General features: G+C 45.7%; 3 protein-coding genes, 1 long non-coding RNA gene and 2 pseudogenes across 4 annotated transcripts; 4 read left to right on the plus strand and 2 right to left on the minus strand.

Annotated features, from left to right (window-relative positions):
• Positions 1-19190: 19190 nt before the first annotated feature.
• Positions 19191-21638, plus strand: LOC109766245 (glucan endo-1,3-beta-glucosidase). The gene is made up of 4 exons (XM_020325014.4): positions 19191-19431; positions 19607-20920; positions 21000-21254; positions 21348-21638. Exons 1-4 carry the CDS (start codon positions 19359-19361, stop codon positions 21380-21382), a joined length of 1677 nt encoding a protein of 558 aa, XP_020180603.1. The 5' UTR covers positions 19191-19358; the 3' UTR covers positions 21383-21638.
• Positions 21639-21668: 30 nt separating this feature from the next.
• LOC109766226 (cysteine-rich receptor-like protein kinase 6) lies at positions 21669-25245 on the minus strand. The gene is made up of 3 exons (XM_073506521.1): positions 25004-25245; positions 22121-22975; positions 21669-21949 (listed from the first exon to the last, which is right to left on the minus strand). Exons 1-3 carry the CDS (start codon positions 25243-25245, stop codon positions 21943-21945), a joined length of 1104 nt encoding a protein of 367 aa, XP_073362622.1. The 3' UTR covers positions 21669-21942.
• Positions 25246-31711: 6466 nt separating this feature from the next.
• On the plus strand, positions 31712-32734 carry LOC109766227 (uncharacterized; annotated as a pseudogene).
• Positions 32735-37335: 4601 nt separating this feature from the next.
• On the minus strand, positions 37336-40521 carry LOC109766246 (cysteine-rich receptor-like protein kinase 6). Its single transcript, XM_020325015.4, has 7 exons — positions 39534-40521; positions 39327-39455; positions 39116-39231; positions 38738-38948; positions 38237-38474; positions 37977-38124; positions 37336-37870 (listed from the first exon to the last, which is right to left on the minus strand). The coding sequence occupies exons 1-7, from the start codon at positions 40384-40386 to the stop codon at positions 37520-37522; spliced, it is 2046 nt and encodes a 681-aa protein (XP_020180604.3). The 5' UTR covers positions 40387-40521; the 3' UTR covers positions 37336-37519.
• Positions 40522-44568: 4047 nt separating this feature from the next.
• Positions 44569-47562, plus strand: LOC109766253 (cysteine-rich receptor-like protein kinase 6; annotated as a pseudogene).
• A 3673-nt stretch (positions 47563-51235) lies between these two features.
• Positions 51236-58477, plus strand: LOC120966315 (uncharacterized). Its single transcript, XR_012188229.1, has 3 exons — positions 51236-53626; positions 55451-56939; positions 57041-58477. It is a non-coding gene; the product is annotated as an uncharacterized lncRNA (long non-coding RNA).
• The last annotated feature ends 13231 nt before the right edge of the window (positions 58478-71708 follow it).

Below are 71708 nucleotides of genomic sequence, written 5' to 3' on the forward strand. Positions count from 1 at the left end.
ATATATATATATATATATATGAATAAATGAAACTCGACACAAATAATGGTAATAAAATAAAATTGTGAATATTATTGCTTACGCACTTCATATTGTTCGTCAGAGTAGCCCCGCTCACAGGTCGTGTGGGGGATGGACTCGCAAACGTAGTATCCACAGTAACTATTCCCGGGTTCCTGCCACAACCACTTTACAAAAAATAGAGGTCGATCAAACTGATGAAACTAGCGCTTGAATCACTAGGAGATGCGCGGAACATGCTACTATAGTACTTACTTTCGGGTGTTTAAATTGCAGCTTCTTCGGCAGTCCCGGAGCTTTTGTGGTGAATTTTCTCCAAACCCTGCCAGACAAAGAAAACAATTACTTGATATCAGGAAATGAACAAAGTTGCTGATATGGTGGATAATGATCGATTTAACTTACTTCTCGAGCATTTGAGTCATGTTCGCATAGTCCTAGGGATCTTTTCGTCTCGAGTCTAAGACGGTTACTACTCCCTGCTCAAGCTTAATCTCTAGGAGAATATAGTGGAAGCTGCGCATGCATGCATAAGTCATCAATTACATTACCATAACCTGGACTAATAATGGAAACCGAATATTCACAAGACAGTAACACTCACTTGAAGTTGTAAGGAAAGAGTATTATATCTTTGTTTTGATTTAATACCAACGATCGTAGCAAGTTGGCCTCGGCTTCTTTGGCATGTTTTTCAACCGTATATGCATCTATGAGATTTGTGTTAATGAACCCAATATCACCGATTTGTCTTTTCTTCAATTCGGCGATCTTCAATCTGCATAATATAGTGAGGATAATTATAAATACATGCAATGAAAGAGCTGACCTATATAGAGAGACTTAATGACAGAAGTAGTACTACTTACAGACAGTAGCAAGTGATCGTTGTTTTATCGAGGGCCTTTTGATTAAAAACTGGAAGAAATCCTCAAATGGAACATTCAGCAGTTCAATTCCAACGAGGTCATGCTCCGGTTTAACTCTCAGCGTCAAAGTATTCATCCCATCAGACTCTCCGCAGGTTTTCATGTACCAATCATGTAATCTTCGCATCATCGTTGTTAGAGATCTTTCATCTTTGACGAGAGGCTTCCCGTAATGGTATTTGTGTTCGTCCACCTCCATGATTTCATAATGTACATCGTCGGGCAGGTAATCTCCAAGATTGCTATAACCGGCCACCATCCTCGGATCATTAGCGACGATGTCTTTTGACACCTTGAGCGGGGGGCACGATTGGTTCGCTTGTTCGCCGAGCTGGGCAATTTTTTTCCCAGCTCGTCGTTCTTTTAACCTTTGATCACTGACAGTACTTCCCGACCGCTCCGCTTCGGCATATGTCTTTGCAAGAATGCGCTCATAGTTGCCTCTCGGCGGAGACTTTGGTGGTTTTGTCAGGGCAGCCAGAGTGCGCTTTGCTTTCACCGGATCTACCTTCTCCTCCGGAGGTGGATGTTTCTTTGCTTTCACCCCTTCAAAGAAGTTTGTCACTTCGGCTCGCACGATCTTCCTGGTTTCCTCCTCGGTCCTCTCGTATGGTAACTTCTCTGGAGTCTTCAGAGAAGGACCGAATCTGTATTGCTGGCTGCTCTGGCGCGCCGGCGCAGGCGGAGAAGGAGGCGGAGTGCCGCCACGCGCTGGAGAAGGAGGCTGAGTGCCCTGATCAGTTGCCGGAGGAGGAGGCGGAGTGCCCTTACTCTCCGGAGCCGTCCAGTTCGGAAGGTTGATGAGCTCCTTCCGCCATAGGCATGGAGTCTTCAGAGCAGAACCCAGCCGAGTCTCCCCTTCACCGGTAGGGTGGTCAAGCTGGAGGTCCTCAAATCCCTCCGTTATTTCATCCACCATCACCCTAGCATATCCTTCTGGAATCGGCCGGCAGTGGTAGGTTGCGCCGGGTTCAGGAGGTAAAACAGAGCCAACAGCCGCCTTGACTTTGAAGTTCTGCCATTGCGCCATAAGGTGGCAATGTTGAGACTCCGTGATAGCATCCACAGGGTAGCTAGCAGGAGCCGTCAAGACATGCTCTGGCTGAAGCAGCTCGGTGGAAGCCACGCTGCTTCTCCGCTGAGATGGCGGTGTAGTTTCGGCATGTCGATTACCGTCTCGTTCCTCTAGCGCTTGAACCCTTTCGTGCAGCTTCTGAATTTGGATCTGCTCCACTTTTTTCCTCCTCTCCTGGCTTTTGTAACCGCCCGCGTCCGGAAAACCAGCCTTCCACGGAACGGAGCCTGGCGTGCCTCGTGTCCGTCCAGGGTGCTCAGTATTCCCGAGGGCCATTGTGAGCTTGTCGTTCTCTCTGTCTGGAACTAACGTCCCTTCCTGCGCTGCATCGATATATTGCTGAATCTTCTTGACTGGTATTCTCAAAAGCTCGTTCGTCCAAACGCACCTCCCTGATACAGGGTCCAAGGTTCCGCCAGCCCCAAAGAACCAAGTCCGGCAACGGTCTATCCAGTTCATTGTGTGTGGTTCGATCCCTTTTTCAAGCAGATCATTCTCAGCCTTGGCCCACTTAGGCCGGGCTTTGAGGTAGCCACCTGACCCCGTGCGATGGTGAAGCTTCTTCTTCACAGCATTCTTCTTGTTTGTCGCTGACATCTTCTTACTCTTTTCCGATGTCTTGTGGGCCACAAATGCGGGCCAGTGATCTCTGATCTTCTCATACCGGCCGATGAATTCTGGTGTCTCTTCTTTGTCGACGAACGTTTTCAGCTCATTCTTCCACCTCCTGAATAGGTCTGCCATCTTTTTAAGAGCATGAGACTTGATTAATTGCTCTTTAACTGGCTTCTCTGGATCCTCCTCTGGCGGTAGGGTGAAATTTGCCTTCAGCTCAGTCCAAAGATCTTCTTTCTGCATATCATTGACGTAAGACACCTCAGGGTCTTCCTTCTTAGGCTTATACCATTGCTGGATGCTGATCGGGATCTTGTCCCTAACTAGAACCCCGCACTAAGCAGCAAATGCACCCTTTGTCTGGATGGGTTCAATCGGTTGGCCGTCGCGCGCGATTGCTGTGATCTCAAACCTTTCATCCGAGCGCAACTTTCTCTTCGGGCCTCATCTCTTTACTGAAGTTGTGCTCGATCCGGAGGGCTAGAAAAAAGAAGAAATACGAGTGTTAATTAATATGTGTACATACCAAAACAATGAATGCATCAATTAGCTAGTCAGCACAGGCTTAACTAATATATTTACCTAGCCGGACTCTGTTCGGTCACCGGAGCCGTCACCACGGGCTCCTTCTTGCACCAGCATTGGGTCACCGGAGCCATCATAATCATGTCTTTCCTCCTCCACTCTTCGATCACCGTAGCCTGCTTGTTCACCCTGTTCTTCCACACCATCATTGTCGTTAAGATACGACAAGATATCACCTCCGGCTAAGATTATGTCCCCCAACACCTCTTCTGCTTGCTCGTCTCGTCCGTGCTCCATTGTTTCTGCAAATATTACAACATGGCAATTATTACACAAACGTAGACCTAGCTTATTCCGGGTTTGGGGTGGCCTCGGCAGCGCTTCAAGGGTAGGGGCGCGGCGGGAGGGGGTAGGAGACCGACATCGTTTTTTTCTAGGTTTTGTGTGTCCTCGAGAGTTTTGGTCGAGCGAGAGGGCCGGGGGGTGCTCCCGTGGTATAAGTTATCACGGTCGAGAGGGGGTATAAATATCGACCGTCCATCATGTCGAAGTTATCTGGGAGGGAGTTATATATATCGACAACGACGACATACATACATGGGAAAATAATGTTATCGGGGAGGGGGTATATCGACCCCCCCCCCCACGTGTTCAAGTTATCGGGAGGGGGTTATATCGACAACGACAATGAACGTACATGGGAAAATAATATTATCGGGGAGGGGGTATATCGACCCCCCCCCTCGTGTTGAAGTTATCGGGAGAGGGGTATATCGACGACGACAGACCCGATAAAACATAAGAAAACGAAGAAGAAACAAAAAGAGGAGAAGAAGAAAGGAATAGAGGAGAAGATCGAAGAAAAAAAGAAGAAAAAAAAAGAGGAGAAGAAGAAAGGAATAGAAGAGAAGAAGAAAAAATAGAAAAAATTCCTTTCTTCTTCTCCTCTTCTTTATCTTCTTTTTTCCTCTTCTTATTTATTTCTCCTCTTCTTCCCCACTTCTTCTTCTCCTTTCTTCCTCTTCTTATTTTCCTTTTTCCTCTCATTCATAAAAAAATGTTCAAATAGAAAATTTCGAAAAAAATTAAAGGTTTTGCCTAATGCATTGTTCATATGAATATACAAACATTTGCATATTCTACAATAATTAATATCACCTAAAAAATCTATGAACAGGAAAAAATCCTAACTTTTCTAAATCTATCTTTTGCATATATACATGAACATATATATACACAGAGAACATATATACATACATATATATATTTTTATAAAAATGCAAAAAAAAAGACAAGGAGGAAGGGGGCAGTGCCGGCCCTGACCAAGGCGACGGCGGCGCGTCGGGGCAGGGGCAGAGGCGACGGCGGCGTGGTCGGGGCAGGGGCAGAGGCGTCGGCGGCGTGGTCGGGGCAGGGCGAGGCAGAGGCGACGGCGGCGTGGTCGGGGCAGCTGGGGCGACGACGACGTGGTCGGGGCAGGGGCGCGCGGTGTGGTCGGGGCGGGCCGCCGGCGGCGTGCTCGGGGAAGGGGCAGCTGTGCGTCGACGAGGCAGCAGAGGGCGGCGACGGGGCGAGCTCGGGCAGCCTGGCGGCGGCGTCGGGGCGGGGGAACTGATGCAGAGATGAATCTGAAAAACGCTAAGTGTTTTCTTATATACTCAGAGCATTGGTCCCGGTTCGTGGCACCAACCGGGACCAATGCCCCCCTTTAGTCCCGGTTGGTGCTACCAACCGGGACCAAAGGCCTCTTTTCAGCAGCCCAAAGGGCGGGAAGCGGCGGCCTTTGGTCCCGGTTGGTGGCACCAACCGGGGCTAAAGGGGGGCATTGGTTCCGGTTGGTGTCACGAACCGGTACCAAAGCACCCCTTTAGTCCCGGTTGGTGCCACCAACCGGGACCAAAGGCCTTGCACAGCGGGGTGGTGGTGGGAGTTTAGTCCCACCTCGCTAGTTGAGAGGGGCGCGCAGTGGTTTATAAGCCCCACTGCCGCACCCCACTCGAACTCCTCTCTATAGCAGGCTTCTGGGCCTAACTTTGGCGCGCTGCCTGTTGAGCCTTCTAGCCCTTCTAGGCCTGTATTTGCAAACCCGAGGGTTGGAAGGCCCAGCGGGCAGCGCCCCAACATTTTTTTTTGCTGTATTTAGTTTTTTGTTTTCTTTTTTGCTTTATTTATTTTGTTTTGTTTCTACTTACAACAAAAACTTATTTATTTTATTTTATTTTGTTTCTAATTACTTATTTATTTTACTTTATGATAATTCTTTTTGCTATTAAAGTTTCTATCAAAAAAAGTTCTTTATGAAAATTCTTTTTGCTGTATTTAGTTTTTTGTTTTCTTTTTTGCTTTATTTATTTTGTTTTGTTTCTACTTACAACAAAAAACTTATTTATTTTATTTTACTTTGTTTCTAATTACTTATTTATTTTACTTTATGATAATTCTTTTTGCTATTAAAGTTTCTATCAAAAAAGTTCTTTATGAAAATTCCTTTTGCTTTTAATGATTTTGAACAGAAAATACTTCGATAATTTTAGTTGCATCAATTTTATATGATTTTAGTGTCCATAATACTAGAGGTTTCTTATAATGTTTTGAACAGAAAATACTTTGTTAATTTTAGTTTCATAAATTTTATTAAAGTTTGTTTTATTTTGTCGTAACACAAGAAGTCCGGAGTTGTAATAAGTTATTAAAAATAAAAAAGAGGCGCAATGCTCGTTGATTAGCTTCAAGCCTTTCGGAATAGTGTAGACTGCACTGCACATAGCTCCATGCAGTCTACCTTATTCCTCAAGGCTTGAAGCTAAGCAACGTGAAGGTGAGCATTGCGCCTCTTCTTCATCGTCTCTGTACTCAGGGCTTATAAACCGCTCCTAGTGCCTCTCAGCTAGCGAGGTGGGACTAAAAAACTGCTTAGTAAAAAACTCTAGTACCGGTTCGTGCCACGAACCGGTACTAAAGGTGCTCGTGGGGCCACAGCCTCATTAGTACCGGTTCGTGGCACCAACCGGGACCAAAGGGTGGAATTGGTCCCGGTTCGTGCCACCAACCGGGACCAATGGCCTTGCACAGCGGCGTGGTGGTGGGAGTTTAGTCCCACCTCGCTAGCTGAGAGAGAGCCGCACCTGTTTATAAGGTGCGGTGCGCCTGAGCTGTCGAGCTGCTCTCTAAAGCAGGTTTACGGGCCTAACCTCTCTGTACATGCCTGTGGGCCTACTGGGCCTTCTGCGGGCCTAAATCCTGGCCCATGGATGGGTTTCTAATCGTATTCAGGCCGTGGTGGCCGAGTAGGTGGCATAATTTTTAATTTTTGGCCTGTTATTTTTCATGCATTTACTAATTATTTTGAGCTATAAGACCCTAAAATTGAAAAGCATTTCAAATGAACTCTGAAAAGGTTGAAAGTTGGCATGGTATCATCATTTCATCCACATAGCATGTGCAAGAAAGTTGAGAGGGTTACGGCAAAAACTAGATGCACTTCGTGTACTAAACGGACAATGGTATCATACTCGTCTGTTACAAAGTTGGCATGGTATCATCATAATAGTTGCGGGAGGAAGTCTTCACTTTTTCTTCGCTTGTGTCATTTGCTTATTGCGCCGTAACCATGGATAATCTTCATCGTTTATCAGGATGCTTGGGTCAGCCTTGACTTTGAAGGGAGGAATTTCATGAAACTTTTCATAATCTTCAGACATGTCTGTCTTGCCCTCCACTCCCACAATGTCCCTTTTTCCTGAAAGAACTTTGTGCCGCTTTGGCTCATCGTACGATGTATTCGATTCCTTATATTTTCTTTTTCTCGGTCTGGTAGACATGTCCTTCACATAGATAACATGTGCCACATCATTGGCTAGGACGAACAGTTCGTTAGTGTACCCAAGATTGTTCAGATCCACTGTTGTCATTCCGTACTGTGGGTCTACCTGTACCCCGCCTCCTGACAGATTGACCCATTTGCACTTAAACAAAGGGACCTTAAAATCATGTCCGTAGTCAAGTTCCCATATGTCCATTATGTAACCATAATATGTGTCCTTTCCCCTCTCGGTTGCTGCATCAAAGCGGACACCGCTGTTTTGGTTGGTGCTCTTTTGATCTTGGGCGATCGTGTAAAATGTATTCCCATTTATCGCGTATCCTTTGTAAATCAATACAGTCGAAGATGGTCCCCTGGACAACGAGTACAACTCATCACAAACAGTGGTGTCACCTCTGAGACGTGTTTCCAACCAACTGCTGAAAGTCCTGATGTGTTCACATGTAATCCAGTCGTCACACTGCTCTGGGTGTTTGGAGCGCAGACTGTTCTTGTGTTCATCGACATACGGGGTCACCAAGGTAGAGTTCTGTAGAACTGTGTAGTGTGCTTGAGATCAAGAATATCCGTCCCTGCATATTATTGAGTCCCCTCCAAGCGTGCCTTTTCCAGTCAGTCTCCCCTCATACCGCGATTTAGGGAGACCTATCTTCTTAAGGCCAGGAATGAAGTCAACACAAAACCCAATGACATCCTCTGTTTGATGGCCCATGGAGATGCTTCCTTCTGGCCTAGCGCGGTTACGGACATATTTCTTTAGGACTCCCATGAACCTCTCAAAGGGTAACATATTGTGTAGAAATACGGGCCCCAGAATGACAATCTCGTCGACTAGATGAACTAGGACGCGCGTCATGATATTGAAGAAGGATGGTGGGAACACCAGCTCGAAACTGACAAGACATTGCGCCACATCACTACTTAGCCTTGGTATGATTTCTGGATCGATCACCTTCTGAGAGATTGCATTGAGGAATGCACATAGCTTCACAATGGCTAATCGGACGTTTTCCGGTAGAAGCCCCCTCAATGCAACCGGAAGCAGTTGCGTCATAATCACGTGGCAGTCATGAGACTTTAGGTTCTGGAACTTTTTCTCTGGCATATTTATTATTCCCTTTATATTCGACGAGAAGCCAGTCGGGACCTTCATACTGAGCAGGCATTCAAAGAAGATTTCTTTCTCTTCTTTCTTAAGAGCGTAGCTAGCAGGACCTTCATACTGCTTCGGAGGCATGCCGTCTTTTTCGTGCAAACGTTGCAGGTCCTCCCGTGCCTCAGGTGTATCTTTTGTCTTCCCATACACGCCCAAGAAGCCTAGCAGGTTCACGCAAAGGTTCTTCGTCACGTGCATCACGTCGATTGAAGAGTGGACCTCTAGCTCTTTCCAGTAGGGTAGGTCCCAAAATATAGATTTCTTCTTCCACATGGGTGCGTGTCCCTCAGCGTCATTCGGAACAGCTAGTCCGCCGGGACCCTTTCCAAAGATTACGTGTAAATCATTGACCATAGCAAGTACGTGATCACCGGTACGCATGGCGGGCTTCTTCCGGTGATCTGCCTCGCCTTTGAAATGCTTGCCTTTCTTTCGACATTGATGGTTGGTCGGAAGAAATCGACGATGGCCCGGGTACACATTCTTCCTGCATTTGTCCAGGTATATACTTTCAGTGTCATCTAAACAGTGAGTGCATGCGTGGTATCCCTTGTTTGTCTGTCCTGAAAGGTTACTGAGAGCGGGCCAATCGTTGATGGTTACAAACAACAACGCGTGCAGGTTAAATTCCTCCTGTTTGTGCTCATCCCACGTACGTACACCGTTTCCATTCCACAGCTTTAAAAGTTCTTCAACTAATGGCCTTAGGTACACATCAATGTCGTTGCCGGGTTGCTTAGGGCCTTGGATGAGAACTGGCATCATAATGAACTTCCGCTTCATGCACATCCAAGGAGGAAGGTTATACATACATAGAGTCACGGGCCAGGTGCTGTGATTGCTGCTCTGCTCCCCGAAAGGATTAATGCCATCCGCGCTTAAACCAAACCATACGTTCCTTGGGTCAGCTGCAAACTCAGCCCGGTACTTTCTCTCGATTTTTCTCCACTGCGACCCGTCAGCGGGTGCTCTCAACTTCCCGTCTTTCTTACGGTCCTCACTGTGCCATCGCATCAACTTGGCATGCTCTTCGTTTCTGAACAGAAGTTTCAACCGTGGTATTATAGGAGCATACTACATCACCTTCGCAGGAACCCTCTTCCTGGGGGGCTCGCCGTCAACATCACCAGGGTCATCTCGTCTGATCTTATACCACAATGCACCGCATACCGGGCATGCGTTCAGATCCTTGTACGCACCGCGGTAGAGGATGCAGTCATTAGGGCATGCATGTATCTTCTGCACCTCCAATCCTAGAGGGCATACGACCTTCTTTGCTGCGTATGTACTGTCGGGCAATTCGTTATCCTTTGGAAGCTTCTTCTTCAATATTTTCAATAGCTTCTCAAATCCTTTGTCAGGCACGACATTCTCTGCCTTCCACTGCAGCAATTCTAGTACGGTACCGAGCTTTGTGTTGCCATCTTCGCAATTGGGGTCCAACCCTTTTTTGTGATCCTCTAACATGCGATCGAACTTCAGCTTCTCCTTTTGACTTTCGCATTGCGTCCTTGCATCGACAATGACCCGGCGGAGATCATCATCATCGGGCACTGGTTCCTCTTGATCTTCAGCAGCTTCCCCCCTTGCAGCATCATTGGGCACATCGTCTGGTTCCTCTTGATCTTCAGCAGCTTCCCCCGTTGCAGCATCACCGTATTCAGGGGGCACATAGTTGTCATCGTCCTCTTCTTCTTCACCGTCTTCCATCATAACCCCTATTTCTCCGTGCCTCGTCCAAACATTATAGTGTGGCATGAAACCCTTGTAAAGCAGGTGGGTGTGAAGGATTTTCCGGTCAGAGTAAGACTTCGTATTCCCACATATAGGGCATGGACAACACATAAAACCATTCTGCTTGTTTGCCTCAGCCACTTCGAGAAAATCATGCACGCCCTTAATGTACTCGGAGGTGTGTCTGTCACCGTACATCCATTGTCGGTTCATCTGCGTGCATTATATATAATTAAGTGTGTCAAAAACCATTACAGAACATCATGAATAGATAATTAAGTGACCAAATTAATAGGAGTTCATCATCACATTAAAACCAAAGTACATACATAGTTCTCATCTAACAACATATATATAACTCTCCAGAGCATCTAATTAATTAAACCATACATTGAAACTATGTAAAACATTTCAACGCGAAAACAAATGCGATCATAATCGCAACCAAGGTAACAATTCATCCAACGGCATAATGATACCAAGCCTCGGTATGAATGGCATATTTTCTAATCTTTCTAATCTTCAAGCGCATTGCATCCATCTTGATCTTGTGATCATCGACGACATCCGCAACATGCAACTCCAATATCATCTTCTCCTCCTCAATTTTTTTTATTTTTTCCTTCAAGTAATTGTTTTCTTCTTCAACTAAATTTAACCTCTCGACAATAGGGCCGGTTAGAATTCCCGGTTCAACCACCTCCTAGATAAATAAAATCTATGTCACGTTGGTCGGCATATTTGTCATAAACAATAAATGAACCAAATAGTTATAAAAAGATAATATATACCACATCCGAATCATAGACAGGACGACGGCCGACGGGGCGGATACCAAAACCATCGCACTATGTAATAAGAAGGAATAATAAAAGTAACAAAATTAGACAAGTATCTATCTAAAGTAAGAATTTTTTCCTTTCAGAAAGAAGATAAGAACAAGAGGCTCACCACGGTGGTGCTGGCGACGAGATCGGCGCGGGCGATCGACGGTGGTGAAGACGGGGACGGGACGTGACGGACCACTAAACCTAGACAAATCTCGGGGAAAATGGAGCTCGGAGGTCGAGTTTCGAGAGGAGAAAGATTAACTAGTGTGGCTCAGACATTTCATCGAACACCTGATATGCATAGGACGTGAGCTAGAGCACCCAAATGCCCTCCCCTCGCCGGCCGGAAAAAATAGAGCACTGTGGAGTGCTCTGCTGTGGCGATGGGGTATATATAGGGAACTCATTGGTCCTGGTTCGTGGCACCAACCGGGACTAAAGGCCTTTGGTCCCGGTTGGTGCCACGAACCGGGACCAATGACCCCCTTTAGTCCCGGTTGGCGGCACCAACCGGGACCAAAGGCCTTGTGCTGCCCCGCGTCAAAAGTTTAGTCCCACCTCGCTAGTTGAGAGGGCTCGAGAGTGGTTTATAAGCGCTGCTGCGCCCACCCTCTCGAGCTCCTCTCAACTACAGGCTTTCGGGCCTAACCGTTCTATTTGCCTGTGGGCCCTACTGGGCCTTCTGCGGGCCTGAATCCTGGCCCATGGATGGGTTTCAAGTCGTATTCAGGCCGTGGCAGCCCAGTAGGTGGCATAATTTTTTTCTCTGTTTTTTGTTTTCTCTTTTGCTTTATTTGTTTTGTTTTGTTTCTACTTACAACAAAAAACTTATTTATTTTATTTCTAATTACTTATGTATTTTACTTTAACTATTTTATTTTTATTTATTTTACTGTTGCTATTTTTATTTAATTTATTAAAGTTTATTTATTTTAGTTACTATAGTTCATTTTATTTTATTTTATTAAGGTTTATTTATTTTTATTTATTTTATTAAGGTTTATTTATTTATTTACTATAAAAAATGAACATAGATGCGCCTATAGAGAAAATTCAACCTAAATTCATAAAAAATTTCTATGAAATTCAAAGAAATTTACTGTGAATTTAGGTCAAATTCCCTGTATAGGGGCATCTATTTTCACTTTGAGAGGAGCTCAACAAGGCAGAGAGGGACGGGCTTATAAACTGGTGTGAGCGCCCTTCGGTTGGCGAGGTGGGACTAAACACTGGCCGCAACTAGGACCAGCCCTTTAGTCCCGGTTTGTGGTATGAACCGGGACTAAAGGGCTGTGGGCCAGGAGCGTGGCCCATTGGTCCCGGTTTGTCCCACCAACCGGGACCAAAGGGTCCGGACGAACCGGGACCAATGCCCCCACGAGGCCCGGCAGGCCCCTAGCCGCACGAACCGGGACCAATGCTCACATTAGTCCCGGTTCGTGACTGAACCGGGACTAATGTGAATATTGCCCTATGACCAAAGCCCAGTTTTCTACTAGTGGTGACTAGAGAACTCTGTCAATCACTATCTTATCTGGAAGATTAACTCCCACTTGATTCAAGTGATTGTAGTACTCAGACATTCTGAGCACACGCTCACTAGCTGAGCAATTCTCCTCCATCTTGTAGGCAAAGTACTGTCAGAGGTCTCATACCTCTCGACACAGGCATGAGTATGAAATACCAATTTTAACTCTTAGAACATCTTATATGCTCTGTGGCGTTCAAAATATTTTTGAAGTCCCGGTTCTAAGCCGTAAAGCATGGTGTACTAAACTATCAAGTAGTCATCATACCGAGCTTTTGGCAAACGTTCATAACGTCTGCCTCTACTCCTGCAATAGGTCTGTCACCTAGCGGTGCATCAAGAACATAATTCTTCTATGCAGCAATAAGGATAATCCTCAGATCACGGATCCAATCCGCATCATTGCTACTAACATCTTTCAACTCAGTTTTCTCTAGGAACATATCAAAATAAAACAGGGGAGCTAAACGCGAGCTATTATTCTACAACATAGATATGCTAATACTACCAGGACTAAGTTCATGATAAATTAAAGTTCAATTAATCATATTACTTAAGAACTCCCACTTAGATAGACATCCCTCTAATCCTCTAAGTGATCACGTGATCCAAATCAACTAAACCATGTCCGATCATCACGTGAGATGGAGTAGTTTCAATGGTGAACATCACTATGTTGATCATATCTACTATATGATTCAAGCTCGACCTTTCGGTCTCAGTGTTCCGAGGCCATATCTGTTATATGCTAGGCTCTTCAAGCTTAACCTGAGTATTCCGCGTGTGCAACTGTTTTGCACCCGTTGTATTTGAACGTAGAGCCTATCACACCCGATCATCACGTGGTGTCTCAGCACGAAGAACTTTCGCAACGGTGCATACTCAGGGAGAACACTTATTCCTTGATAATTCAGTGAGAGATCATCTTATAATGCTACCGTCAATCAAAGCAAGATAAGATGCATAAAAGATAAACATCACATGCAATCAATATAAGTGATATGATATGGCCATCATCATCTTGTGCTTGTGATCTCCATCTCCAAAGCACCGTCATGATCACCATCGTCACCGGCGCGACACCTTGATCTCCATCGTAGCATCGTTGTCGTCTCGCAAATCTTATGCTTCTATGACTATCGCTACCGCTTAGTGATAAAGTAAAGCATTACAGGGCGTTTGCATTGCATACAATAAAGCGACAACCATATGGCTCCTGCCTGTTGCCGATAACTCGGTTACAAAACATGATCATCTCATACAATAAAACTTAGCATCATGTCTTGACCATATCACATCACAACATGCCCTGCAAAAACAAGTTAGACGTCCTCTACTTGGTTGTTGCAAATTTTACGTGGCTGCTACGGGCTTAGCAAGAACCGTTCTTACCTACGCATCAAAACCATAACGATAGTTTGTCAAGTTGGTGCTGTTTTAACCTTCGCAAGGACTGGGCGTAGCCACACTCGGTTCAACTAAAGTTGGAGAAACTGACACCCGCCAGCCACCTATGTGCAAAGCATGTCGGTAGAACCAGTCTCGCGTAAACGTACGCGTAATATCAGTCCGGGCCGCTTCATCCAACAATACCGCCGAACCAAAGTATGACATGTAGGTAAGCAGTATGACTTATATCGCCCACAACTCACTTGTGTTATACTCGTGCATATAACATCAACGCATAAAACCTGGCTCTGATACCACTGTTGGGGAACGCAGTAATTTCAAAAAAATTCCTACGCACACGCAGGATCATGGTGATGCATAGCAACGAGAGGGTGAGTGTTGTCCACGTACCCTCGTAGACCGAAAGCGGAAGCGTTAGCACAACGCGGTTGATGTAGTCGTACGTCTTCACGATCCGACTGATCAAGCACTGAACGCACGGCACCTCCGAGTTCAGCACACGTTCAGCCTGATGACGTCCCTCGAACTCCGATCCAGCCGAGTGTTGAGGGAGAGTTTTGTCAGCACGACGGTGTGGTGACGATGATGATGTTCTACCGACGCAGGGCTTCGCCTAAGCACCGCTACAGTATTATCGAGGTGGACTATGGTGGAGGGGGGCACCGCACACGGCTAAAGGATCAAACGATCAATTGTTGTGTCTCTAGGGTGCTCCCCTGCCCCCGTATATAAAGGAGCAAGGGGGGAGGTGCGGCCGGCCAGGAGGGGCGCGCCAGGTGGAGTCCTACTCCCACCGGGAGTAGGACTCCCTCCCTTTTCCTAGTTGGATTAGGAGTGGAGGGGGAAAGAGGAGGGAGAGAGGAAGGAAAGGGGGGGTTGCCGCCCCCTCTCCTTGTCCTATTCGGACTAGGGGGGAGGGGCGCACGGCCCTGCCCTGGCCGCCTCTCCTCTTCTCCACAAAGGCCCACTATGGCCCATTAAGCCCCTGGGGGGTTCTGGTAACCCCTCGGTACTCCGGTAAAATCCCGATTTCACCCGGAACACTTCCGATATCCAAATATAGGCTTCCAATATATCAATCTTCATGTCTCGACCATTTCGAGACTCCTCGTCATGTCCGTGATCACATCCGGGACTCCGAACAACCTTCGGTACATCAAAACATATAAACTCATAATATAATTGTCATCAAAAGGTTAAGCGTGCGGACCCAACGGGTTCGAGAACTATGTAGACATGACCAAGACACGTCTCCGGTCAATAACCAATAGCGGAACCTAGATGCTCATATTGGCTCCCACATATTCTACGAAGATCTTTATCGGTCAAACCGCATAACAACATACGTTGTTCCCTTTGTCATCGGTATGTTACTTGCCCGAGATTCGATCGTCGGTATCCCAATACCTAGTTCAATCTCGTTACCGACAAGTCTCTTTACTCGTTCTATAATACATCATCCCGCATTCATGAGCATTGGTCCCGGTTCGTGCGCTAAAGGCATTAGTCCCGGTTCAAATGAGCCCTTTAGTCCCGGGTTGAGACACGAACCGGGACTAAAGGGTGTGATGCCCTTTAGTCCCGCTTCGTATCTCAAACCGGGACTAAAGATTAGACCTTTAGTCCCGGTTTGAGACACGAAACGGGACTAAAGGGTGCAATGCCCTTTAGTCCCGGTTTGTGTCTCAAACCGGGACTAAAGGTCCCATTTTCAAACTCTACCCCCCCCGGTGGATCGCCTTTTCAGTTTTGTAAAAAGCAAAAGAAAATGATAAAAACTTCAAAAATTAAAATCCTTTGAGATGTAGTTATGTTACTACATCTACTAGTTAGGAAAATTTAAAAACTTAAATTTGGACATGTTTTGCAAAAAGTGTAGGGAAAATGTAAAACGGCTATAACTTTTGCATACGATGTCGGAAAAAAACGTATAATATATCAAAATGTTCAAAACGAAAATCCGCATCCAATTTTGATGGCCTACGGCCTGTTTGCAAATTTTTAGAATCCTCAAATTACAAAAGGAAACAAAGATATGCTCAAATTTCAGTTCTTTTGAATTTTGGTTAAATCTGGTCAAACTATGGTCAAACTACTTGTTCAAAAAGTATTAGTGTTATTAAATAATTATTCAAGAATATTAGTGTTACTAAATAATTATTTCAATTTTTTTGAATTTTGGTCAAATCTGGTCAAATTGTGGTCAAACTACTTACTCAAGAAATATTAGTGTTACTAAATAATTATTCAAGAATATTAGTGTTACTAAATAATTATTTCAATTTTTTTGAATTTTGGTCAAATCTGGTCAAACTATGGTCAACTAGTTATTCAAGAAGTATTAGTGTTAGTAAATAATTATTCAAGAATATTAGTGTTACTAAATAATTATTTCAAATTTTTTGAATTTTGGTCAGATCTAGTCAAACTGTGGTCAAACTATGGTCAGACTACTTACTCAAGAAATATTAGTGTTACTAAATAATTATTGTTTTTTAGATTAATAGTTTCAAACTCAAACAGTGAAACGTGTGACTTCATGCTCAAGCTAAACTTCTGAGGGTTAATACGATTGACATCTTACTATTGTTAGGAAAACAACAAGTGTAGACTTGGAAACGAGGGGGAATAGAACCCGGAAGTTAAGCGTGCTCAGGCTGGAGTAGTGAGAGGATGGGTGACCGTTCGGGAAGTTGGATGATTTGGAATGATGAGGGGTGATTAAGATTAGAGGTTAAATTGAGCAGTGATGAGGGGTGATTAGAGATTAGAGGTTAAAATAATTCAGAAATTTGATAATCGGGAAAAAATTCAAAAAAAATCGTAAAATTTCCGAGACAAAATTTTAGAGATTAGAGGCTTTAGTAACGACCCTTTAGTCCCGGTTCAAGAATCGGGACTAAAGGCCCTTATGAACCGGGACAATGGGCATTTTTCTACTAGTGGTGTCCAACCCACTTCATGGTGTATTTAAGCACACATCCATTACTGAGTGCACGCATGCCTACCTTTGCACTAAGATCCACCATTCTCTCCCAGCTTCCACATATTCCACAATATCCAAATATTGATAATTCCCACCACCTTCTCCCCAGGCACGACAAGATCTACTCCACTGTTAGTAGGAGCCTCTCCAACGATCTTTATAAAATTCAAAGTAAAAAATAAATCCACAACTTCCCATCACAATAATGCCTTTGTCCAATCATACTAACTCACGTAGCACCACCATGACCTTACTAAACCGCACCAATGCATATCACTCAAAATCACTATCTCAAAGTGTGAATGCTCTATACACTCATACAAACCTGTCATAAATAAGACGCAAAAATACAAGACCACTCTAGCGGATAAAAGTTCCACTGTATTCTTAGTTAACAGTCGAGTGGACTACCGTGTGCAAAAAAAAGACAGTTGAGTGGATTAGTTTTGGACGGTTTCGGAGTTGAAGAATGAAACTGTGCTCAGGCAATACTAGTTGAGATAACCGGAAATAATATAGTTTTCTCCTATGTTAAAATACAGAGGCCAATTATTTGTTCATCAGCAGTATGTGTTTTGAGTCTTAAGTTTCCCCGTGTGTAGCTAGCATTTGGATGTATAACCGCTAGTGTCACGGACATTCACAAGCTAGGTGGGGCAACCGGCCAACCACCATCTGTGCAATCTGCCCAGCCAGCCATGACCACGAGGCCTGGATATTCCATGAACGAGATCCATACTAGCTAGCGCCATATACACAAAATAATAAAAGTATCGCTAGTTGTTAGTTGGCCTCTAGCTTTAGTTTTTCCACACGAGCTGACAAAATTTGGTAATAGCACGCCGCACTACCAAACAAGCATTCGACAATAGGAGGGTTAATTGACATATTTGACTTTTTTAGTGGGAACTTTGCGGTTTATAATTTATTCATAACGTTCAGCGATTACAATATTGGATACACACTCTAATGGTTCATGCAACCATGATTTGCACAGATTATTGCCACAACACACTTTACCTAAGACATGTGTCACTTCATTTACCGTTTGCCCCTCCCACTTCACCTAAAGCCTTTCTCTGGACCTTAGCAAGTCCTTGATCTCCTCAATGAGCGGCTCGTAGACCGACCTGTTCAACTCCTCCTCCGTTAGGGATCTTGCCGCAATTTGTCATCTGCCTCCAGCACCACCATAGGCAGGCCAGTTCAAGCAATAACTAAATAGCCCACCTGCATGCCAACAAGTGAACTCCTGAGAAGAGACTAATGGGGAAAACTGACAAGCTCTCAATCTGCTCCATCCCCAGAACTCTTCCAACTGCGCCATCAACGTTAACCTTAATCCACTCCTCCTCCGGCGCACGCCAGAGCTGCCGAGGTTGGCCGGGACAAGCCTGTCTAGCCACTTTGACCACTCCTCCTACAGCCTTCGGGCCTGGTCAGGGACCTATGCAGGATCCTCTATACCGTTGCCATCTCTTGCATTGTTTCGAGCAAGCCACACTTGATATATGGTCATTATCATCATTGATCGCTCGTTTCACTTAGATGGTCCAAATACCAATTTCACATATAATATGCACTATGTTTCATAAGATTGAATTGTTTGGCGTTTATATAAGATTCAATTATTTGAATATTATTTGATATTTTTTTTAAAGCGCTTGCCGCTTCGGCTGGTATCATTAAGAATTAACATGACCTCCGACACCAGCTGAAAAAATCAGGAAAACCTAGGTTTCTACGTGTTCCATCCACAACAGCATATATAAGAACTACATGCAACAGGAAATGAGATGATAGGGTTCTTTCCAAATTGACCCAACTCCTTAGATTTCTTAGCATTTGCGCGGTGAGACCTCATCAAAATCCAGGATTAGATCAGACTGGGTATCCTAATCCTTTACCATTTCTATTAGTCTGATTTTTTTTAAAAAGTATTCTGAATGAGCCCTACGAGGCAATTGGTCGCACATGACAGATAGTTGCAACCCAACCCACGGTTGCTATACAAGATAACTGCATAAATGAGAAGATATGCAACAAGTGGGCAACTAGGCGCACGGAACAAACGGTTGCAAGCGACGTTTTCTCTACAAGACAACAATGAGCTATTGGTGCAAGCACCCACAGCCCACAGGTAGTGATAGCTATTGCATTGACCCGCGTCTAGTCTTTTCCACACGTGTTGACAAATGCATGGATTTCTCTGTACTTTTTTTATCCAGTGACTGTCATCTCTACCTGCAGCTAGCCGTCGGTTTTGTGCCCGTGAGCGATGTAATTTTTCTGTAGCTGAGAGAAATGGCGGGCGTTGCTTGGTTTATTCATTGCTTTTGTGTGGGCGGGTCCCGAGTTGCCGCCACTAGTGAGCATTTATCTGATTGTCTCTTAGATTTAGGGGCAAGGGAGGTGTACCCAAGCATGGGTCTTCAGTGACAAGTTGTAGCTGATCGACTCGACCAGTCCAAGTCCAAGTTAGGCATGTATGCATGCTGCTATTGGCATTGCATATACCGCAATTTTGGTTGCACTATCGTACGGCTTGCTGTGCCTGCTGTCACAGTGTCACTTGCACAAAGAAAAATGTAGCACCTTCATCTTGCCGTTGGTCCCGGCTATAAATTCCAGCCCGCCTGTGATCATTCCCAACTCATCAGCTCGATCATCATCGTCTCCTCAAGACCATAGCTAGCTAGCTCCACTATACAGACCACCGAGGGCGCATGGCGCTGACGAGTCACCTCCTGGTCGTCCTCCTCGGCATCGCAGTGCCGCTGCTCTTCTTCTCCCGTGCAGGTAATCGTCATGGAGACGTTATCCTGATTATCGTATGTTTTTCTGGAAACATATATACGCTGTAGGTGTACGATATAACTTTTTTATTTTTGAGAAAGAACGATAAACCCTTGCCTCTGCATCGAAGTGTACGACTTAATTGTGATGTTTCTTGTTGTACACGCACGTACTGCAGAGGGGGGCGAGGTAGGCGTGTGCTATGGGAGGATGGCGACTAACCTGCCTGACCCGGCGACCGTGGTGCAACTGCTCAAGAAGAACAGCATCACCATGGTGAGGATCTACGACACCGACCCGACGGTGCTGCGCTCGCTGGCCAACACCGGCATCAAGGTCACGGTGGAGCTAACCAACGAGGAGCTGCCCTCCGCTGCCACGGACCAAAATTTCGCTGATCAATGGGTGCAGAACAATGTCAAGGCGTACTACCCTGCCACACTGATCAATGGCGTGACGATCGGGAACGAGGTCTTCAAAGAGGCTAGTCAGTTGAACTCTCAGCTCGTCCCGGCCATGACGAAGGTGCAAGCGGCGCTGGCTCGCCTGGGCCTGGCGGACGCCGTGAAGGTGACCACGCCCATCGCGTTCGACGCGCTCAAGATGTCATTCCCGCCGTCTGAGGGCGCGTTCCGTGACGACATCGCGTTGTCGGTGATGAGCCCCATGGTCAACTTCTTGCAGGAAACCGGGTCGTACCTCATGATGAATATCTACCCGTACCTTGCGTACCTGAGTACTCCGGGCATGTCCATCGACTATCTCTTGTTCCGCCCCAACGTTGGCGTTGTTGACAAGAATAGCAAGCAAACGTACTTCAGCCTCCTCGACGCGCAGCTTGACGCTGTGTACTATGCGATGGAGAAGCTGCCGTCCTCCAGCCTGCGTGCTGGGGGGATGAGGAAGCTCACAGCAGGGGGCGGAATACTGGAGGTGAAGCTTGGTGAGAGTCACCACCCAACCAGAGGCCACCATGGCGTGGGAACAAGAGCCAACGCCCAAGCGTTCACCGATGGTCTCATGAGCAAAGTGCGTGGCGGTAACTCCGGCACCACCTCAAACAAATATAACCGGCTCGCCACCAGTGCTGTCGGCACCCCGCACCGTCCCAACGCCGATCTTGACGTGTACATCTTCGAACTCTTCAATGAGGACAACAAGCCCGAAGACGAGCAGGACTTCGGGTTGTTCTACCCAAACCAGCAGCCCGTGTACCAAGTCGACTTCGTCCATGGTGCCGGCCCCGTGCAACCGAGCTACTGCACCGCGAAGGCCACGGCCGGGGACGCGGCCCTGCAGGCGGCGCTGGACTACGCGTGCGGCCACGGGGCGGACTGCAGCGCCATCCAGCCAGGCAAGCCCTGCTACAAGCCCAACACCAAGCTTGCGCACGCGTCGTACGCCTTCAATGACTACTACCAGAAGAACGGCCGGGCCAGCGGCGCGTGCGACTTCGGCGGTGCCGGCACCATTGTCAACCAGGCACCATCAGGTGAGTCCTTTGGTACGACGACTATCCACTCTACAGTCTACACTAGTGGCCAGCCATGACGATTCCATTGCTTGCGTAGGCCGCTGCGACCTTAGCCCGAGCTGGTGTGTCGCGAACGCAGCGGTGGGCGCCGCACGGCTGCAGAACGCGCTGGACTACGCCTGCGGTCATGGCGCGGACTGCACTGACATCCAACCTGGAGCACGGTGCTTCGATCCCGACACCAAGGTCGCCCATGCGTCCTTCGCGTTCAATGACTATTACCAGCGCCATAACCAGGCCGCCGGAACGTGCGACTTCGCCGGTGCCGGTACCATTGTCCGGCAGGCACCAAGTAAGTTCTCTGCTTTGAATTTCTCGTTCTAGTTTCACGAAACAAAATGTACGCGTCTGTTTGTTAATGGTGATTTCGTTCCACTCTTTACAGAGATAGGCAACTGCGTGCTGCCGTCAAGGGCCTGAACTGAAGAAACTGTAGCCAAAGCGAAGCTTTACTACCACGAGATTAAGCAATAATCCCGACAGATTATTGTCTGCTGCCGGCAAAGTCTAGTTTTCAAATGTAAAACTGCATGCTTTTCATCAGGTGCTTAGAGCAAGTACAATAATGGGCTTATAGCCTGGTTACGTGTCACTTTTGCCTATGTGAAAAGGAGTGATGTGGAAAAATAGTGGGAGAGGACTCTCATATAGAGCCTAGCTCTATGCTTACTCCTAGGCAATTGCAATAAATATGAAGAAAGTGATATAAAGAGGTGAAAAAAAAATATTCTTATAGCTAACCTTATTGCATGAGTGACTATACAATAATGCTAAACATACAAAGAGTTACACGCAATTACATGCTGACTAGGATTCTTTCCTCCATGAAAAGAGCCAAACAATGAGGTTTATGCCTGCTATTGTAGGCAAGAGTATTATGAGAACCATGCCTGGAGCACTGTACTTTCTCCCTGTACAATTTGAGATGACTCATGTTATGCCAGACGAGTGTAGCAGACATGAACTGAAATATCACAAGATTACACCCTGCACAATTTGAAATGATTAGAGGGAAATGGACACTGGTTGATTCTTTAGAGTTTGAATATAACAATTTTCAGGAATTTTTGTTTCATCTATGCCTAAATATATATAGAGGGAAGCAGAGCAATGAGCAGAGGAAATGTCCATATACTTTACTCAAAGTTAAGAGCTCACCCTCTGCTGTCGCCGATGCAGGAGGCATGGGCGCTCCAGAGCTCGGCGACGTTGCTGGCAGCTGCACCATCACGGGGCCATTGATGAAGGGCTTGGTCTCGTACTCGAAGCTGCATCGGGGACCAAGAAGCCTGCCCCCGATACTGTCGGTGAACTGCACCGGCAACTGCGCGATCAACTGAGCGAGGCAGTCCCGGCGTGAGGTCGGGGGTGCACTGCGCCCAGCTGTACACCTTGGGGAACTCCCGGTCGAGGTCGGCTTGGCCGGTGGCGTACCGGCGCGTGGAGTTGTACGCGGCGTAGTCGGCGGTGGCGTTCATGAGCGTGGCCACGGCGCGCTGGTACCGGGCCGGCTCCGACGTGGCGTTGGCGTCGTTGCGGACCGTGTAGGTGAGCTCCACGCCCAGGGGTCCGGAGTCGTCGGCGGAGAGGAACTGGATGTCGGAGTAGCGGAGCATGCAGGCGTCGTAGTAGATGACGGCTTCCTTGGAGCCGGGGCAGACGTTGGGGAGGTTGGCGAAGGCGTTGGCGAGGCAGCTGGAGCAGGCCCTGGAGTTGGCGTCGCCGCGGCAGAGCGCGAGGGCCGTGACCTTCTCAGGGACGGCGCCGGCCTCGCCGGTGGCGAAGAGGTTGGGCGACGCCGAGGCGTTCTTGGGGAGCGCGGCGGCGACGAGGTTGAGCTTGGCCAGGTACTGGCTCTTGTCGTCGTATTCGCCGCTGTCGCCGCACACTGACCACGGCTCTCCTGCGACGAGGCCGCTGGGCGCGAGCAGTGGGACGGCAAGGATGAGAACAGACAAGGCGACATGGTGAGCCGCAATTGAGCAGAGCAGCACGGTGGACGAGCAAAGGTAGCTTTTGGAAACCGGGAAAATTAATAGCAATTGGAAGTCGCCATCCACTCGGTGCAACTAGGGAGGGTCGTGTTTAATGTCTCAACGTTTACATGTAGCCGCTTGACGTTTAATTTCCCTTGCTTTAACATCTTTTGCACAAATCATCTCATTTAACAGTTTTTAACTTAACTCAAACTATTCCATTTAGCAAAAGTTTTGCTGGTTTTTAACCCATTTAGGTCATGGTTTGCCAGTTTTTGCCTCATTTAATGATTTATCACATGATTATCGTCCGTCAGGTACACTAGTGATCAAACCCTTTTCAAAAAACTAGTGATCAAACCCTACATTTGACCCTTCACTATCTCGCTGTTGCGGATTAATATTTCAGTAGGAGGCAATGTTTTACGTTGTAATCGTTGTTTCTACATTTCAAAATTCGAATCATGTATCAGTATTCGTGAACTCACGTCATGTAATTTTCAAAGGATACGACATTTGATATCATCGGAAAAAAATGATGGTAGATCTGATGACTATTCCGCTCGACAAATGTAATGTCTTCTACTATATTAGCAACAAAAGTTGGAAATTCTTCTGCATATTTCATGACATAGCTATCAACCTATTTTTTTAACTTGTTATTAGCATTCAGGAAGAAACCCTGAGACAAGGGAGTAACTAAACTTCAGCCGAAAACTGTAACCAATAGAAAAAGTGACACAATAAGGTGATCGATTTAAAACCACTCTAGCGGATTTGCCATGGTATCAATCGCCGTCCACTGTATGGAGTGCCCTTCATAATAATATAAAGGCTACCGAGGCGATGCACAAACCCATAATAGCTATAATTATACCCTCCAATTTATTTTACCATGTGAAACCTCTTTCTTGGCCACCCCAATAATTCAATTGTTTCCATACTAGATTTGCATTTGGATTACAATTAGGATTTGAACAACCATTTAACACAATTCTTAACTAGAATTTGAACTATGGGCTCTTCTTCCATTTGGAAGTGACCTCGCTCTTGGGGGAGGTTTCTACTGACGCGACTTAAGCCGCCACATGATCGACGAATACTTGTGCATCATGGCCGTGGGATAAGGCCATACTTTTACATCATGGCCGCGCTCCAGTGGGAAAATGGGGGCGAATTTCATGCACACGGGGTGGGAATCGAGTGTGAAATACGGCTGCAACAATTAATTGACGCCCTTCTCAGTGGAAAAGCGTCTACTCCATTGTGTTGCAGATGGAGGCCACTCCATATAAGCAGCCCCAACCTCCAGATGCAGGCACGATTTGAAGCGCCCTCCATAAATTATGCAGTCTGAGAGACATACAACAACTTTACTAGAACGTTTTTGTTTCCTTTTTACTGCAATCGTCATACAGATGATTATTCCGACAATCAATCTCATATGATAACTCTGCTAGAGTTGATTTTAGGTGATAAGGGCATCTCCAATGCGAATAGCCTACAATTGTCCAGACCACACGGTCTAGACATGTTTTGCCATCCAACGCAATTCTATATCGGTCCACTGATTGGTTCAGACCTACTTTTTCCCGCAAACCGGAAACAAAGTGGTGGGGGGGGGGGGGGGGGGGCTTTGCGGGCATCCCTACCGCTACCACGCAAGTGTTCAACAATCCTGACCCACCCAAAACCCTCTCCCTCACCCGCGTGCTTTCCCGCCCGACGCCAGCAACCCGCATTCATGCCGCTCTAGTATGGCCAATCCGCATTAACGTCGGCCCAAAGCGGACGTGACCTCACGCTGGCGCCAACATTGAAGCGGCTTGCTGGCCGAGGACGCGGCCCACAGTGCATCCTCGGTGTCCGTGCTTGCTTGTTCAACACCGAAGAGATGTTTTCTAGACGGGACATGAAGGATATCTACCACGCCCATTCAATGCCCGTCCGTCCGTCCGCCGCCATCAAACAGGCTCCCCGGCTGAGGAACCAACTCTGGCTTCCACACATTGACGCACCCAGACGCTTGGCCTCATCGAAATCCACTATTTAAAGGTGGCCATACCAACTCTGTTGTTCCGTGAGCGCGAGTGGGAACATGTTGTGGGAGAGGCTGTCGACGGAGCAAAAGCACGAGGTGGCCGCCCTTATAGCTGCCTGGTAGAGCCGCAGGCAGATCGAGACCGACATGTCGGCCAGCTCGCCCGAGGTCTCCAACGACGACCCCACGAAGGAGACGGACTCCAATACCGTTCCTGTGCATGCCGACTTGACCATGGAGTAGGCGCAAACACACTTCGTCGCCATGGCAGAGGAACAGCCCGCGCCGGCACCTATGTCGGTGTTCTAGCAGGCACAGGAGGAGCAGTGGTACAACATGTTCTTCCTCGAGAAGAACCTGCTGGTAGAGGGCTAAATCTACGGCAAGCGCGTGAGCAGGGAGGTCGTGGCCGCCATGACCGCGGCGAACCCCAACATCGTCGCCGAGCAGTGGGCGCTCTACGAGGCCGTGCGTGCTCAAGTCGCTACTCGCAACGCAGAGGTGGCATAATCGGATGCGGAGGCGACGCTGGTGGCACAGGCGATCGAGGACGAGAACGCTGCCAGCTACGCGTCCTATGTGTCACCACCGAACTTTTGGGGGCGCATGTGGCAGGAGGACGACAGACAGACCAGCCACGTCCATCATCGACCTCACATCCACCGGCACCGGTGATGGACAGGTTGCGGACTCCGCCAAGAATGAGTAGGGCATGGGAGGCGGTGGGGGCTCGAATCCCAAGTGGGAAGGTTCGTCTCCTATGTTTTACTCTTCCTCCCGGTGACCACACCTTCACTTAACGGGTCTTGCCCCCGCCGCTCATTGAGACGATAGATGTGGACGTTGTCGCCAATGCGGAATAGAAAGGAAGTGGACGACGGGCGCCGCCATAGGCTAGATTTATGTCCAACCCCTTATTTTAATGAAAAATATCCGAAATATAATGAATGTACTCCACTTTATATGAAAATCATCTGGTTTGTATGAATTTGGTTCGGTTTGTTGAAATACACATTAAATTATACGGGGATAGTTTTAAATGACCGGCTTTCACATCAGTATTCGTGGACTGTCCCGTGTTCATGGACGGATGAGGAGTCTGATTGAGGTGTGGTTGGAGATGCCCTAAGGGTGTGTTTGGTTGCCTGGATGAGGCCCAACCAGACGCGTGCGGGAAGGAAACGGGCTGTTTGGCTGGCTGCATACACTGTTTGCCCTGTATAGCACGGAACTTCAATCACCTCTGGACCTGACTCACTGGAAACACTCAGATCGACAGTTTCTTGTGAGCCAGGCCGAGGCGAGCGCAAGCGAGCGGGCCCTTGCACGAGTGGAGATGGGAGGGATGTGAGGTGATTACGTGAGGTCTTCTTCAACCTCGAGTAAGCTTCTCTCTAATCTCCTCACTTCCTGGTCGTCCCTCTGATCTACACAACGGTGTTTTGATTCGAGGTAAGCTCTACATGAAAAAGATGCACCTCGATGCTACATTTCCATTCACGTGATCGGTTCTTAGTTTCGTCGGCCGGAAGTTCTTTATTTCGTGTTCCCGTTTGGAGCTAATCTCAACGAATTTTGTCAGATTCGTCGCGCATGATCGATCGTTTGAAATTTCCTTTGACCAGCAGCCTAATCTCGCAGTTCCGCACAGCATTCGTATTGTAAGTTTTTGGTTTCGACGATCTTAGCTTCATCTCTCCTTGAATAGCAGTCTAGTGCACTCACGCTGCCGTGTCGAGCTCCTCTGTCCTCTGCTCAGAGCCCTCCTATTCGCCCCTCTCGACGCCGACGCCCTTCCCCTTGATTTCCTTGCCCGCGTCCTACTGCACTAGAGTCGTTTCCGGCGTCGCTCATCTCGGCCTACTCTCTGTCGTCCTCCTACTGCACTAACGCTGCAATGGCGCGCGCACTGCTTTCTTTTGTCCTCTGCCTCCGTGCACACTGCAGTTCGCCGCGCCGCCGACGGGGTCGATCATCTTGGCCTCCTCTCTCTCTCGTCCCACTACACTGGAGTCGTTTCCGGCGTCGATCATCTCGGCCTCCTCTCTCGTCCTACTGCACGGACGATACCATGGCGCGATCACTGCATTCTCCTCCTCTGTCCACTGACTTTGCGCGAGCACCGCAACTAGTTCGCCGACGGTGTCGCTCGTCGTGCCGCCGCCGGGGTCGCTCGCCCACGACTCCATGCTCGTCATGTCGGACACGGCACCACGGCCACTATCCACCGTAGTCGCCATGGTCCGGCGCACACTGCATTTCTTCTCCCCCTTCCTCTGCTAGCTCTTAACCCTGTGTGTTAAGTGCAAGTGCTAGCTCTTAATCATACCCCATGCGGGCAACCAAACAACGTGTAGTTGTATGCGCCGAGACAATGCAGGCAACCAAACAACGTGCCAAAGTTGATCCCCTAATGCAGGAAGTTCATATGCAGGCAATCAAACAACTTGCAGATGTCGCATATGAGGCTGTTTTTCTACAGCCAGGCTGAGTGGAGATAGGTATGCAACGCAGGTACTGTAGCCGACGGAAATATTCAATTAATGTTGTAACTACTTCAAATAATTCAATCTCATGAACTACTAGAAATATGCTCCAAAAGCAATAATAAATATTCAAATAATGTTGTAACTACTTCAAATAATTCAATCTCATGAACTACTAGAAATATGCTCCAAAAGCAATAATAAATATTATTATTTCCGTGCCTGTAATTAATATTTATTTTTTGTGCTATATGCAATGGTTCTTGATTCAGGATACAAACAAGATTCAGAGAAAAACCGTTGCATGTGTGGAATAATAAACACTAGTAGATCCCTTTTGTTGCCTCTAAAACTAGCACTTGTATGTTGATGATCTTGCATTCCTAATTTTTGGCCATTGTCAAAAGTAACAACGATGCCGACAATAGTGAACACATTTATATTGAATAAAGGTGTTGGACAGACCCAACTTAATGACTAACTTTCTCCATTCCAATGAATAAGGCGTGCATGCATGCAAAAATTCAGCTTTGGCCATAAATTAGACATACCAAATGAGGATTTTGTGTGATAAAAATTATATCGTTAAATTTGTGTTCAAAAGAAGTTTTCAATGGCATAATTTTCAAGTCACAAAAGTATATACTATTAATCTAATTTACATTAAATTGGATTTTGGAAAGCGTGCGCATCTTATATACTGAAATGGAGGGAGTACTTCGATGTCACATCGTCAAATAGTTATAAGTATCATCATACAAATGTTTATGTATACTCACTTCCTTACACCATGAGAGTATCAAATACCATCATGCCAGACGGGTGTACTTTGGGATTCGTCAAATGTTACACGTAATAGGGTGATAATAATGGTAGCTTGAGGAGCTTGGGAGGTAGTCCAGGAGCGGATGCAGATTGTGGTCTGCATCGGCGGCATCTGGAAGATGGTGGATCGTGTGCTGGGTTCATGGTTCGCAGATGTGGTTTTCTCCTCCGGCGTCTTAGTCGTGTGGAGGTGCCGGATCTGGAGTTCGACGGCGTGTTCGGGGTGTTGCCCCGGTCTAATTTGTTCAACGGTAATTGTTTCGCTTTTGGTGAGCCACCTTGGAGATCCGCAAAGCTACTTATCAGCGATGGAGCCGCTTCGAGCTCGGGTGTGAAGGTGATCCGTCATTTTTTCCTTTGGTGGCTGCTATGTGGTCCGCAAAGTTAGACGATTTGGAATGACCGATCCACAATTAAGCAGTTAAGAGGGGTGATTAGAGACTAAATCATTAAATAATTCAGAAAATTAAAAAAATCAATTTTTTTACCAAAATTTTCAAAAAAAACTTTAGTAGTGGGCCTTTAGTGGCGGTTCGTGCTGAACCAGTACTAAAGGGTGGGGGGTTTTAGTCTCCATCCTTTAGTGCCGGTTGCAGAACCGGCACTAAAGGCCCTTACGAACCGATAATAAAGCTTCGTTATCTACTAGTGAAACATGCCTAAATATCTGCCTACGACCGTCGTGCTGCTGGTGTCTATCTAGCCATACCTTGAGCTTGGACTTTGGTCTTTGGAGTCCACGTAGTCCGCCGGACGAGCCGGCACGGCACGCTAGGAAACCATTGGAATTCCCAAGTGGCATTAGGTGTAGACGCAGAGCGGAGACCTGCGCGGTCAAAGTCCTCAAGGCAGGCGGCTACGAATCATCCGTCAGCCAAATATTCTCCCAAGTGTTCAGAAATCATCTTTGGCTGGACTTCACTGGCGACGACCTACACGACACCGCAATTGGCGATGAAAGTTGACGTTTTCCATTTTGGCCATCTATGCAGAAATGGCCGGATCTTTGTTAAACAAGTCACATCATCCCGTTTGCGCCAAGACCACGGGCTGCATATATCTTGCCGAAACTTTGTTTTTACACGGATGAGTTTACCACTTGCGCGGGCGGCTGATCAACTTTGACTCGTCGTTTCTAATGGAAAACAAGCGCGTCGAGGATTGTGGTGGAGCCAGTGGACTGGTGCGAAAATGAATGAAACTGGCTCTTTTTTGAAACTTCAATACAAAATGGCTCCAATCTGAAAATATTTCTGGAACTGGCCCTTTTGCATGACACCAGGGGGTAGGGCACCATGGTATTTGGCATGACGCCCTAACCCGGGGCGCCATGCTATACGTCGGTACCATGGCGCCCTAGTCCGGGGCGTCATGCTATCTAGCATAGCGCCCCAGCCCTGGGCATCATGCAAAAAAAGAGCCAGTTTGTAAAATATTTTCGGATAGGGTTATTTTGTGTTGAAGTTTAAAAAAAGGGCCAGTTTCGTCGATTTTCATTGGACCGGTTGTGTGGCCAGGGTAGGGTGAGCATGGTGGTGGGGACATAAGAGCATCTTCAACTCGACTTTTCAAACCGTCTATATGTTTGGACGGATAGTCTGAACATTGATCTGTGTGCTCACTTCCAGTCCGTCGAGGCTCTCTTAAACAACTCTTACAACTCCCATCTCTCGAGTAGTTGTATATATGGTGGACACTCTCTCATTGGTATTTCGACTCTCGGTGATGGTCGAGCTGGTGAGCCCATCATGCGTCACCAAGGTATCACATGATGAACTCGCCCAGATCGACCGTCCATGTCAGAAGTCGATTTCTTTCCTTCGGGAACATTTCTTACAACTCTCATCTCTCATGTGGTTGTATATATGTTGAACACCCTCTCATTGATATTTTGACTGTCGGTGATGGTCGAGTTGGTGAGACCATCGTGCATTACCAAGGTATCACATGACGAACTCGCCCAGATAGACCGTCAATGTCAAAAGTTGATTTCTTTCCTTCCAGAACATCTCTTACAACTCTCATCTCTCAAGTCAACCATAAGCATAATTATGCAGTACATAGATAACCATTACATAATTAAGCAGTACTAGGATAGACCGTTGTTACTAGGGCATACTACTCTAGTAGATCATTACAAACCATAACCCATAAGGAACTCTCTCGGCCGAAATAGCCGCCTCCTCAGCGTCAGCGTCTGCCCTCTCGGCCGCAGCAGCCGCCGCCTCAGCGTCTACGGCCGCCCTCTCTGCCGCAACAGCTACCGCCTCAGTGTCAGCGGCTGCCCTCTCAGCGTCGGTGGTTGCGCTCTCGAGAGTTACAACCACCCTAGAGGGGGCCTCAATATCCCTAACAACTGTCTCGACGACCCCATTTTTGTCCTTCGCTAGTGAACACTCGGACCTAAGTAAATAACAACATTTTTGTCTCTCGTGCTCCTCACCTTTTCTATCCTACCACCTCCTATCAGTATGGGCCACACGCCAGATTATTGGGCTTTTGGCCCATCTCATGAACAAGACCGGAACAAACAAGACAAAAAATTTCCTGGCTCTCAGGATCTTTGGAGGAGTGATAACTCGCTTGGAGGAGCCGGAGCGCAGGATTCCGTGGAGCCGGAGGACTACCGAACATTCTCAAGATATAATTTAATTTCTTAATGCATACCTTAGGATTAGGTGGGTGTTAGAACAACACCTGACATTACTTGCAAGTTACTCTCCAAGAGCCACGATATTAGTGTTAGCACAAAGTTTGTGACATCTTCATTCTCTATTATGCACGTGCAAATAAAAAAAATCATGAATCTATGAGATCATGACACAAAGACACATTCTAGAATTAGTCGATAATACACAAAATTTAGCCAACACGGAATATGTGTGATATGCATAAAAACCTAGTTATAAAGAGCAACTACAAGAATAAATCCTTGAAGAATCAGATAACAATCAATAAGTTATTTCATGAAATATGGCACTATATACATGACATATTTAGATAGCAATTGGTAATCGAAGATTGTGAATCAAACTGCCAATTTAATTTTCATATGAACACTAAAACTACAACTAACTGAAATATAGTTGTGAATTTCATAAATCAAATAATATCTGTTACATGTAAAGTTAAATATAAGTTGGATTTCTTAATGCATAGCTTAAGATTAGGTTGGTGATAGAACACCATTCAACATTAATTGCAATTTAGTCTCAAATGTCATGATATTGCTGATGCACAAATTTAGTTGCATTTCATTGTCGATTATGCAGGTTTAATGTAAAAGGGAAGCATGAGATTATGAGATGTTGACACACATACATATATTGTTTGCTCACAATTGCAAAGTGATCAAAATGAAATAGTATTTTTTATGTTCTAGATAATTAAGGTAAAAATGGTTAATATAAACTATAACACAATGGTCAAGAGAAACGGCATCACCATGGTGAGGATCTACGACACCGACCCAACGGTATTGCGCGCCTTTGCCAACACCGGCGTCAAGGTCATGGTGGAGCTAAACAACGAGGAGCACGCCGTGAAAGTGACCATGCTAATTGTGTTTCACGCGCTCAACACGTCGTTCCCACCGTCCGCAGGCATGTTCCGGGACAGCATGGCGCTGTTGGTGATGGCCACATGCTCGACTTCCTGGAACGGACCAAGTCGTACCTCATGATGAATATCTACCCGTACCTTGCATATCTGAGTACTCCAGGCATGTCTATCTATTGTGTGCCGAACTCGGCGGCCGGGGACGCGGCCTTGCAGGCTACGCTGGACTACGCATGTGGCAACGGGGCGGACTGCAGCGCCGTACAGCTAGGCAAGCCCTGACATGAGCCGAACACCAAGCTTGCGCATGCGTCGTACGCCTTCAACGACTACTACCAGAAGAACGGCCGGGCTACCAGCGCGTGCGACTTCGGCAGTGCCGGAACGATTGTCAACCAGGCACCATCAGGCGAGTCCTTATATACTCCTAGTTGACGACGACTATCTGCTGTGCACAGGCACCCAGCCATGATGATTCCATTGCATGTGTAGGCCTCTGCGATCCAAGCCCGAGCTGGTGCCTGGCGAATGAGGCGGTCAGAGCCGTGCGGCTGCAGATGGGGCTGGACTACGCATGTGGCCACGGCGTGGACCGCACAGACATCCAGCCCGGTGCATGGTGCTTCGACCCTAACACCAAGGTCGCGCATGCGACCTTCGCATTCAATGACAATTAAAGTGTTGTGGCCGGCCGCCGGAATGTGCAACTTCGCCAGTGCCGGTTCCATTGTCCGGCAGGCACCAAATGAGTTCATTTCTGAGTTCCTGATTCTATTTTAAGAACAGAAAATAAAAGTTTATGTTTGTTAATGGTGATTTCGTTCCACTCTTTACGGAGATCGGCCACTGCATGCTGCCGTCAAGGTCCTGCCAAGACCAAGCTTGATATACGAGCTTAAGCAATAATCCCATATTATCCTCTGATGTATAGTTTTCAAATGTAAAACTAGATAAATAAATATCCATGTGCTTTTCATCTGGTGCTCACAATACTTTTGTATTTTTGAGAAGAAACAATAAGTAGAGGAGGAGATGCAGAAAGAAACAGACGCATTAAGATTTCCTTTTTCTTTCACCCTATGGACGATCATCATGTACTACTGGAAATCACTCTACACCGAGTGCCGAAAATACATGACGAAGGGCCAAATAAACTCGGCAAAGGCTTTGCCGAGAATTCCTCTCGGCAAAGAGTACTCGGCCTACACCTCTCAGGCAAACAGAATTTCGCCGAGAGCCATCTGTCGGGCACTCGACAAACTGTTTGCCAAGAACCAAATAGTAACTCTCGGCAAAATAAAGCGACTTGATGGCCAGTGGTGCCGTTAGGTCTTTGCCAAGAACTAACAAAGTACTCAACAAAGTTATGCACATTGCCGAGAGCCAGTGCTCGCCTTATCTAGAGTAAGTAGTTCCCAGCAACTCTCCTTTACCGAGTACCTTTCTCAGTCTCTCGGCAAAATGAAAACCAAGCTGCCAACGTATGCCACATGCCCACTATCCCAAGCGTTGTACTCGGAAAATGTAACTTTGCTGAGTGGTGCTCTTGGCAAAGATGGATTGTCAACATGATTTCTTCTTTTTCATGTAACCCTACAACAAAAACAAATATAACAGTAATATCCACTTAGAGAAACTTTGTATACTATATAAGGATCACATACATAACAACAAACTCACAAAAGCATTATATAGGGTCCACACAAGCTTCATATGAAGTCACTAAGTAGTTATTTAGCAAGAGTGCCTTCTCACTAAATAACAAAATGGTCAATGCATGTTTACATACGATCACCTGATAAAAGCAACACCATAACTTGGACGAACTGAAAGAGGATTATCAAGTTCATCAATCCACGAAACCCAATAAGCTGGTTTGCACCATTTCCTAATTCACGATTTCTCTTCTCACTGAACACATACTGATTGTAATGATTCTCAGCCTCCTCTCTACTATTGAACAAATCGAAGGAGCTACCATTGTAACGAAGCGCTTGTTCATTGCATGCGGACTATGAATCCTACACTCCTGGACACCTACCTCTGTACACTGCATACCACTTCACCTACAAAGAAAGAGAAAAAAAAAGTCAAGAACGAATGCAAATTCAAAATAACACATGATACATAAGCCATGCAAGCATTCATCACTCATATACTGAAAAGCATCAAAAGTGCTAATCCAAGTCCACATTAGCAGCTACATAACTATATCACTAAATCAAGGTCAAACTATCTAGGTGGACTCTGAGATGTAATCAGTGAAGCCAATGATCATGGAGTCGGAGCAGGTGGGGATAGCCCACACAGTGGAGGAGCAAGCGTAGTTAGGAATGATGGTCGGTGGACTCAATGGCATCGGAGCGTCGCTCTCCTTAGGTGGCGGGCCCTCGCTCACCTTAGTTGGCGGTTTCTTCTTGGTCAGATCCACAAAATACTTTAGTACGATGAGTAGTGGGTTCACTTGAATGAGCGCCGCCAACGGTTCCTTATTAGTGCGCTCCTCCTTGACCACAGAGTCGACCCTAACGGAAGCTGCGTCATCGGAGGAAGCCATAACTACGAGATCGATCAGTGTTAACACCTTTCAGCACACAATGAAAACAATAATATAAGAATCAAATATCAAAGAATACTTCTAATCTATTCATCGCAAGCCTACAAAGCGACCTTGGTAATGCACTTGGGAAAGAAGGAGAAGCGGCCATCATCGACAGTCGAAATACCAGTCAGAGAGTGGACCCTTCCTCCAAGAACATCGAGCAATCACAAAGGGAGCCCCATGGGACTACAAGTCAACATAAGCATAATTATGCAATACAAAGATAACCATTACACAATTCAAAAGTATTAGGATAGACCGCCGGTTCTAGGTCATACTACTCTAATAGATCATTAGAAACCATAACCCCTAAGGAACTCTCTCGGCCGCAGTAGTCGCCGCCTCAGCGCCAGCGTCTGCCCTCTCGGCCACAGCAGCCACCACCTCATCGTTAGCAGCTGCCCTTTCGGCCGCAGCAGCCGCCGCCTCAGTGTCAACGGCTGCCCTCTCGGCCGCAGAAGCCGCCGACTCAATGTCAGCGGCTGCCCTCTTAGCGTCGGCGGTTGCCCTCTCGAGAGCTGTAACCACCCTAAAGGGAGCCTCGGTCTCCCTAACAAAGCGTGGAGCTGGTGGATTACCGAACATGCTCTAGTTATAATTTAATTTTCTTAATGCATAGTTTAAGATTAGATGGGTGTTAGAACAAGACCTGACATTAGTTGCAAGTTACTCTCCAAGAGCCATGATATTAGTGTTAGCACAAAGTTTATCACATCTTCATTCTCGACTATCCACGTGCAAAGAAAAAATGAATCATGAATCTATGAGATCATGACACAAAGACACATTCTAAATGAGTAGATAATACACAAAATTTAGCCAACACGGAATATATCTGATGTACATAAAAACCTAATTATAAAGAGCAATTAAAAAACAAATCCTTGAAGAATTAGATAACATTCAATAAGTTATCTCGTGAAATATGGCACTATATACATGACATATTTAGATAGCAATTGGTAATTGAAGATTATGAATGAAACTGCCAGTTTAATTTTGAAATGAACATTAAACTATAACTAACTGAAATATAGTTATGAATTTCATAAATCAAATAATATATGTTACATGTAAAGTTAAATATAAGTTGGATTTTTTAATGCATAGTTTAAGATTAGGTGGGTGATAGAACAACATCCAACATTAAGTGCAAGTTAGTCTTAAATATCATGATATTGGTGATGCACAAATTTAGTTGCATTCCATTGTCGCTTATGCAGGTTTAATGCAAAAGGAGAGCATGTGGTTATGAGATGTTGACACAGACACATATATTGTTTGCTCACAACTGCAAAGCGATCAAAGTGGTTAATATAGACTATAACACAAATTTATAATAATATATGTGAGCCCGATGCTAAAAGTAACATGTATAAATTCTAGATTTTCTACGGTTGGTTTGAGTTCTTATGGAGGAGTAAATGATTACTAATAGTAGTTGTGAATTTTAAATAAAGATAAGAAGTACGTAGTCTCAAAAAATGCTCTTATATTATGGGACGGGGGAGTAGAACATTGGGATGTTGCCTTCGCATGTGTGCGTGCTGCTGTGCTAGTTAAGATAAAATTGCCTTAATAACTAGTATATTTGTGCTGAGTGCTGATACATATCTGCCACCGGCACCAAATCAAAAAGAAAAAGAGGCAACAGTAATCATTGATTATGATGCTAACACTGCACCGCCAGCGTGCGACAAACAAACAAATCAATCCATCTGCACTGAAAAATAAGTGTACTACTCCCTCGGTTCCATAACGTAAGAGCGTTTTTGACACTGCACTATAAGACGGAGGGAGTATCATTCATCTTGAGCAGCTTAAGACAGTGATTACAAGACTCACTTTTTTTTCTTTTTTTGAAAAGGGGGGGGGGGTCTGTCGTACCGGCATGGCCCCACTGATTTGTTTTCGATCGGAGCATCAAGCAGCGCAACCCGGGTCTTCGGCTTACCGAGAGGGGATAAGTCCACGCGAGTCACCCAGGGTCTCAAAAAGGTCTTAGCTAGAGTCCTTAGGGAGCTCCTACAGGGCTTCACATTATATCATGCATATATCATAAAGAAGGAGTATGGAGCCGGTAGTGGGATTCGAACCCGCAACCCCAAGGTTATGAGCCTTATGAGCTACCAAACTGCTCTATACTCTTAAACTAAAGAGGGGTAACTAGCTCCCCGGCCTCTGCATCAGAACGATGCATACGGTCAACTATATAAATAAGCAATTAGGTTCAACAAGGTCTTAAAGTCTCAAACGAAAGTAAAGGAAAGCTCACAAAGAGCCAAAGAGCCAATAACAAACTAACCAAAAAGCCACAACCGGCTGGCATAAGAAAGATAGGAGAACTAATTGCCTATCCTATTACATGACCGCCATCCAAACCGGTTGAAGATATCCCGTGCTGCCATCTCCCACCGGATAGATCCAGTAACCAAACGCTCCCTGGCCTCCGTCGGAGTGAGTAGCGACCACATACGGATTAACGCACTGGCTCGGAAGATAACCTGAAAAGAATGAATATTTGTTGTTCTGTTAAAAACCAAATCATTTCTGCAGTTCCAGACTGCCCACAATAAAGCACATACTCCTACGCGAATGTGTCTCACTGTTTCGGACTCTATCCCGTTAAGCCACGTTCCAAATAACGTGCTGACAGAATTCGGAGGAGTAATGTTAAAGGCTATGTGCACCGTCCGCCATAGAACTTTGGCCAACGGGCAATCAAGTAAAAGGTGTTTGATAGTTTCATTCCGATCACAAAAACTACACCTAGTAGGTCCTGTCCAGTTACGCTTTGTCAAGTTGTCCTTGGTTAAGATGACTTGTTTATGTACAAACCACATAAACACTTTAATTTTCAAAGAAACTTTGACTTTTCAAACATATTTGGAACTAGGAATGGAGCTGGAATTGATAACATCGAGATACATTGATTTAACTGTAAACCCTCCAGACCTAGTAAGATACATTGATTACAAGGCTCACGATGAAGATATAAACCTAATCCGGCCTACTGGCCTCCATTATGACAAAACATGACATGGCCACTTCAAGAATCCAAATCGTATGTCACCTAGGATATGGCTCAGTAATTGTAACCCCATTCCAAGATACGTCATCTTCCGGTACTAGATTAGATCGAGATCTGCCATGCATGTAGCGGCGTTGCCCATATCGTGGAGAAGCTGGAGATGGTGATTCTGTTCCAAAAAAGAATGCAGGTTGTGCCGGTGGCTGAAGCTCCATGGTGTCCCTTGTTAACATGAAAATGACGGTCGATATTTGAGGCCTGTCGTCAGGGTCCGGTTGGACACACAGTAGCCCGATGTGGATGCACCGTAGCGCTTGGCTTCGAGGGTATCCATTGAGTGATTCGTCCATCATTTGTGATATTGTTCCTTTTGTCCAGTAATTCCACACCTGGTAGATGGTTAACATGGATGATGCTTTTAGATACAATAATATAAATGTTACTGTGTTCAAAGACACTAACAACTGATGAAAATAAAGTAAATCCAGCACTTACATCACTAATGAGGTTCACGGTATCCCCATAATCTGAACTGCAGTTCCTTCTCCTGGTTATAATTTCAAAGACTAATACACCAAAACTGAAAATATCGATCTTGGGTGACACACTTCCGTGTATTGCGTACTCCGGTGCCATATAACCGCTGCAGAGGATGAGCAATTAGGCTTGGAAACGCACCTTCACTAAGTGAAATAGTTCATAATTACAAGTATCTTTTTTGTTCTTGCAAACTTCATTATACGCATTTGACTTACAGTGTTCCGGCAGCTCTAGTGGTTTGAGTATGAGTGTGACCTTCTTGTAGCAGCCTTGCCAATCCAAAGTCTGCGATCTTAGGATCCATCTCCTCGTCAAGAAGAATATTATTAGCTTTAAGGTCCCTGTGGATTATCCTTGGGCTGGAGTCCTCGTGAAGATACAGTATTCCCTTGGCTATTCCAAGAATGATGTTGTACTGTTGCTCCCAGTTTAGAGTATTAACCTCACTAGTATCTGTTGCCGAAAAGAATATGTTCAACTTACATTAATTGATGCCGAAAATAATCATAAATAAGGAACAATCATAAGAACTCACTTGGCTGAAGAAGTTTGGAAGAAAATAAAACGGTGTATGAATCTTAGTTGTGCAAAATTTTTTTGCTGGAAATACTACAGTAGTGATTTTATTTCAATATAAAGGACATTTTCACTCTCGATACAACCGCACCGAGCGCATATAACGACCCAGAGTAGTGAATGGAGGGGAAAATAAATACCGAATAGAAAGTTGTCGAGGCTCCCATTCTTGATATATTCATAAACAAGCAACGTATCGCCCCGATGCGAGCAAAACCCCTGTAATCTAACAAGATTCTTGTGCTGAAGCTCCGCCAATAGCAGCACCTCATTGCGCAACTGATGCAAACCATGCTCAGTCGCTCCCAAAAGCTTCTTCACTGCTATTTCTTGCCCATCCGGCAGTATTCCCTGAAAGAAATTGTTTTTTCAGAAGATGCCCAAATGCGCAATATATCCGACTCTTTTTTCACTCACTTTCTTGCTTGTTTTCATACTGTTTGCCCGTCTTAATTCATCAGTTCGGACTTTTGGATGAGCTGGCTTGAGCATAAATTCAATACGAGTATACGACATACCTTGTATACAATTCCATAACCACCTTCTCCAAGCTTATTCGCTTCTGAAAAGTTCTGGGTTGCCTCTTGCAGTGCCGTCAAATCGAAAATCAGGGCTCTCGCCATCTTCTGAAATGCTGGTTTCATATGAAAAGCAAGAATGTTGTCAGCAAACGGCAAGTCCAGCTCTAGAACGAACAGATGACTTTGCTAGATGCAAGATTCTACTCACGATTATCGTCCTCGGCGGCCTTAATTTTTCTCTTGAAGCGGATGAAAGCGAAAACTGATAGTAGAATCAATAACAAGACAACAGAAGAAGCAATGCCTGCATAGATTCCTGATGCATTCCTTGTCTTTGCTGAATGGCGAGAAAATAAAAGATTGATAAATGCTTTGTTCAGATAAGAAGAGAAATGTAAAGTGTGCTAGATACTACCTGCTCCATGCTTGGGAGTAGCCGAAGGAGATGGCGGTGGCGGCGCCTGAAGCTGAAGCATTGCCTGGCCGTCGTAGTCGTAGATGGGCCGCACGCTGTACCTCAGGATGCACCACGCTGAACCAGCCTCGATCCATCCGGGGTTAGTGCCGCCATCCAAGTAGGGCGTTGCCTCATCTTGGAGTCTCCGGAGGCAGCCGTCGCACTGCGCCGGCGCCAGGTTGGGCATGCACTGCGCGAGGCCGTAAATCCTGGGGTTGAAGGCCACCTCGCCCGTGGCGAAGAACTTGCTTCTGATTGTCGAATTGCTGCTCGCCGCCGGAGACGGCGACGACACCGCGTGGTCGGACACGGCGGCGAGGATCGCACTGACCGCGGCGCCGAACCAGGCGGCCGAAACCGCGACGCTGGCCCGATCAGCGACAACGGAGAAAGTGATCTCACGGACCTGCCACTGGTCCGCGCCGAGGAAGTCGAGGAACCGCTGGACGGAGAAGCGCAGGACGCAGCCGTCCTCGTACATGGCGGCGCCCGTGTCACCGGGGCAGCTCGCCTGCGCGTCGCCGAACGCCTTGGCCACGCACGCGCGGCAGGACGAGGCGTTGGTGCCGCCCCGGCAGAGGGCCATGCCGTAGACCAGGCCGGGCGCCGTGCCGACGACGGCGCTGGCGAAGCCGTTTGGGGAGGCGGAGGCGTTGCCGGGGAGTCCCGCGGCGAGCAGCTTCAGGGTCGAGGGAAAGGTGCTGTTGGACGTTTGGGGGTTGCCGTCGCACTCCATTGAGGCCGACTCAGCCGGCGCCAGCAGGTGGACCGCGATGATCATGGCGAGGACGGCGTAGCCGCCGGGGAGCATCGCCGTGGAAGCGCGTGGGTGGAAACCGGTGGACCGGCTCGCTTTTCTTTCGCACGACGACAGAGCGGCGACGGCGACGGCGACGCACCATTTGTCATATTTTTTTCCACGAGTACGAGTGGGTGCGCCAAAGGAGTCAAAGTTGATTGGCCGCCCGCAGAGCCGCAATTTTGGGTGTGTGGTATCATGACTGGCAAGTGGACGAGTCATCAGCCCTATCCAACAGGACATTGCACACAAGATTGGGACCCGCATGACAGCTCTCGTCAGTGTGCCTAACCTGTCCCTGCCGGCGCCGCTGTCGGCGCCTCACCACGATGTCCTCTCTCCTCGTCACTCCAAGAGAGAAAGCCATGGCATGTCCTGATCTCCCCCTCTACCGACGGAAGATCACGTAGAGGGGGGTCTAGATTGAGATCAAATCCAGGGGCATGGACGATTCAAACCAATGCGGCGGGTCACGCGAGGGAGCGGCTCGCCGAGCGGGATTTGTCACAAGCAGATGTGGGAGGATTAGACAGTTGGTACATGAGACGAGGGCCCGAGCCAGGCAAACTGGAAGCGAGCGGGTCCCTTTGCATGCCGCCGCCGCCGCTAGTTCCCTCTCCGTTCGTCGGCCGCTCTGGCGGTGGGAGGGAGGGGGGACCTCAGACCTATGGGTCGAGTGTGTTCTCAGTTTGGTTAGGATTGAGGGAGTTGTTGAAGCCATCGCGGTGGCGTCATGCCTGAATAAGTTGTCCTAGTCTCGGTTCGCAGTCAAACGGGGATCTTGCCTTGGTCTAGGAGCCAATGGGATGGGGGATCCCCGGAACTCGTTGAGGTCGCGGGCTATGTTGTCTGCAAATCGACCGACACTAGTTGGGTTGGTCATCGGAAGGGATGTGGTTGTGTGGAGAAGGAGATTATTCTTCCTCCTCGTCGGTATGATTTTTCTGATGTTGTTCTTCCTCCTTCTTTGTATTGCTGCTAGAGGGATGTCCTGCTTGGGCCGGATGATTGGCCCGGGCGACTGGCCCTGCCGTAGCATCGAAACTGTATCCTAGTTCACTTTCATATGGAAGGGGCACATCTAGCGGTACTCAAAGCCACATATGGTGAAGGGTTGTTCTCACAAGATTCATAGATGATGACACACATCTTCGTGTTTCAGGTTGTTTTAGGGTGCTCTTTGTTATTCTGTTAGGGTGTCCTTGTACAGGTTAAGAACTTTGCATTATTTCCTAATTTGAATACAAGCATACTTTCTACAAAAAAAAAAGATGTGGGAGGACTGGCAGGCTACATTGCGCAGATAGTTCAAAATGCATGACGGATATTGCCTTGATACTTTGATACTAGCTCGATACAGTTCGATACGTATTCTTTTATTTACATTTTTTTAATAAACTAATATTTGATACACATGGGATACTGCTGTGCCACATTTTAGATAAGGAAAAGCATGATGTATCTAACTATTTCTTAATTTTATTTGTATTTACAACTAACTAATTTACTCTATTTTGATGCCATATTTCCATTTAGAATCTCATATGATCAAAATGAAACTTGGAGCATTAGCTGAAATACTTCATCACTTGAATAAAAGAGATACGCCTCTCATAAAAACTCCTTATTTTCGCATTTTTAATTTTTTTTTTGTATGGTAAAATGTGCCTCATTTATATTGTAAACGTATCCATGTATCCTAATTTTTTAAAAATTGACGTATCAGATGTGTCTCCTTATCGCGTATCCAGTACTTATCTAAGTATCCATGCAGCGTAGTTGGTAGTAACAAATCCCATTATCATCGAGGGTATACCGGATTCGTCAAGCAAAACAAAGAGAGGTGGAGCACGAAGCCAAAGAGAGGGCAAATCTGGTGAGGCTGGCGCTCTCTCAAACTATGGTGAAGGAGAGAGGGAGATTGTTTGCGAAGGGGCACCCATCCTTTGAGGAGACCCTGGTATGGGTGACGGCAGAACTAAAGTCATCGGTACCTCTGTCATGGGAGGGCATCATCATGCTCCACTTCGAGGGAAGCATGAAGATCAACTTCTATGCCGGAAAGAAGTTGCCCTGAATCTAGTAAGTACCTCCCCCCTCATCTCCTTGCGTGCTCTTGAGAAGTGTGGAAATCTTGCGCTTGTTCCTGGTGCGGTGATGATTTTGTTAGAAAGACTCGTCCTTGTATTTTTGCAGCCATTGTTTGGCTCGATCCTTTGCATGGAGCTCTGACTAGGAGGGAGTGGCGGAGCTTGGCCCAAATAGTTGGGCAGGACGACTGAAGGAAATAACTACCGAGCTTTTGTTCCATGGTCTAAAAATAGGTATTCACTTATCACTCCATTTGTCTCCTTGAACTCAATTACTACTATAAACCAAAGTCATTGAGCACAAATGATCGGGATATTCATAGTTTTGTCTAGAGTTTTGTGACTCTTTCATGATGGTGTACATGTCGATCTGCTCCATTTAATTATAGAGTTATATAGTGTTATATCCGCTCCTAAACATATGGCACAGTTGATTATTCACAATTTCCAGTTCACAATTTTTGCCGCCATATTTATTTATGATACATAAAAAAAATAGTAAAATGGTGTATGGCATAAACGTATGAAAATGAAAGTTGATTTTACATGTCCAATCACTATACTTCTGCATATCTTATAGTGGTCAAAGTTTTAAGGCATTGACAATATGTTTACTTATGTGCCTCATATTTGCAACAGTACGGGGTATTTATCTTATGTATGTACAATATATATATGCTTTCCCATGTCCTTCTCAGGGCTATTTTTTTCATGAAGAATAGCTACTTTATATTGAAGAATTTGCATGCCTTAATTCTTGCCATCGATATATTGAATTTCAACCATTGTAATTAGAACATACATGACCCATCAGAAAAAAAGAACATACATCATGATTCATTACTACAAAATGCGAGAATGTAAATATAAATTATTTGCACTAAGAGATGTCCACGTATTTCTAGTCTGAGTTGTCCATGCATGATTTATTACTGGTAACATCTTTATTATTTTGAACGAAAGTATTTTTCCAAAAGAATGGCCCCTCAGTTTTTGCTGTGTACATACACATTTATTTTTTCTTTTTTAATCTGATAGAGAATATTTTATCACAACGTAAAGCACTAACTAAAAAAAGAATACATGTTGCTTTTTTTACACGAAAAGGGAGTCCAAATGATGATGCGTATTGTGCTTGGACTTTCTTTTTGTTCTCGGACTCTTTTGGTGGGGTGATGGGACTCTCACATGGGAGTAGTTGTCTGATGTATTTTGCAATACCAAACTTATGCGAGACATCATTGTCTCGTACACCTTTTTCTAAAGGGAAGGCATATGAGTTGTGTCAAACTTTTGTTTTCTGGAGGAGACATGTCAAATTGTTTGTGCATGATGATATTTGATATTTGTATGTAACACTAGATATTTTAAATCTCGGCCGTCAATATTTAAAATTAACGACTGAGATAATTTAAGAATAATATAATAATAAGAGTAGTAGTAGTAATAATAATCATCATCATCATTATCATCATAGATAGATAGATACTCCTTCCGTCCGGAAATACTTGTCCTTGAAATGGTTGTATCTAGACTTATTTTAGCTATAGATATATCCATTTACAACCACTTTGAGGACAAGTATTTTCGGACGGAGGGAGTAGATAGATAGCATAAACTTTGACTCGACGCATACACATTGGCATAGTCGACTTTGACGCACGGTTTGGTTCGCTTGAAGCATTCCATTCCATGGCTTTGTAGATAGATAGAACTTTGACTCGACGCATACACATTGGACTTTGACGCACGGTTTGGTCCATGGCTTTGCGGAATGATGAGTCATGTGCATCCAAACTGGTAAAATCCCTTCAATTCAACTGAACTCCAAGCCACCTTTTGCGACTACATTCAGTGGAATGGAAAAGGTTCACCCGTCCAGTTTTCTCCTTTCATTAACGGAAGATTGCTACTCTCGCCGTCCTATAATATAAAAGCGTTTTTTACACTAAGTACTTGCTTAGTTGCAGAAAACGGACAAGGACTTGCTTTGCCAGTTGCCATGGTCGTTCGACAAGGACGTTCACTAGGCAGGCACTAGGCACTAGCAAGTTTCATTCCCCCGTCTGCAAAACATACGTTCCAACATCTTGCTCGTTCCACCATGCCCGCCACAAGGCCGAGGATGATGTCTCACCGGCTCGTCCGGTCCGCGGCCATCGTCGCCGTCGCCGTCGCCGCCCTGCTCGCGCCGGGCGCCGCGGGATACCCGTGGCAGGACTGCGGCGACGGCCAATTCGCGGCCGGCAGCAAGTACCTGGCCAACATCAACCTCCTCGCCGCCTCGCTCCCCAAGAACGCCTCGGCGTCCCCGGAGCTCTTCACCACCGCCGAGGCCGGCGCCGCCCCGGACAAGGTCTGGGCCCTCGCTCTGCCGCGGCGACGCCAACGCCACGTCCTGCCTCAGCTGCCTGGCCCAGGCCTTTCGGGACCTGCCCAACGTGTGCAACTACAGCAAGGTGGCCACCATGTACTACGACTCGTGCACGCTCCACTACTCCAACGCCACCAGGGACCCGGCGCCGGTGGCGGCGCGGACGTACAGGTTCTGGGAGAGCACAAATGTCACGTCGGAGAAGGGCCAGTTCAACCGCCTGGTGGCCAGGCTCGTGAACGCCACCGCGGACTACGCCGCGTTCAACTCCACGCGGCGGTACGCCTCCGGGGAGGCCGACTTCGACCGGGAGTTCCCCAAGATCTACAGCTGGGCGCAGTGCACGCCAGACCTGACCGCGGTTCAGTGCCGGCAGTGCCTCGCCAAGAACATGGTGCTCCTGCCGGAGTATTTCGTGGACAGCACTGGAGCCAGAGCTCTGCAGGTCAGGTGCAGCTTCCGGTACCAGACCTATTCCTTCTTTGATGGCCCTGTCATGGTGCGCCTGCCAGCACCAGCACCGAGCACGGAAGCACCAGCGCCTGCGCCTGCTGCGGTACCAACGGTTTTGACGCCGCCGCGGGCGGCGGCATCCACACGAGGTAAGCTTTAATTTTCACCGTACCATGCTAACATTTGCCTTGCCAACGATTTAGCACAGTGATTGACAACAAACCATTCAGTGTCAAACTTTGCCAAATTTTGAAGCACGCTAATAACTTTTCTGTACCTACCTTCTAACAACAAGGAGCCAAGTGAAAAATACTGCCGAGTTAGAGGGCCTAGAGAAAAAAGGTTCAAATTTACAAACCAAGTGAGACAGCAACCCAAATTTAAAGAGAAATATGAAAAAAAATCATTTTTCTAACACATGTTTTCCATTTGAGCTGACATTTTTCTTGTACATTGCTCAGTTCACAGGGAGAAAATACAGTGTCCCTGGCATGGTTCTTATTATTCTGCTGCCTACTCTAGCTGCCATAAACCTTGTGGCTTGCTTGTTTTTCTGGAGAAGGAAGCGTCCACTATCAAAAGCAAAACAGTCAGGTATGTGCAAAATTCACCAGTTTACAACGGGAAAGTTTTGAAAGGACCCAAAGCGACGTAGGTTATCTATACTCGTTGTGACTTTGATATCGACCATTAAACAGATCCCAGTTATTTCGCTGACGAGGAGGACAATGAAAATGTAGACTCGATGTTGATTGACATTTCAACCTTGCGGGTTGCAACCGGGGATTTTGCAGATAGCAACAAGCTTGGTGATGGCGGATTTGGCGAGGTGTACAAGGTACTAAATAGACATATCTCTACTGAAATTGCCAACTATATTGAGAGTTCGTTAATTGAGCTTAACTCTGGTTTGATCTTTTAGGGTATTCTTCCAGACGGCGATGAAATAGCAGTGAAGAGACTATCGAAGAGCTCAACACAAGGAGTTGAGGAGCTCAAAAATGAACTCTCTTTGGTTGCAAAGCTTAGGCACAAGAACCTTGTAACACTTCTTGGCGTCTGCTTGGAGCAACAAGTGAGGTTGCTTGTCTACGAGTTTGTTCCTAACTGAAGCCTCGACCTCTTCCTTTTTGGTACTTGCAATTGAATCATGCTCAAAGTCAATTATGGCCTCCTTCTCTCTGCATATTAGACATTAATATATTCTATATCCATTTACTTTAATAATGAAAAGCAGATGTTGAGAAACATGTAGAACTGGATTGGGAAAAGAGGTACAAGATTATTAATGGAATTGCTCGAGGACTGCAATATCTCCATGAAGACTCCCAGCTCAGAGTGGTCCATCGTGATCTCAAAGCTAGCAACATCTTGCTTGATAAAGATATGAATCCGAAGATATCAGATTTTGGAATTGCGAGACTTTTTGGGCAAGACCAGACCCATGGAATAACGAACCGTGTTATCGGCACATAGTAAGTACCATAACACTTATATCAGGCTAATCCAAGTGGTATGTTGCATAATCATCTAGTGGTAAGTGACTAAATATGACGTACCTCATCACGTTCTTATAGCGGATATATGGCGCCAGAGTACGTGATGCGTGGGAACTACTCCGTGAAATCTGATTCATTCAGCTTCGGCGTCATGGTTCTTGAGATTGTAACGGGGAAGAAGAACAATGACTACAGTAATTCTGAGGAATCTCAAGATCTTCTGAATGCGGTATGTGCTTGCTGTTTGAATACCTAATCACCATTATTACTAGACAACAATGTGTTACCACTTAGTAGGCCGAAGTTTTTTCTAACGAGGCAAAAAAAAATATTCCGGTTAATTATAGAAAAACCGGGTGAAAACCTGCACTTAGACTTTTAAGCTCATGGCTACTAAAAATGGTGCAGATATGGGAGCGTTGGATGGCAAGAACGGTGTTGGACATGATGGATCCGAGCATGAACACTAGCTTCTCAGAGAGCGGCGTGCTAAGATGCATCCATATAGGGCTTCTGTGTGTTCAAGAAAACCCGGCTGATCGACCGCTTATGTCGTCTGTGGTCATGATGCTCGGAAGTGATACTGTGTCTCTATCTGCCCCATCTAAGCCGGCGTTCTATGCCAAGAAGGCTAGCAACAACTTGGGAATCACGCCAACTTAGCACAATTTACATGTTCTTGGGTTGACAATTAAAGGTGTCAACTCTCTGAGGAGGGTTTTTGTTGAGTCAATAACTAAATAACATTGTGGTGCACTCGATGAAAACATGTTTTTCTGGTGAAGGGTGTTTTTATTGACTCACTGAACACATGCGTGTTGCTATGTATGGATAAATATGTTGAGCCACCGTGTTCCATTTTTTAGAGTAAAGATAGGAGCCCGACTTTATAAATAACACCGTCACGGCAAGGTCCAGAAGAAGGTTCATCAGGGAAAGAGATAAAACAGTTCATAACAAACAATCCAGGTACAGATCCTAACAGGTGAAGCAAAAGGACGCGCATGCCCGACAATAAACACAGAAACTTAGCAATGATTCTCCATAGAGGGTCATGGGGTAGATAGAGTGATAGCGGAGGTGCGGATCTTGGAAATCATCAACATGACAGCATCAACATCAACGGCTTTAGTGAGAGGGCTCCACTGTTGAATAAAGGCAACAATTTAACAAACAGTAAGCAGGAAAGTTTGGAAAAAATGCTCAATCGTAAATTTGTTATGAGTAGTCCACTGTCCACAAAGACCACCCAAGAGTAGTAAAAGCAATCCAAAACACCCTAGCTAACTGTCCTGAGTAATTTCAAGGATAGAAAGAATATCCTCCACACTAGTCAGGTTCCAGGAGATGCTCAACCGTGATCGAACGCTGCTCCATCCAGCACACAATTAAAGAGGATGTCCTCCGTGATGTCGATCTCGCCACAAAGAGAGAAAGTCGCGCAAGCATGCCCATGTCGCTTAAGTATTTGATCACTAGCCAGAAGCTTACATCTGATGGCCTGCCAAAGGAAGATTCTGATTCAGCTAGAGGCCCTTATAGCGAGGACGTGGCCGCCACTTGGTGAGTTAATGGAAAATTTTCGAGAAGACAAGTGGGGCAAAAAATCTGGTCAGGGGTCTCCGAGAGCGTAGGAGGAAGGGCAGTGAGAGGTTGCCAGTCAACTAACTCTACTGGAGTCAATGTCCGACGCAGTCCAAGGTCCCAGTTCGAGGCATTTGAGTACATTCAAATCAATTTTGAAGGCATTACCACTTGTATATAGTCCGTTGTAGAGTATCAACATATGGTTATGCTCCCCCATTCTCTTTCCGAAGTTCGATATTGTTTTTCTATATCAGAATGTATAATGAAAAGTAAAGACTCAGTCTATTTTGGACTTACAAGTTGGTAGGGGTGGAATTCAAGTCGAGTCTAGCCAGCTCAGCTTCACTTGTTATACCTCGTTAAGATAACGAGTTAACTTGGCTCGACTAAACATAACAAGCTCAAATTCAGACTCGGCTCGACTGGCTGCGGCTACTGGCCGTAGGGCGCCGCATAGGGCTGAGGCGCGGCGTAGAACGCCTGGTGCGACGGTGGTCCGGCGCCGAGGATACCCGGGGCAGGGGCACGGGGAACCGGCATGGAGTAGGCATGCTGCTGCGGCGGGCGGGGTGCTCCTCCCTGAGCGCCCGCGCCCCCCTGCTTGCGGCCGCCGCGACGACCCCCTCCCCCCCCCCCCCCCCCCTCCATTGGCCGCCGGCTGGGGCGGCGGGAAGGGAGCTACCGGGGCGGGCGGGAAGGTGGGCGCCGCCGGCTGGGGCGGCGTCGGGCGCGGAGGCGGCGGGGCTTGACCCCCGCGGGTGCCGGCGACGAGGGCGGTGTGGGTCGCGCGAGTCCGCGCCATCCGCATCCGGCGCTCCGCCAGCTTAAGGTACGCCACCACCTTAGCGAAGGTAGGCTCCGGGATGAGGATGAGGTTGGAGGCAGCGTTCCCAAAATCCTCGTTGAGGCCGGCGGTGAGGGTGCTGATGAGGAGCTCGTTGCCGATCATCTCCCCGAGATCACGGAGCTCATCGGCAAGCTTCTTGAGGCGCATGAATAAATCGTCGAGCTTGGTCGGTGAAGAGGCCGTTGAGCCGTGGAGAAGGACCTTGCGCTGCAGCCTATTGTCGGTGAAGAGGCCGTCGTCATCCACCACGGTGTGGAAGAGGTCGCTGGAGATGGTGAGGTAGAACCAGCGGATGATGGTGGCGTCGAGGATCATCCACTCCTCGTCGTTGATCCTGAGGGCCGAATCCACGGTGCCGTCCACGTGGCCGTGCAGGAGGTACTCAGGGAACACAAGAGAAAAGTACCGGTTCCAAGCGGAGTAGGACGCGGTGTTTTGATCAAGCTTCACCGGGACACGCTCATGGATGTTGAGGTCGCGGACGAGGGTGACATCGGGACCAGCGAACGGGTTGGAGACGGTGGAGGAGGAGGAGCTCATGGCTAGGATTAGGGTTTGGGACGCGTGGCGCGGCGCGGGTGAGAGGTGGTGCTGCGCGGGTGGAGGCGCGGCGCGGGGTGGCGGGTTGCTGCGGCGCGGGAGGCGGTGCGGGGTGGGGTGGGGTACGCGGCGCGGGTGGCGGCGCGGGGTGTGGAGGCAGGGAGCAGAAGCGAGCGGCGATCGGCGGTTGCGGCGTCGTGAAGAGGTGGCAGCGGCGGAGGGCGCGGTGGTGGGGAGCGGCGGCGACTAGCGGCGGCGGCGGCGATCGAGAAGATGGTGGCGGCGGCGGCGGCTGGTGGCGGCGGCTTAGGGTTTAGGATCGTGCTATGATAGATACCGTGTAGAAGGGCAAGATGTGGGCTGTGCAATCGCGATATATTGATCGGTGCATCAATCACGTATATATGAGTACAGAGGGGAGTCACAACCTCAACTATATAAAGAAAACAGAAGGTGGACCCTATACACAAATATACACTTACACGATATACTCAACAGGAGCCCTCCATTGCAGCTCGTCCGCGACGAGCGCTCCATTGCAGCTCCGCTGCCGTCGCGTGAGTGCTGCATGGGACGATGGCCATGGACAAGTTGCTATACTAGGGTTCGTCAACGAGCGCAGTTTCGCATCGCCTCCCGGTCCTGGCTGCTGTGCTGGTATTTGCCATGGCTCCCCTCCATTGAAGCTTTGCAGCTATGCCACCTACAGCGATGCAGTGGAGGAGCTCCGGCTGCTATTGCCAACGGGCAACGGCCGGCGTCAAACTCTTCCGATTTTCGAGCTGTTGTGGTGGTTCTCGTCAAGACTCCTCTCCTCTCCTTTGGCGATGAGATGCAAGGGAAAGAGAGAGAAAGAAAATGTGAGGAGGAGCAGCTTCGTAGAGATAGGATAACGGCGCTGCTAAAAATCAGTCGACTGAGACTTGAGTCGACTGGTTACCCATCCGATCTGTTTCTTGCTTGTAGATTCACGCTGGTCGCTTTTGTGTCGTTTTTCGGCCTGTCTAAGGCGCGGACCGGCCCGTTTCTTTTTTTTTAGTGGAAGCTTGGCCGCGGGCGAGCGTTTGTGGTTTTGTGGGCTGGGCAGTTTGTCTCGGGATGGGCTTCTTCCGTTGTTTTTTTTTTTCTCGGGCCGCTGGGAGGGAAGGGGAGCCAGGGGAGCGGGCACCGGAGTAATTAAGAGGGGAAGGGGAAGAGGCTACCCCGTGATAAATATGAGGAGGGGAGCGGGCACAGTCATTTCATCTCTATCCTCTCCACTCTCATTTTTTCGTCCTCCCCCAAATCTGTACAAGTGCTTGGTGTTCCCGAAGGGGTTCTTTTGACGTTCAGATCCGACCGCTCCTGCAATACCAGACAGAGAGAAAGATGGCCGATGCTGCTGGTCAAGTGAGTCCCAGAATTTTTGCTTGTGTTTTTTTTTGCACGCCCCCCCCCCCCCCCCCCCCCACATAGACCTGGGTTTTTTTGTATGAAGTAATACGGCATACTAGTTTCAAGTAGAGAATCGCCCCCAGTGTGTAGCACTTGTATTTTTATTAGATCTTTTTTTTTTCTCATTTTTCTTTTGTGTTCGTGTGTATCAAGATGCATGCTGAATTTTAGTGGTATATTTCGGGTTTGCATGTATGCATATATGTAGATCCCTTTTTCTTTTTTCATGGATAGTTGTTTGATTAAAGTAATCTAGAGGATTTTTTGTTTTTGTTTATAGCGTTTCTATCGTTAAGATGTTTTGTATTTTTGTTTTTGTGTGTCAATAGAATGCTGAAAATCATTCCCAGTGAAAGTAGAGGATGATGTATCTTTTATCACCGGAGGAAGTTGACTAGTAGTTTCAGACTTCCAGTGATACGTTCATAAAGGATTTCAGTGACTAGTACTTTCAGTTGACTAGTAGTTTCAGACTTTCAGTGACTAGTAGTTTCAGTTGACTAGTAGTTTCAGACTCTCAGACTTTCATAGCTTTTTATACATTTTCATGATATATAGATGATTTCCATGTCCATAGTTAATATTTAGAATTTCAGTGGTACATAACATAGTTTCAGACTTTTAGTGGTATGTTGGTTTTGCTAACATAGTTTCAGACTTGCAGTGGTATGTTCATACGACTGAATATAGTTTTAGACTTGTTGGTATGTTCATCTTACTGACCATAGTTTTCATTTTTACCATTTTCTATGTTCATAGTGTCACTTCCAGTGGTAGTTAGTATAGGCATATTGCTAGTGCTGTTTTATATCTTCATAGCTTTTTCTTTTTTTTTCATTGCATTGTTTGCTGATTTTTGGTTGCACTTGAGACTAACACTGTATGTCTTTGTACATTTTTCACTTTTGTTTAGTGTTAGAGCACCTGATCCAAATATGCACGTTCAAAGTTAGCACGAAGTTTGCTTGATCAAATCTGCTAGGATGTAGATAGTCAACTAACGATCAGTTGATTGATTCAAATCCGCTAGCAGCGTATGTGGTGTCGTCTTTCTCTTTTGTTTTCTAGATTTTTTCAAGCGCAACCCAGTTACTTCTGTGGCACTGATTAGAACTAGCAGTAAAGCCAAGTAGCTATAACAGAGTGATTAGTACCTTTTTGTATTTTTTTTTTACTGGAAGTAGTACTAGTAGCACCACCAATTTCTATGTAGGTACTTTTAGTTCAGAGTTTAGACTCATGACCTCACAGGAGTACTTTCTGATATGTCGAGTAGCAAAAAATGAAATATATTAGCCTGGATTAGCATCGTATTGTGAATTAATTTTAGTCATAAAAACGTATTAAAAAGCAAGATTTTGTCATTTGGGTGGGCAGGGATTTTTAACTCCAGGAACCTGATGGACCCTGTGTGAAGCTATTTGAAAACTACTTTTTGTTTGTATTTGCTATTTCAGAAGAGTGTAATCGTAACCACATGTACAACAATACTTTTCGTTCTCTCTTGTCCCAAAACTGAACCACTAGCCTTTTACGGCAGAAGCACTTTTTTAATATGTAATTTTTTTTGGTTGTACCATCTGGTAAGCATAGTTTTTGGGCTTTTTCACAGTCATAAAGTTGCATGAATACATGGTGAAATATATATTTGTTTCTGAGATCAAAGAAATGACACTGTAAACTGTTATTTTTAGTGAGTTATCCATTCTAATTTATTTTATTTTTTGCTTTCTTTTTGGATGTGCACAGGTGGTTTGTGGAGTTTGTTTCAACCATTGCAACTATGAGAGCAAGGGAAGCGGTTTCAGCACGTTTGCATGGGAGGAGTTCAACAATGCAGGGGTAACTCACTCCTAACTTTTTGTACTAATGTCATCACAATACTCATAACTTTTGTCGTGACATCACTCCTAACTTTTTGTATTTTTTATTTTATTTTGTGTTCAAATCAGGTTGTGCCTTGCAATGAAAGGGTCTGTTTCAATAATGTGACTAGAGAGAAGGTGACTTTGTGGCAAACCAAAGGACATACACTGTAAAGTGTTAAAAGGGTCGTACAAAGAGTGCTATGTATGGGAGCGGTTGGACGAAGTTCTATGATGACAACAAGCTAGGGAAGGGTCAGATGGTGGTGTTCTTCCTGGATGAACCTTTGCCTAGGGCAGCTATTTGTGTGATCCAAGTGGGCAGCGGTTCCGAAGATGAACAGCCTATGGAAGAGGGTGATCCCATTGAAGATTCAGATTCAGATGATGAGGATGGAGAAGCTTCAAGCGATGATGGTGAAGGCATTGTTCGCATCAGGGGGCTTCTACTTAATGAGACAGAGTGTTTTCAGCTACAAGGGCTGCTGCCTCTCAGTGATGATTTCATCGGGTTTCCTTTCGTTCACCGCCTCACAAGGACAGACAATTGTTTGGGCATGATGGTATGTATCTCTTTTTTCCTTTTTTAATTTTTTCTTCTATATGGGTATGCTACAAGTATATATATCTGAACACATAATGCAAATCTGATTCCTAGGGAAGAGAAGGGGTGGGGTAATATGATTTATGAATTGGAAATTGCATAAGTAAAAATATAAGATTTGTTTGCAGGAGTTTTAGTATCTGCAAGTATGTTTGAACATGTATTCATGCTCAGTTTTTTTTTCAATACGCTTATCAAGCAAAAAATCTAAATTGTGTTTTTTACCATTTTTTTAAATGATTCAGAGACAAAAGGAAGTTTCATGGTTTTGATAAAACACTCACATACTTGTCTCTGTTTTTGTGTTTTTTCCATGATGCATAGAAAATACCCAAGAAAGTTGTTGTTGCCACGCCGTTTGAAGAACAGGGGGTTGTCGGTATTTGTGTGGATGGTGGGAGATTCAGAAAAATCGGAACTGCATGCCTTATAACTTGGTAGCAACTCGACTTCCATTTCTTGTTTGTACGGGGAGAGGTGCCAGGTGCATGTCGCACAATGGGCACGCAACTGCATGTCTTCTAGTTCTATCGCAACTGGGGGGGTCCTTGTTTTGTCGGAGGGGGCGGCGTCGAGAGGCATGGGGCCCAGTTTCATGTCCCACACTAGGAACACAGCCGCATGTCTTCTAACTTGGTCGCAACTTTGGGAGGGGGGCTTTTCTTTTGTCGGATGGGCCAGCATTGAGAGACATGAGGCCTAGCTGCATGTCCCACAGGAGGCACGCAACTGCACGTCTTCTAACTTGGTCGCAATTGCATGCCTTATAACTTGGTTGCAACTCGACTTCCATTTCTTGTTTGTACGGGGAGAGGCGTCAGCTGCATGTGCCACAATGGGCATGCAACTGCATGTTTTCTAGTTTGGTCGCAACTAGGGGGTCTTTGTTTTGTCGGAGGGGGCGACGTCGAGAGGCGTGGGGTCCAGTTGCATGTCCCACACTAGGCATGCAACTGCATGTCTTCTAGTCTGCTCGCAATGAGGGGGGCTTTGTTTTGTCGGAGGGAGCGGCGTCGAAAGAGATTGGGCAAGTTGCATGTCCCACACTAGACACACAACTGCATGTCTTCTAACTTAGTTGCAACTGCATGACTTATAACTTGGTTGCAACTCGACTTCCATTGCTTGTTTGTACGGGGAGAGGCGACAGTTTGCACGTCCCACAATGGGCACACAACTGCATGTCTTCTAGTTTGGTTGCAACTAGGGGGGGGGTCTTTGTTTTGTCAGAAGGGGGCGGCGTCGAGAGGCATGGGGACCAGTTGCATGTCCAACTCTAGGCGTGCAATGACATGTCTTCTAGTTTTGCTCGCAACTGGGGGGGCTTTGTTTTGTCGGAGGGGGGGGGGGGGGGGGGGGGGCGTCGAGAGACATGGGGCCTAATTGCATGTCCCACACTAGGCACGCAACTGCATGTCTTCTAGATTGGTAGCAACTAGGGGGACTTTTGTTTTGTCGAAGGGGGCGCGTCGAGAGACATCGGGCAGTTGCATGTCGTTTTACAAACATTTTTTTTCACAAGTAGACTTTTTTTCTTGGTCGGAACGGGGCAGCTCCCCCACGAATCCTGTACCCTCACTATGTTTCACACGAGCACCCTAATACCGCCGTTTTCCGCCATGCCCGCAAACACAAATCAAGCACCTGATCTCACAACTAGTTTGTGTATTTTTCTTTTTTTCATATTTTTTTAATTCATATACATTTTTTCAATGCTTTTTTGTGAAGGAAAGGAGTGACTTTACACGGTGTGCTGTTTTCTATTTTTTTTTCCTTTTTTAAGTCACTGGAATGTGGATCCAGGCTCAACATCTTTCTAGAGGCCACCCAACGGCACTGTTCGAATTGAGACACAGAGAGAAAACGGGAGAGGAAGGAAGCCACATCACGGGGGCGGGGTTTCCGCGGCGGAACTCGCCGGCGATGAGATGCTCGGCGACGCCCGTGAGGAGATGCTCGGCGATCCGAGCGCCCCTCCAGAGTCCTCGTGCCTTGCTGATGAGGTGAACTGCCAAAAACAAACAATTGATGTTTTACATTTTCCATAAGAAAATCTGGGAGTGTTTCCTTTTACTAGTTACAAGTAGAAATATGTGAACGGATTAACCATCCTCGCTAGTTAGAAGTATATTTTTTCCTGCTTTCTTATTGGTGCGAATCACGAATCTGAGGGGAGCGTATTAGTGCTTTTGGTTTAGCTCGACCTCGTATTTTTTTCAAAGGTAACTATTTTTGAATTCTGCTGTGATGTACTCGTACTTAGTTGTTACTGATGTCTGCTCAGTTGCGTGCTTGCACCGAGCATTGCCAATGCTTGTTTGAATTTTTCTGAGGCATTCGGCATACTGAGATAATTGATTTTGTTGGGCCAGTGTGGTGTTATATATCAGGCTGCGCCAGTGTGGGGTTATACGTAGTACTATTTTACTTTAAAAATGTCTTTGTACTAAAGAGAGAGTATGTCATAGTTGATTTGCTGGCCATTTCTAGCCAGACTCCGTTCCTTCACTCAAGTCGAGGGTGAGACATGCTTTTTCATTTTCTCTCACTCGTTTCTGAAGATACGTTACATCATTCAGAGACCAGTGCAGGAAGGGAAACAACATCATTCGCAAGTGTTTTTTAATCCCACTGTAGTTGATAGTTTTTACCCTTTTTTCTAGTCAATTACCTGATGTCTCTCTAGAGATAGGAGATTGCCGCTATTCATCATGGCTAATTAGGGCATCTCGTAATATTGCCAACATCGGAACTATCATCATCCCAAAGCTGCTGGCTAAGATGAAGCAAGCCCAAAGAAAAGCACGTTTGGGATTTGTTAATGTACTCGTAACTAGTAAAACAAACACTCCCAGATTCTTTATATGGATTTTTTGTCTTGGGCCTCCTGCATCTCACTGAGCATTACCTTTTCTCAAGCCCGCCCTACTAACCGAAATGATCTGAACCTTTGTGTTTGATTTCCCCTAATCTGAATTTAGATTTAAGATCGACACAACACTCTCTGATGCATAACTTTATTGAATGATTTTTGTGCAGTTTTTCTTTTTTTCTTAGCTCACTGGCACAGTAAAGTTTGAGAGGGTATCCAGTGGTATTTTTGTCCTTTTTTGTTTCTGTGTTAATCCACTTTTGTGATATATATTTAGATAAATTAGTGCCTCTTTTTTTATGAGCAGGGTCTGATGGATGCCCGCATGCAGATTGAACGCGAGATCGAAACTAAAACCAAGTCCTCCTTGAAAGAAGGGTTAGGTCAACAGCTTAAAATTGTACGTACTCGGTCTTTTTTCTGTGTTTTTGATTTAACCCCTTCTTTTTTGCACAGTTTGTTTTGGATCTGATCATCATTTTCTTTTTTTTTTTCACACAGGATCATATGAAGGAGTCCAAAGACTTAAAAAGAGATTGCCTAAACAATGTGGTATGTTAAATGCAATCACCCTTTGTATGCTTACAATGTCTGCTGCTTTTGTTTTTCTGTAAGCATGAGCGAACAAGGAAGTTACCTGCAACATATGTGTGTTGTATTTGCTGTTTATCTTTTTTGGCCTAGAGTATGTTCCAAGAGATACAAGTTACTTGCAACACTAATGTATCATATGCATTTTTTTAACACAGCCGCACACAGGTACAGCTTTTGAAGTTGAAGGAGGGAAACCTGGGAGTGATAGAAATGAAGAAGGCGGAGATAAGTTGTGTTAAAGATATTGATTTAGAAGAGAGAGGCTATGATGTCGAGATCACTGACACTGAAGCATCAGAGGGTTTGCTATGCGAAGAAGTTCTGACATTGGTGTGTAACACTTTATCTATAAATATCCACTTTTTTTTGTTGTTTTAAAAAATAGATAATGCATGAACTATGTTGCCTCTTTTTTCTTGCCCCAACCTAATTAATTTTTTTTTTGTTTTTCCCTCCGCCAGCTGAGTAAGAGTGCTCAAAGGAAAGAACGACGGGAAGCTCTTTTGGAACGAAAAAAGAAGATACATCACTACTTTTTCTTTTTTTTCATCAGTTGGGGTTCCATTTTTTTTTATAGTTTTCCAGCTCAAATAAATTCACACACCTTTTTACCTTCTATATTTCTTTTGCAGCAGAGAGCAAGGATTGACCCAACCACAACAAAGGCCACCATTGATGAGATTGCAACTAAAGCTTACAGCCGGTGCAGTGTGCCATACTTCTTTGAGATTGTCAATCTCGTGTGGAAGAGCCACCGCAGGGCCCAGCTTGTTAGGAACAGTGGTTTTGGCTATCTGCTGGAGCTGGTCGACTGTCCTGTACCCAGGGGTTTGTGCAGTGGATTGCTGATAATGTGGACACACAAGCAGAAGCAACTGTTTTGAACAAGAGCATTCCACTCAACGCTCAGTCAGTGGAGTTTGTGTTGGGGATTCCTTCAGGGTTTTACATGACATAGAGAACATACAACTGGGAGAGGAGCAAAAGTTTTCCTCTTGTTTAGCTATACATGGGCTTTTTGCTTTTTTGTTGTGTGTTTGCTACGTCCATGGGCAGGGTCACAGGTACAACGGGCCAAACAGACAGCAAAAACAAAAAACAAACAAACAAGCAAGCCCACACCACAAGCCCATGCTAAGCAGGCCTAATCTGCCAAGGATGACGTCAGCTGACTGAGACTTCGCGAAGTCTCAGTCGACTGAGACCTAGACAGTCCCATAGGATAAGCACCACGGAGAGAGAGAAGGAATCGATGGAGGCCATTGCGCATGCTCGAAGGACTCTGGTTTTATGTTCCAAAAAAAAGGACTCAGGTTTTTATTTTATGTTTTGAAGAAGAAACGATCGACGGAAAAGGGAGAGCGTCGCTGCTACACGTCCTAGCACGATTTGCAAGCACTCGGATGGCTTGCCGCGCGCGGACGGGCGCTTCCGGTGTCGAGCTGGAAGGCGATCTGGATCAGAACCGGAAACACGCTCGTGGCCGACTCGGAGCCAAAACGGCTATCTACCACGCGCGGCTCCTAAATAAGTAGTACTTCCCCCGTTCCATAATGTAAGACGTTTTTTGACTACCATATATACCACGTTTCCTCCAAACAAACAGAGCAAGGCATAGACGGGAGGCGACGATCCGAAGAAGTGAAAATCGGCCATGGCGTCGGCGGTGCTCGGAAACGCGGCTAGGAGGCTGGGAGGCGGCCATTCGCTGGTTAGCGTTACAAAGCACCCACCCCGATTAGGAAAATTTTGTCCCCATGTCATATCATTAGGAAATCTCTCACGTCATGCCAAAACCGGTTTCACCTAGTCCCCTCCACCTCCCTTCATATTAGGCAAAGTGCAACTGTGAACGCATTAAAAGTGCAAGTGTGCACGAGTGTCTACACATGGTACAGTCCCTCTCTAGGTATTAGGGGCCTGTTCTAAAGTCCTTCCACTGCGGAGATGAGCCTAACGGAATAGCTGCCATAAGCTAGCTTCAGGAAGTGACGGTCGATCCTAGTGCAGAAATCTAGAGCGAGGTCGGGCCAGCTTCACAAAAACGAGAATCTGAAGTTCACCCATATAACAGCCAAAGTGCCACCACCAAACATAACGTTTCATCCAGCAACGCGAAAGAATACGATTTGTCCCCTCGAGAGCCAACTGTGACTACGAACTGTTGTCAAAAAAAAAGCTACAGTTCATAGTGAAGAGATCAGGGTTTCTTTGCACTTGTCAAGCTGAAAATAGATCACCGGTTGTGATAGATAGATTTCCCTTGTTTAATGACTTGACAATAATTTTGTTTTTCATCTGAATTATAAGTACATCTACCTTTTCCTCAAGACCCGGCCTATGAATGTATCACTGTGATGCAAATGAAATACTCCTACTCTAGTCAGCTGTAGGAGCAAACAACAGTCACTATTCCTACTCTAGTCAGCTGGGAGTACAAATCACAGTACTCTAGAGCAAAAGCTACAGTTTTACCCAGTTTTCCAAATGAATTACTCCTACAACTGCAGAGTACTCCTTGCAAATAAGAGTACTCTTGAACAAATCACAGTATTACTCACACACAAATGGTTTCTGGCATGATAGTACTGCTTGCAAGGAGAATTTAGTCGGTACAATAACTGAATTTTCAAACTCTGATGTAACATCAGTACAGTAACTGAATTTACCACTGTAGTTTTACTTATGCTAATGGATTACAGTGCTAACTGAATCTTCTTACACTCCTAACATTTATCAGTATTGAACTCATTTGTCTGACTAGCTTCGAGAGTACTCTCGAAGAGAGAGAGAGAGAGAGAGAGAGAGAGAGATGAGAATCTACCCTGATCTCTCTTCATATACCAGTCGGAACAGAATAATCCCCATCTCTCTATACTCATGCCGCAAGTACGACGAGCATGCCACAGGTACAAACACATTACTGCCACGAAATGAAATGAAGTAAAAAGATGATCTTCGGCGCATTCGTCGTCGTTTGGACCGAAAGGTCTACCTTTCTTGCAAGGTGGAGGGGAGGGAAGGCGCGGCGAGGGAAAGTGGAGGGGAGGGAAGGTGCGGCGAGGGGAAGTGGAGGGGAGGGAAGGTGCGGCGAGGGAAAGAGTTGGGGAGGGAAGGTGCAGCGGCCAGGCGAGGGGGCGGCGAGGTGATGCGGCGAGGAAGAATAAATTTGGCATGCCTCTAAGGCATATTTCCAACATTCCACATGTCCACCCACATGAAGTGGTGCTCCTCGCAATTAGAGATATTCTTGTGTTTTGCCGATTAGTCCTATAAATCATGAGAAGAATAAATCAGTAACATTCTGTGCATTTACCACGATTTCACATGTACTACTAAGTTTTCTCACCTACTCCCTCCGTTCGAAATTACTTGTCACGGAAATGGATGTATGTAGACGTATTTTAGTTCTAGATACATCCATTTTCGAGACAAGTAATTCCAAACGGAGGGAGTATGAAGCTTCACACTTGTTTCCACGTAGTCTGGAGGGTTTGTTGCCTTAATTGAAATTGCTTCACGATGCGATGTGGGAGATGCCACTCAACTGTTGGAAATATTAGCACTTTTCCGATTAGACTTATCCACGAGTAAACAGTAAGCATGGCATAAAAGGTATGCATCTCATAGCGATACCTAAGCATACTAGGACGTACAGAACATAGAATCGAACCTTCTATGAGCAGCACATATACGGCTAGCATAAGTACGAGTACACGAGGGATGAATAGATCATACCCTCCGGTTGGCCAGGGCAACGCGGCGGCGGCGGCGGCAGCCTCGGCGTCGTCCGTGGCCTTCTTCTTAGCGGCGGCGTCATCGGCCATGGTGTTGATCCAGAGGAAGTAGTGGAAGCACATGCGAACGGAGTTGGGGACGGATCGGGAGCAGTCGCGTCGAGACGCTCCCCAAAAACCTTATTGCCGTTCTCCCGGGCAGGATCTCGAACGACAGGGTTCCGGAGGCACCTGCTCTCCCGTCCAACCGTGCACGCGGTCGTCGGGATGGGATTGCCAGAGGCAGCACAGAGTGAGGAACAGTAGATGACGGCTAGGTCACGCGAGAGGGAGTGAGTGAACCGAACTTGGTTACTTCACTGGCCAGAGCCTTCTTATATAGTTCGTAACAAAGAAAGTCGTGGGCCTTGCGGAGGCCCACGACCGAATCGGCCCACTCCCGGCAAGGGAGTCATTGTTCCGGCAAGGGTCGCACTCCCGGCAAGGGAGTCGACGAATCCCGGCAACGCAAGTCTCGGCAAGGGAGTCGACGAATGCCGGCAACACAAGTCTCGGCAAGGGAGTCAACGAATGCCGGAAACGCAAGTCAGCCCAAAGTCCAACGTCTCGGACAGTGGCCCACCTGTTAGCGACTCGTTAATTAATCCCCGATTAATTAATTCATTCCTGAGCGGCAAAAATAAGCTTCGGCTCGGCTCATTCCCGCAACCCGCGGCGCGCGCGCGCATCCTGACGAGGCGAGGCGTGGCGAGGCGGGCGGCGGAGGAGGAGGAGCGCGCGTGTACCACTCCTCTTCCCAAGCTCCCAATGACAAGTGGTAGAGCAGCCCTTATAAAGGGGTCTCAACTCTCCTCAACTAGCAAAGTGGGACTAAACTTCCCACCACCTGCCATCTCATACATGGGCCTCAAGATTAACCAGGGATTAGTGTCTTATATGGGCCTAAGCCCATCCATAATCCAACAATCCCCCACCAGATCTCGAGGCACATAAGTTTGTCAACTGTTCCAAACAATGTTTGATATACCAGAATTTTCAGTGGAGACTGTTAAGTTGAACTTCCACCTAGAGCAACAGGATTAGACTTCTTCACAACTGAACAATGGACTATGCCTTGAATTGTCAGTTTGGCGTGCAGAAGTTTCGCCTATTGTCAGCCGATACATGGCTGCCGTAGGCTAAACCCCACAGGTGGAGCTTATTAGTCATACTTTGTACCTTCTCATGAGCTTACTAGAGATTACCCAATCTCATAGACTGTTACCAGCAGTCGGGCTCACATAGGTGTGTTCCTCCAAAGAATGCTCTGTAGGTTAGCATCTTGGTTACATAAGCTTTGGAACACATTAAGACCAAAGTCAGCCTGCCTTGCAGAATTGAGAGTATTACTGCATCTCCAACGGAGTGGGATTATTAAGGTTACTCTCCTCAGTTGACCGCTGGATTGTTTTCCCAGGTCCTAATTCACGGGATCTCCGATCACATAGGTTGGGTTACCCCCATGGCACATCTCCCTCGATGCATTTTCTATCATAATCCGTGATAGCCCTTTTGTAAAAGGGTCTGCCAGATTCTTAGCCGTCTGGATATAATCCAACGCTATTACTCCGGAGTTTCTTGATTTTCTGACAGATTTCAATCTTCTTCTTATGTGCTTTGTGGATTTCATGTTGTCCTTTGAACTCTTAGCCTTGGCAATCACTGTTTGATTGTCACAGTTCATAAGGACAGCCGGCACTGGTTTATCAACCACCGGCAAATCCATCAAAAGCTCTCGAAGCCATTCTGCTTCGACACATGATGTGTCTAATGCTGTGAGTTCTGCTTCCATAGTCGATCTGGTGAAGATTGTCTGCTTGCAAGACTTCCAGGAAACAGCACCACCACCAAGTGTGAAGACATGTCCACTTGTGGCTTTCATCTCATCAGCATCAGCTATCCAATTCGAATCACTATACCCCTCAAGTACCGTTGGATACCCAGAATAGTGAATTCCATAGTTCGTAGTACCTTGCAAATAACGCATCACTCGCTCAACAGCATGCCAATGCACATCTCCCGGATTGGAAACAAACCGGCTCAGTTTGCACACAGCAAATGAGATGTCAGGACGAGTAGCACATGCTAGGTACATCAGTGAACCAACCACTTGAGAATATCTCAATTGATCTACAGCCGTGCCTTCGAACTTTCGAATCCGCACGCTAGGATCATATGGTGTTGCAGAAGGTTTGCAGCCCGAATATCCAAAACGGCTCAAAATCTTCTCAACATAGTGGGATTGCAAAAGTGTAATTCCACCCTCAAAATTTCTCAGTAGCTTGATGTTTAGGATAACATCAGCCACACCCAGGTCCTTCATCTCAAAGTTGTGAGATAGAAAAGACTTGACCTCCTCAATGACCTTGAGGTGGGTCCCAAATAACAGTATGTCATCGACATACAGACACAGTATAACTCCTTCGCCCCCACCATAGCGATAGTATACACATTTGTCAGCTTCGTTCACAATAAAGCCAACAGATGTCAGAGTAGTGTTGAACTTCTCATGCCATTGCTTAGGCGCTTGTTTCAGGCCATACAAAGATTTCACTAGCTTACACATCTTTCTTTCCTGACCATTTACTACAAAGCCATCCGGCTGTTGCATGTAAATTTCCTCGTCTAGCTCTCCGTTAAGGAAAGCCGTCTTAACGTCCATCTGATGAACGAGAAGACCATGCGAGGCAGCCAAAGCGAGTAACACTCGAATGGTTGTCAGTCTAGCCACAGGTGAATAAGTGTCAAAGAAATCCTCTTCTTCTTTCTGGGTATAACCCTTGGCCACAAGCCTAGCCTTGTACTTCTCAACAGTACCATCGGGCCTAAGCTCCTTTTTGAACACCCACTTACATCCTAATGGTCGACAACCATAAGGACGATCAGTGATCTCCCATGTCCCGTTAGCCAAGATGGAATTCATCTCACTACGGACTGTGTCCTTCCAGTAGTCAGCATCCGGAGATGCATAAGCTTCTGAAATGGAGCTGGGAGTATCATCATCCACGAGGTACACGAGGAAATCATCACCAAAGGACTTTGCAGTCCTCTGTCTCTTGCTCCTAACAGGAGCTTCCTCGTCATCCTTCGTGGAACTCTTATCACTTTTATGTTCATAATATTCCATCGGAATAGCAGATTCAGGAGTCTCATCAGATTCCAGTCTATAATTGCTTTGCATATCTCTCATGGGGAAAATATCCTCAAAGAATGTAGCACCCTAGACTATAATTGTACCGACCTTCTGGTCAGGTACCTCAGATTTCACCACTAGAAATCTATAGCCAACGCTATGCTTGGCATAGCCAAGAAAAACACAGTCCACGGTCTTTGGTCCCAACTTGCGCTTTTTGATTATCGGCACGTTGACTTTCGCCAAACAGCCCCAAGTGCGCAAGTAAGAGAGTGTAGTTCTTTTCTTTTCCCATTGCTCATAGGAAGTAGTCTCATTATCCTTTGTGGGAATTTTATTCAGGGCATGACAAGATGTCAATACAGCCTCCCCCCACCATTCCTTGGATAAACCCGATGTATCTAACATGGCGTTAACCAAATCAGTTAGAGTACGGTTTTTCCGTTCGGCAACCCCGTTTTACTGGGGTGAGTAGGGAGGCGTCCTCTCATGAATAATACCATGTTCGCACAAAATAAATCAAACTCATTAGAAAAGTACTCTCCACCACGATCAGACCGGACTCGTTATATTTTCTTCTCAAGTTGGTTCTCAACTTCAGCCTTATAGACTTTAAAGTAGTGTAGACCCTCATCCTTAGTATTTAACAAATACACATAGCAGAATCTAGTGGAATCATCAATCAGAGTCATGAAGTATTTCTTTCCACCTTTAGTCAACACACCATTCATCTCACAGAGATCTGAATGTATGAGCTCTAGAGGTGCCAGGTGCTCTCCTTCGCAGGCTTGTGAGGCTTACGAGGTTGCTTAGCTTGCACACACGCATGGCACATAGAGCCTTTGGCTAAAGTGAAACTCGGGATTAAATCCATCTTAGCTAGCCGCGTCATACAACCGAAATTTATGTGACAAAAACGTGAATGCCAAAACTCAGATTCGTTCACATTAGAATGAATTTGGTTCACGACTTTATTACAGAAATCCTCCAGGGAAAGGCGGAACAAACCACCACAATCATATCCTTTTCCAACAAATAGTCCATACCGAGATACGACTACTTTGTTAGACTCAAATACTAACTTAAACCCTTCTTTACATAGAAGGGAGCCACTAACGAGATTCTTCTTTATGGCAGGGACATGTTGCACGTTCTTCAGTTGCACGATCTTTCCCGAAGTAAACTTCAGATCTACCGTGCCAACACCATGAACAGAAGCATGTGAGCCATTCCCCATCAGGACGGAACAATCTCGTGCGACCTGGTAGGAAGAAAACAAAGACACATCAGCACACACATGAATATTGGCCCCAGTGTCAACCCACCAATCGGTGGACTGACAAACTGAAAGTATGGTAAACAGATTACCATACCCAGATGCCGCATCATTGTTGCTCAGAGTGACATTCACAGACTTGGAGTCTTGTGCTGGCTTCTTGTACTTGTTTGGGCACTTGTTTGCCCAATGTTCATCTAAACCACAAGTAAAGCAGTCATTTCTCTTTTTGTCTTTCTTCTTACCCTTATTAAAGGTAGTATTCTGCTGGACAGAGTTCTTTCCCTTGAACTTCTGGAAGTTCTTCTGCACCACATTGGCGTTAGAAGAACCCTCTGCCCCTTTCACGTGTGAGTCTTTTGCTCTCGAGTTCTGCTCAACACTGAGATGACCAATGACATCCTCAACAGAGAATTCACGTCTCAAGTGCTTGAGAGAAGTAGCAAAGTAATACGTCTCCAACGTATCTATAATTTTTTATTGTTCCATGCTATATTATATTCTGTTTTGGACATTATAGGGATTTATTATACATTTTTATATTATTTTTGGGACTAACCTATTAACCGAAGGCCCAGCCCAGAATTGTTGTTTTTTGCCTATTTCAGAGTTTCGTAGAAAAAGAATATCAAACGGAGTCCAAACGAAATGAAACCTTCGGGAACGTGATTTTTGGAACAAACGTGATCCAGAGGACTTGGACCCTACGTCAAGAAAGCAATCAGGAAGGCACGAGGTAGGAGGGCGCGCCTACCCCCCAGGGCGCGCCCTCCACCCTCGTGGGGCCCACGTTGCTCCATTGACGTACTTCTTCCTCCTATATATACCTACGTACCCCCAAACTACCAGATACGGAGCCAAAAGCCTAATTCCACCGCCGCAACCTTCTGTACCCGTGAGATCCCATCTTGGGGCCTGTTCCGGAGCTCCGCCGGAGGGGGCATCGATCACGGAGGGCTTCTACATCAACACCATAGCCTCTCCGATGATGTGTGAGTAGTTTACTTCAGACCTTCGAGTCCATAGTTATTAGCTAGATGGCTTCTTCTCTCTTTTTGGATCTCAATACAATGTTCTCCCCCTCTCTCGTGGAGATCTATTCGATGTAATCTTCTTTTGCGGTGTGTTTGTTGAGACCGATGAATTGTGGGTTTATGATCAAGTTTATCTATGAACAATATTTGAATCTTCTCTGAATTCTTTTATGTATGATTGGTTATCTTTGCAAGTCTCTTCGAATTATCAGTTTGGTTTGTCCTACTAGATTGATCTTTCTTGCAAGAGGAGAAGTGCTTAGCTTTGGGTTCAATCTTGCGGTGTCCTTTCCCAGTGACAGTAGGGGCAGCAAGGCACGTATCGTATTGTTGCCATCGAGGATAACAAGATGGGGTTTATATCATATTGCGTGAGTTTATCCCTCTACATCATGTCATCTTGCTTAAAGCGTTACTCTGTTCTTATGAACTTAATACTCTAGATGCATGCTGGATAGCGGTCGATGTGTGGAGTAATAGTAGTAGATGCAGGCAGGAGTCGGTCTACTTGTCTCGGACGTGATGCCTATATACATGATCATACCTAGATATTCTCATAACTATGCTCAATTCTGTCAATTGCTCAACAGTAATTTGTTCACCCACCGTAATATTTATGCTCTTGAGAGAAGCCACTAGTGAAACGTATGGCCCCCGGGTCTATTTTCCATCATATTAATCTTCCAACACTTAGTTATTTTTATTGCCTTTTATTTTACTTTGCATCTTTATCATAAAAATACCAAAAATATTATCTTATCATATCTATCAGATCTCACTCTCGTAAGTGACCGTGAAGGGATTGACAACCCCTTTATTGCGTTGGTTGCGAGGATTTATTTGTTTGTGTAGGTGCGAGGGACTCGTGCGTGGCCTCCTACTGGATTGATACCTTGGTTCTCAAAAACTGAGGGAAATACTTACGCTACTTTGCTGCATCACCCTTTCCTCTTCAAGGGAAAACCAACGCAATGCTCAAGAGCTAGCAAGAAGGATTTCTAGCGCCGTTGCCGGGGAGGCTTACGCAAGGTCAAGTCAAGATTTGGACTCCCGACAACGAGCCATTTCTGGCGTCGTTGCCGGGGAGTCTACGAAAAAGTCAACATACCAAGTACCCATCACAAACCCTTATCTCCCGCATTACATTATTTGCCATTTGCCTCTTGTTTTCCTCTCCCCCACTTCACCCTTGCCGTTTTATTCACCCTCTCTTTTCCGTTCGCCTCTTTCTCGCTTGCTTGTCGTTATGGCTAGCTCGGTCTTTACCCCTTCATCTCCCGACTTTGAAGTCCTCCACTTCAAGCAAAGACAAGGGGAAAATTTAAAAGATGCTTGGTTTAGGATGCTCGAATCTTATCGTAATTGCAATATAGAGGGAGATTTTAAAATTTTTCTTCGCAATTTTTATGTTGGGCTAACCTTGCCCCATAAACAACTCCTCGATTTTTCCGCCAAAGGTAGTTTTATCGATATGGATCGTGGCTTCGCTTATGAAATTATAGAGGGTATAGTGGGAGTTCTCCCCCTACAAAAATTATCATCCCTTACCCAAGAAGAGACTCAAATTCTAGAGAAATTATGTGAGTTACAAAAAATTGTTGAACCTCTTAAAAGTATTGGTGGGAATATCAACCGCATGAATAATCTGATTACACTTTGCAATAAGCGGCTGTATACTTTAGATCAAAGGATCACCGAGCATAACTCCATTAAGAAATTGCCTACCAAAGATGGCAATACCTAGATCTATCCTTGCTTTTATGCCTAGCTAGGGGCGTTAAACGATAGCGCTTGTTGGGAGGCAACCCAATTTTATTTTTAGTTTTTTTTGCTTTTGCTTATGTTTAGGAATAAACATTTGATCTAGCCTCTGGTTAGATGTCTTTTTATGTTTTAATTAGTGTTTGTGCCAAGTTTAACCTATAGGATCTTCTTGGATGATAGTTATTTGATCTTGCTGAAAATTCCAGAAACTTTCTGTTCACGAAAATAATTGTTAAAAATCACCAGAACGTGATAAAATATTCATTCCATTGCTGCAGATCAATAAACAAATTGTCTAGGTCTTCCTATTTTGGCTGAATTTTTGGAGTTCCAGAAGTTTGCGTTAGTTACAGATTACTACGGACTGTTCTGTTTTTGACAGATTCTGTTTTTCGTGTGTTGTTTGCTTATTTTGATGAATCTATGGCTAGTAAAATAATTTATAAACCATAGATAAGTTGGAATACAGTAGGTTTAACACCAATATAAATAAAGAATGAGTTCATTACAGTACCTTGAAGTGGTCTTTTGTTTTCTTTCGCTAACGGAGCTTACGAGATTTTCTGCTGAGTTTTGTGTTGTGAAGTTTTCAAGTTTTGGGTAAAAGATTTGATGTATTATGGAACAAGGAGTGGCAAGAGCCTAAGCTTGGGGATGCCCATGGCACCCCAAGATAATCTAAGGACACCTAAAAGCCAAAGCTTGGGGATGCCCCAAAAGGCATCCCCTCTTTCGTCTACTTCCATCGGTAACTTTACTTGGAGCTATATTTTTATTCACCACATGATATGTGTTTTGCTTGGAGTGTCTTGTATTATTTGAGTCTTTATTTGTTAGTTTACCACAATCATCCTTGCTGTACACACTTTTTGAGAGAGTCACACTTGTCGGTAACTTTTTTTGAGCTATATAGTTTTGCTCTAGTGCTTCACTTATATCTTTTGGAGCACGATGGTGGATTTGTTTTATAGAAACTATTGATCTCTCATGCTTCACTTATATTATTTTGAGAGTCTTAAAATAGCATGGCAATTTGCTTTAATTAATATCATGAGAAATTTGATGCTTGATAATTGTTTTGAGATATAAAGGTAGTAATATCATAGTTGTGCTAGTTGAGTAACTGTGGAATTGAAAAATACATGTGTTGGATTTTGTAATTCCCGTAGCATGCATGTATGGTGAACCTTTATGTAACGAAGTCGGAGCATGAAGTATTTGTTGATTGTCTTCCTTTGTGTGGCGGTCGGGATCGCGCGATGGTTAACTCCTACCAACCCTTCCCCTAGGAGCATGCGTAGTAGTACTTTGCTTCGAGGGCTAATAAATTTTTGCAATAAGTATATGAGTTCTTTATCACTAATGTGAGTCCATGGATTATACGCACACTTACCTTTCTGCAATTTTCTAGCCTCTTCGGTACCGCGCATTGCCCTTTCTCACCTTGAGAGTTGGTGCAAACTTCGCCGGTGCATCCAAACCCCGTGATATGATACGCTCTATCACATATAAACCTCCTTATATCTTCCTCAAAACAGCCACCATACCTACCTATCATGGCATTTCCATAGCCATTCCGAGATACATTGCCATGCAACTTTCCACCGTTTCATTTATCATGACATACTCCATTATTGTCATATTGCTTTGCATGATCATGTAGTTGACATTGTATTTTTGGCAAAGCCACCGTTCATAATTCTTTCATACATGTCGCTCTTGATTCATTGCATATGCCGGTACACCGCCGGAGGCGTTCATGTAGAGTCATATTTTGTTCTAAGTATTGAGTTGTAATTCATGAGTTGTAAGTAAATAAAAGTGTGATGATCATCATTATCAGAGCATTGTCCCAAGTGAGGAAAGAATGATGGAGACTATGATTCCCCCACAAGTCGGGATGAGACTCCGGACTAAAAAAAAAGAGGCCATAAAAAAAGAGAAAAGGCCCAAATAAAAAAATGATGAGAGAAAAAGAGAGAAGGGAGAATGTTACTATCCTTTTACCACACTTGTGCTTCAAAGTAGCACCGTGATCTTCATAATAGAGAGTCTCTCATTTTGTCACTTTCATATACTAGTGGGAATTTTTTTTATAGAACTTGGCTTGTATATTCCAATGATGGGCTTCCTCAAATGCCCGAGGTCTTTGTGAGCAAGCAAGTTGGATGCACACCCACTTAGTTTCTTTTTGAGCTTTCATACACTTATAGCTCTAGTGCATCCGTTGCATGGCAATCCCTACTCCTCGCATTAACATCAATTGATGGGCATCTCCATAGGCCGTTGATTAGCCTCGTTGATGTGAGACTTTCTCCTTTTTTGTCTTCCAACATAACCCCTACCATTATACCTTATTCCACCATAGTGCTATATCCATGGCTTGCGCTCATGTATTGCGTAAGAGTTGAAAAGGCTGAAGCGCGTTAAAAGTATGAACCAATTGCTTGGCTAAAACCGGGGTTGTACATGACGTGAATATTTTGTGTGGGGTAGATGGAGCATAGCCAGACTATATGATTTTGTAGGGATAACTTGCTTTGTCTATGTTATTTTGATAAGACATAATTGCTTAGTTAGTATGCTTGAAGTATTATTTTTTTATGTCAACATTAAACTTTTATCTTGAATCATATCAAATCTGAACATTCATGCCACAATAAGAAAAATTATATTGAAATTATGCCAAGTAGCATTCCACATCAAAAATTCTGTTTTTATCATTTACCTACTCGAGGCGAGCAGGAATTAAGCTTTGGGATGCTTGATACGTCTCCAATGTATCTATAATTTTTGATTGTTCCATGCTATATTATATTCCGTTTTGGACATTATTGGGCTTTATTATACACTTTTATATTATTTTTGGGACTAACCTATTAACCGGAGGCTCAGCCCAGAATTGTTGTTTTTTGCCTATTTCAGAGTTTCGCAGAAAAAGAATATCAAACGGAGTCCAAACGGAATGAAACCTTCGGGAACGTGATTTTCGGAACGAACGTGATCCAGAGGACTTGGACCCTACATCAAGAAAGCAATCAGGAAGGCACGAGGTAGGGGGGCGCGCCCTCCACCCTCGTGGGGCCCACGTTGCTCCACAGACGTACTTCTTCCTCCTATATATATCTACGTACCCCCAAACTACCAGATACGGAGCCAAAAACCTAATTCCACCGCCGCAACCTTCTGTACCCGTGAGATCCCATCTTGGGGCCTGTTCCGGAGCTCCGCCGGAGGGGGATCGATCACGGAGGGCTTCTACATCAACACCATAGCCTCTCCGATGATGTGTGAGTAGTTTACTTCAGACCTTCGGGTCCATAGTTATTAGCTAGATGGCTTCTTCTCTCTTTTTGGATCTCAATACAATGTTCTCCCCATCTCTCGTGGAGATCTATTCGATGTAATCTTCTTTTGTGGTGTGTTTGTTGAGACCGATGAATTGTGGGTTTATGATCAAGTTTATCTATGAACAATATTTGAATCTTCTCTGAATTCTTTTATGTATGATTGGTTATCTTTGCAAGTCTCTTCGAATTATCAGTTTGGTTTGTCCTACTAGATTGATCTTTCTTGCAATAGGAGAAGTGCT

This window comes from Aegilops tauschii, chromosome 1 (genome assembly GCF_002575655.3).
Source record: "Aegilops tauschii subsp. strangulata cultivar AL8/78 chromosome 1, Aet v6.0, whole genome shotgun sequence".
NCBI classification, from domain to species: Eukaryota; Viridiplantae; Streptophyta; class Magnoliopsida; order Poales; family Poaceae; genus Aegilops; species Aegilops tauschii.

Bases quoted from the DNA above. Each gene is read 5' to 3' on its own strand.
- LOC109766245 (XM_020325014.4), top strand. From the start codon at position 19,359: ATGGCGCTGACGAGTCACCTCCTGGTCGTCCTCCTCGGCATCGCAGTG. The intron at 19,432-19,606 runs GTAATCGTCATG...CACGTACTGCAG, and splicing joins GCTCTTCTTCTCCCGTGCAG to AGGGGGGCGAGGTAGGCGTG. The intron at 21,255-21,347 runs GTAAGTTCTCTG...CACTCTTTACAG, and splicing joins CATTGTCCGGCAGGCACCAA to AGATAGGCAACTGCGTGCTG.
- LOC109766226 (XM_073506521.1), bottom strand. From the start codon at position 25,245: ATGGCGACGAAGTGTGTTTGCGCCTACTCCATGGTCAAGTCGGCATGC. The intron at 22,976-25,003 runs GTATGGCCACCT...GGTTTCCAAAAG, and splicing joins CTCACGGAACAACAGAGTTG to CTACCTTTGCTCGTCCACCG.
- LOC109766246 (XM_020325015.4), bottom strand. From the start codon at position 40,386: ATGCTCCCCGGCGGCTACGCCGTCCTCGCCATGATCATCGCGGTCCAC. The intron at 38,125-38,236 runs GTAAGTCAAATG...CATCCTCTGCAG, and splicing joins ACTAGAGCTGCCGGAACACT to CGGTTATATGGCACCGGAGT. The intron at 37,871-37,976 runs GTAAGTGCTGGA...ACCATCTACCAG, and splicing joins CCGTGAACCTCATTAGTGAT to GTGTGGAATTACTGGACAAA.